Source organism: Cavia porcellus, unplaced genomic scaffold (genome assembly GCF_034190915.1).
Source record: "Cavia porcellus strain 051 isolate PalLab524CR breed Dunkin Hartley unplaced genomic scaffold, mCavPor4.1 scaffold_6, whole genome shotgun sequence".
Taxonomy (NCBI): Eukaryota; Metazoa; Chordata; class Mammalia; order Rodentia; family Caviidae; genus Cavia; species Cavia porcellus.
Genome location: NW_026947489.1, coordinates 41731527 through 41803615, shown reverse-complemented (window position 1 = coordinate 41803615; position 72089 = coordinate 41731527). Strand labels below are relative to the sequence as shown.

The 72089-nt window shown below is 36.8% G+C and overlaps 1 protein-coding gene across 5 annotated transcripts; it reads left to right on the top strand.

Moving 5' to 3' along the window:
- The first annotated feature begins 28459 nt into the window (after nt 1-28459).
- LOC100726582 (zinc finger protein 709-like) lies at nt 28460-66552 on the top strand. 5 transcript variants are annotated; one of them, XM_013158766.3, is made up of 5 exons: nt 28460-28592; nt 35972-36023; nt 57845-57971; nt 58163-58223; nt 59833-66552. In XM_013158766.3, the coding sequence occupies exons 1-5, from the start codon at nt 28573-28575 to the stop codon at nt 61478-61480; spliced, it is 1908 nt and encodes a 635-aa protein (XP_013014220.1). In that variant the 5' UTR covers nt 28460-28572; the 3' UTR covers nt 61481-66552. The 5 variants fall into 5 exon arrangements, with proteins under 5 accessions (XP_013014220.1, XP_063106589.1, XP_003475408.1 ...); XM_063250519.1 differs by having other exon boundaries at nt 28494-28644; XM_063250518.1 differs by lacking the exons at nt 28460-28592; nt 35972-36023 and adding exons at nt 38883-39039; nt 48950-49021.
- The last annotated feature ends 5537 nt before the right edge of the window (nt 66553-72089 follow it).

The following is a 72089-nucleotide window of genomic DNA, read 5'->3' as shown; positions in this document are numbered from 1 at the left end:
TCTGATCTCTATAATTTCCACCCTTCTTTTGGCTTTGAGCTTGACTTTCTCCTCTTTTTCTAGATGTTTAAGGTGTAGCATCAGGTTGTTTATTTGTGTTCATTCTGTTCTCCTGATGTGGGAACTCAGTGCAATAAATTTTCCTCTGAGGACTGCTTTCATTGTGTCCCACAGATTCCGGTAAGATGTATTTGTATTTTTGTTTGCCTGTAGATATTGTTTAATTTCTTCCTTAATTTTTTCTGTGACACACTGATTGCTCAGCATTGTATTATTCCATTTCCATGTGCTTATGAGGTTTTTGCAGTTTCTTTTATCATTAATTTCTAGTTTCATGGTGCTATGATCTGATAACAAGCATGGAATAATTTCAATTCTTTTGCACTTACTTAAGCATTTTATGTGGGCCAGTATATGATCTATTTTAGAGAACGTTCCATGTGCTGCTCAGAAGAATGTATATGCTGATATTGTTGGGTAGAACACTCTATACGCATCCACTGAGTCCATCTGTTCACAGGTGTGATTCAGTTCTGCTACGTCTTTGCTGATTTTCTGTCTGGTTGATCTGTCCCTTTCTGTCAATGGTGTGTTAAGGTCTCCTGTTATAATTGTGTTATTGCATGTTTGATTTTTCATTTCTATTAATATTTGTTTTGTATAGCTAGGTGCTCCCAAATTTGGTGCATAGATATTTAAGGTTATTATCTCTTCCTCTTGAAGTTTTCCCCTAAGTAGTATGTAGTGGCCTTCTTTATCTTTCTGGATCATTCCTACCTAGTTTGAAATCACATTGTCTGCAAACAGAATAACTATCCCTTCTTTTTTGTGGGATCCTGTTACATGGAGCATTATTTTCCATTCTTTGACTTTCAGTCTATGAGTTTCCTTTTGGGTTAGTTGGGTTTCCCCTATACAGCCTATGGCTCAATGTTGTTTCTTGATCCATTCTGCAAGCCTGTTTCTTTTAATTGGTGAATTGAAGCCATTTAAATTAATGGTTAAAACTGATATATGTTGATTTATTTTTGACATGTTATCTATCTGCTGTTGATTCTTTACCTTTACCCTCTGTTTAATTGTTTGCCTTGCTTAGTGGTTTTTTCCTATTTCTGTCTAGAATGTCTTTCAATATTCTTTGTAGGGTTGGTTTGGTGGCCATGAAGTTCTTCAGGTGTTCCTTGTCATGGAAGTATCTTATTTCTCCATCCATTTTGAAGGACAGTTTTGCAGGGTACATCAGTCTGGGTTGGAAGTCATTTTCCTTTAGGATCTGAAATACTTCACTCCATGCTGTTCTTGACTTCACTGTATAGGTTGAGAAGTCTGTTGTGATTCTGATAGGCTTTCCTTTATAGGTGAACTGTCTCTTTTTCTTTGCAGCTTTTAATATTCTGTTATAATAATCAACATCCCAGAAATCCACATAAAGACAGAATATTAAAAGCTGTTAGAGAGAAGGGAGAGATCACCTATAAAGAAAAGACCATCTGAATCACAGCAGACGTCTCAACACAAATAGTGAGGTCAAGAGGAGCATGGAGTGAAGTATTTCAGATTCAAAAGGAAAACTTTAAACCAAGAATGATCAAAAGAGATAAAGGAGGTCACTACACACTGGTTAGGTGAAAACTTCAAGAGAAAGAGATAACAATCCTAAATATATATGCATCAAATACGGGAGCACTCGGTTATGTAAAACATTAAAAGTCAAATTAAGAAATTAAAAGTCGAATAAGCAGTAACACAATTATAACAGGAAACCTTAACACTCCATTGACACAAAGATACAGCTAAATGAGCAAAAAACTAAAAGAACTTAAACAAACTTGAGAACAAATGGACATAAAAGATGTGTACAGAGTGTTCTAAACAACAACATCAGAATATACATTCTTCTCAGCTTTACATGGAACATTTTCTAAAATAGGCCATATACTAGACCACGGAACTTGCTTAAAGTAAATGCAAAAGAATTGAAATTATTCCATGCATATTATCTGATCATAGCGCTATAAAACTGGAAGTTAATGACAAAAAATGCAAAAACACCATAAAACCATGGAAATTAAATAATACACTCCTGACCAATCAATCAGTCACACAGGAAATTTAAAAATAAATTAAAATATCTACAAAGAAACAAAAATACAAATACAACTTTCTGGAACCTGTGGGATGCAGATCTCAGAGGAAAATTTATTGAGGTGAATTCCTACATCAGGAAAACAAAACAAACATAAATAAACAACTGAGGCTACACCTCAAACATCTAGAAAAAGAAAAGCAAGTCAAGCCCAAAGCAAAAATAAAGGCGGGAAATTATAAAGATCAAACAGAAATTAATGTAATAGAGACTAAGACAACACCACAAAGAAGTAATAAATCAAAGAGTTGCTGCTTTGAAAGAATAAATAAAATTGACAAACCCCAAGCCAATCTTATTTTAAAAAGAAAAGAAAAACTCAAATTCATGCAATAAGGGATGAAAAGGGAAAAATCACTACAGACCCTGTGACAATACAGAAATTACCAATACTTATTTCAAAAGCCTTTACTCTCATAAGTTTGATAACACAGAGGAAATGGACAGATATTTAGAAACACATGAATTACAAAATCTGGATCAAGAAGATGTAAAACTGCTGAATAAAATAACTTCAACTAATGAAACTGAAAATGTAATTAAAACCTTACCAACAAAGGTCCTGGTGGATTCACAGCTGAATTCTAAAGAAATTCAAGGAAGACTTAATGCCAACACCCCTAAAATTCTTCAATAAAGTTGAAAGGGAAACAAGTCTCCCTAACTCATTCCTGGAAGCAAGTAGTACTCTAATACCAAAACCAGAGAAAGACCCAACCAAAAAAGATAACTACAGACCAATCTCCCTAATGAACATAGATGCAACAATTCTCAATAAAATACTGGCAAACAGAATGCAGCAAATCATCAAGAAGATTATACACCACAACCAGTGGGAATCATTCCAGGAATGCAGGGATGATTCAACATATGCAAACCAATAAAAGTAATCCACCATATTAATAGAACCAAAGCTAAGTCACATGATCATTTTAATAGATGCAGAAAAAGCTTTTGATAAAGTCCATGCTTGTTCATGATAAGAACCCTATGGAAAATTGGAATAAATACCCTCTACCTCAATCTAATATAAGCTATCTACAACAAATCAACAGCCAGCATCATATTAAATGGTCAAAAACTGAAACCTTTGACTCTAAAATCAGGAACAAAACAAAGATGTTCATTATCACCACTCCTATTCAATATAGTGCTAGAAACATTAGCCAGAGCAATTAGATGAGAGAGAAATAAAAAGAATAAGAATAGGAAAGGAAGATGTTAAACTATCATTATTTGCAGATGACATGATATTCTACATAAGAGACCCCTAAAACCCAGTTGAAAGATTTCCAGATGCCATAACTGAAACCAGTAATGTAGATGGATACAAAGTCACTGCTCAAAAATCAATACCATCCCTGTACACAAACAAGAAACTCACTGAGAGAGAAACAAGAGAAACCATACTCTTCACTATAGCATCCAAAAAATGAAATACTTAGGAATCAATCTAACAAAGGAAGTAAAAGATCTATTCATTGAAAATTATAATAATCTCAAAAAGGAAATTGAAAAGGATCTCAGAAAATGGAAAGACATTCCTTGTTCATGGAGAGGAAGAACTGTGAAAATGGCCATTCTCCCAAAGTTGTTTTACAGAGTTAATGAAATTTCAATCAATATACCATTAGCATATCTCACAGAGCTAGAGCAATCATTCCTAAAATTCATCTGGAACCAGATGAGACCTAGAATAGCAAAGGCAAAAGTCTCATCTGGTTCCAGATGAATTGTAGCAACAAAGGCAAGGCAGGAGGCATCACAATCTCTGACTTGAAGTTATACCAAAAAGCTACTGTGATAAAATCAATATGGTACTGGAAAAAAAAACAGACCTAAAGATCAATGGAATAGGTTAGAAGGTACAAGTACAACTACAAACACATGTAGCCACCTTATCTTTGACAAAGGGACCAAACTCATTCACTGGAAGAAAGCCTCTTTAATAAGTGATGCTGGAAACACTGGCTTCCCACATGCCAAAAACTAAAACTAGACCCATGCCTATCACAATGCACTAAAGTCAAAATCGATCAAAGATCTAAATAGTGAAACAGAAAAACTAACTCTGCTGGATGACAAAGTAGCTACAAATCTTGAAGACACAGGGGTAGGCAGAAAATTCATGAGCAAAAATCAAACTGCATGGGAAATATTTCCCAGAATCAACAACTGGAATCTCCTCTTACTAAAACATTTTTGCATGTCAAAAAAATCTCCAACAGAGTGAAAAGAAAACCCATGAATTGGGAAAAAAAATCTTAGACAACTATCTATCTATAACATATAAAGAATTTTTTAAAATCAGACCCCTAAAATTCAAAGACCCAATTCAAAAATAGGCATCTAAGATGAATACTCATTTCTCAGCCAAAGAAATACAAATGGCAAATAAATACATGAGAAAATGATCATCATCATTGGTCAGTAGAGAAATGCAAATTAAAACCACACTGAGACTCCATTTGACTCTAGAAAGAATGGCCAGGATCAAGAAAACCACCAATAAAGAGGCTGGAGAGGCTGTGGGGGGAAAAGAACTCTTCTGCACTCTTAGTGGGAATGTAGACTGGTGCAACTACTGTGGAAATCGTCTAGAAGTTTCTCCAAAAGCTGAATAAAAGTCTCATTTGACACAGATATTCCACTTCTGAGCATATTCCCATAAGCGTTGAAAATATACCACGGTGATATATGTGTACCCATGTTTATAGCAGGACAATTTGTAATATCCAAATATTGAAAACAACCTAAATACCCATCAACTGAGGAATGGATAAAAAAGATGTAGTATTTTCATACGATGGAGTACTGCTCAGCTATAAAGAAGGATCACATTGAGGCTTTTATAGTTAAATGGATGCAAATTGAGACCATACTCATACGTGAAACAAATAAAACTCACATGTGTATATACCCAGGTTGTCTCCCTAGTGTAAGAAACTGAAAGAGTAAATAAGATACAAAATCTTCAGTAAGTATTGTGAAAGGGTAAGAAATTGCTCAAAGGAGAAAAAATAACTCAGGGAAAAGGAGAAAAGAAAATAGATATAAATTAGTCGATATACATTTAAGATAGCTAAGATGATTTTACTAATTCTTTTAGTTTGTGGAACAAAACAGCTAGTCTTCATAGGATTAGACCAATTTTGCGTGTTTATATCTGGTAATATGAGTAACTCTTTTAAAGATAACTATGCAAAACAACAATCTTTGTTATGTTCCTACCATCTTATTTTGAAAGCCTATATTACTATTGTTCAGCTTTTCATTATCACTGTTTATTTGTCTCTTTTGTTTTTTGTTTTTCTTGCACTTTTTTGTTTTTTCCCCATCCCAGAAAAGATAAATATTCATGTACAGGCTTATATATGCCTATATCTTCTCCTAAATAGTTTAGAAGAATTTATTTTATTATATGTGATGGTATCAACAGCTATTTAGCAGAAAAAGAGACATTATGGTAGCCATTCTTGATTTCCTATCATCCTGTTTTAAAGTCCCATGTTGATTTTATTCTTTGTTATGATTGGTTTTAGTCTGTTTTTTATTATTTGATTTCAATATTGTGATGGTATAGACAGCTATTTTGAAGAAACTAAGATACATTAGTATGATAGCCATTGTTGATTTTCCTATTGGCTGGCTTTGAAGACCTGTAATGCTTTCATTCTTTTGTTTTGATTGGTTTTATACTATTTTGTTTTGTTTGAATTCTTTATATGTGAAGATATGGGCAACTAACACAAAGAAAACAAGACATATTATGGTGGCCATTGTTGATTTCCTGTTGTCTTGTTTTGCAATTCTATGTAGCTTGCATTGTTTTGTTCTGATCTGTTTTGTTCTGTTTTGTTTTGTTTTTTCCTCTTTAAAATAAACAAGTCAAAGATATTAGGAAAGACACAGAAAAAAGAATAGAAGAGCTTAGAAAAATGATGGAAACAAAAAAAAAATGCCCAATATAGGAAAGAAATGGAATCCATGAAACAGATCTAAACAGAAATCCAAGAGACTAAAGCTTCCAAAGTATATGCAACACAATGAACAAAGAAAAGAGAGAAAATAAGATCTCGAAGACAGAATTAGAACTAGTGGTTTTGAAAAGAGAGATTTTTTTTAAAGCAAAAGATCATGAAAAATCAATCCAACAGCTACAAGATGAGGCAAAGATGAATAACATAAGATTGATTGGGATCAATGAGAAATCTGGAGATACCACAAATTCCATAAAAAATTCTTTGCAGAAATAATGGCAGAACACTTCCAAGGCATGAATAAAGGATTTGACCAAAAAAAAGGACTTGACATACAAATAAATGAAGACAATAGAACTTTAAACAGCCATGACCAAAATAAAACGTCACCAAGACATACAATAATCAGGATTCCAGAAATTCATCACATGAACAGAATACTAAAAGATGTTAGAGAAATGAAACAGATATGCAGCAAATACAGGAACACCAACTATATAAGACAATTATTAATGGACATAAAAAATCAAATAAACAATAGCACTATGGTAACAGGGTCCTTAATACCCCATTGTTACAAAGAGATAGATCAACTAGACAAAAAGTCAGCAAAGAAACATCAGAACTGAACCAAATCTGTGACCAAATGGACTTAGTAGATGTTTTCAGTTTTTTTGTCTGACATCATTAGAACACACATTCTTAGTTGCACATTGGACATTCTCTAAAATGTGCCATGTATTAGCCCATAGAACATACTTAAGCAAACTCAAAGGAATTGAAATTATGCATATTTTCTGGCCATAATGCAATGAAATTGGAAATTAATGCCAAAGAAACACAATTGTTTGATAATTTTAAGCCTTTATCTTGTAATCTGAATAGCTACTTTGAAGATAACAATATGCAATATGTTAAGCTATTGTTAGTCTCCTATCATTTTGTTTTGAAATTCTGTATCATTATTTTTGTTTTTTCATTTTAAAATAAAAAAGGGAAAAATTCCATAAATATATGAAAATTAACACCCTCCTAAACAACCAGTAGGTCAGAGAAGAAATAAAGTAAGAAGTTACTTTCAATGCAATCCTAAAAGGAAAATTTATAATGGTGAATTCTCACATCAGAAAAACAAAATAGAACAAACAAGCAAACTAAATATTACACTTCAAGCTTCTAGAAAAAAAAGAGCAAAAGCAGAGCCCATACAAGGGAGGAAACTATAAATATCAGAATAGAAATTAATACAATGGAGACCAAGAAAACAAGACAAAGAATGAGAGTTGCTTCTTTGTAAGAATAAATAAAATTGATAAAGTCTTAGCCAATCTTATCAAAAAAAGAAAGAAAAGACTCAATTCCATGCCTTGAGGAATGAAAAGAATGAAACCACTAGATCCTGTGGAAATTCAGAAGATCATCAATATCTACTTCAAAAATCTTTACTTTCATAGAATGGCAAATGTTGAAGAAATAGACAAAATCTTAGATATGTGTGAATTAGCAAAAGTAGATGAAAAGATACAAATTCTGAACAACTTAATATTAGTCAATAAAATTGAAAATGGGGGTTCTGGAAAAAATGGTGGACAGGTAAGAGGAGATTTCAGAGGCTCCCTGAGATAGTCAACTTATATGCCAAAATAACAAAGTATGAGGAATGCCGTACAGAGGGAAATGGATCCTTTCAACCCAGGAAGAAACTAAGGTGATAAGAACCAATCAAACATGCAGTCCTGGTGCTACTATTGGAACAGCTAAAAGTTCAGTGTTCCCACTACAGTGCCTGAACTCGCACAGGCACCACTTATCAAGCTGCCTGAATTTCCACCAGTTCAATTCACTGGGACCACAGTCACACCAAGGTTGGGGTTGGTGGGCCCAACAGAGAGCTGAGTTGGTGGGGGGACATGCGTCAACCTTTGGTGAGTGCCAGAAATAAAACCCTTCCATGGAAAAAGGTGTCATTCCAATGGGACGACATCTTGGAACCAGGCAGTACTGGCAAGAACAAGGAACAGCAGTGGCTTCAGTCTGTTGTTCTGTTTCCAGACGGGATTGGTAGGGTGTGCTTGGCCTGGGTCACGCCCCTGGCTGAGACCCAATAAGTTGTCCTGAACCAATTCCCTATGCGCAGTGCACACTAACACAGTGAAGGCCTCAGCAGTTTGAATGACCTGGAGGGGAGGGGCCAGTATATGCCACCTCTGTTTGCACCACAATAGCACACTGGAGGGCACAGGATCACCTAGCCAGTGCACTTCAGAAGAACTATAACCAACAAAGAAAGAGACTGGGGTCTCCTCTATATGCCTAAATAGAAGAAACAAAAAATATGACAAGAGGAAGCAACAAGAAAAAGTCCCTAGTCCCCAGTCCTGAGAACACTGATCCAGGAAAGATAAATACAAAGGAGATTGAGGATAGCAAACATGCTATATCAGACACGGCACCAGTGGACATAAAGAGATATCTTCAGGACCTCATAGACAAGTTCAAAAGTGAAATATTTAACCAAGTAAAGCAAGATATAAATAGATTAATAAAAGAAATGCTATGCACCTCTCAAGAAGACACAGATGGAAAAATAGAGGAACACAAAAAAAGGAGAGAATCGTTTGATGAAGAATATAAAGAAAATATAGAATATATAAAGCGGTTCAAAGAGATTACCACCAAATTTAAAACTCCACTGAAAGCTGGCAAAACTACTTGAAAGAAACTAAGGATAGATTATCCAAACTGGAGGACAGGTTTACAATGTGGGATCATGAAAGGAAAATTTCTTAAAAATAACAAGGATACAAGCAGTAACAATACAAAGGCTAGAAGATGACAAGAGGACCTATAACTTAAGAATAAAGAATGTAAATGAAGAAGCAGGGGTACAAACAAAGGAACTACAAAGGCTATTCACCAAAATAATTAAGGAAAACTTCCCAAACATAGGGAAAGGAAATGATATTCAGATGTATGAGGCATACAGAACTCCAGCCACCTACAACCAAAACAGAGCTACACCCAGGCATACAATAATCAAGATCCCAGAAAGTCAATGTAAGAACAGAATATTAAAAGCTGTCAGAGACAAGAAACAGATTACTTATAAAGGAAAAGCCATCAAAACCATGGCAGATCATCAAATCAAGAAGAGCTTGGAGCGAAGTATTCCAAGCCCTGAAAGAAAATAACCTCCAGCCCAGGTTGATGTACCCTGAAAAACTGTCTCTAGAAATTAATGGAGAAACAAGATGCTTCCAAGACAAAGAAAAATTGGGGAATTTGCAACCACCAATCCAACTCTACAGACAATACTGAAGGACATTCTAGAGAAAGAGAAAAGTACCAGGATTCCAGAAACAGTGGCAGAGGGCCCAATGAATGGAGCAGAAAATGAAATGAAGAAGACAAATGGATAACTAATGGCAGAAACAGAGCACAACAGAAATGAGGCAGAGAAGGTTGGCTATAATCTCTAATATATATAGCCTTGATACACTAAATTAAAAAAAGAGAATCACAGGCAAAGTAGATCAGGAGGTAGGGTTCACTGAGATGATCTCTATAGGAAATATAATTAACCTGAAAAAGGGTATATGGACTGAAAATCAAATATGAGAAAACAAAGCTCTATGTGACAAGGAGCAAAAGAGGCAACTAGACCAGTATTTGTGGATAGTTTGGAAAGACAGGTTTAAGAGGTAAAGGAATACAACTAAAGGTCAAGTCCAGGAGGGAGAAGGTTCGGAACCACTTAGGTAAATAGCAGGTTGCCCCCCTCCCCCATTTAAAACCGAGGGTGTTGGTGAGACCCAAAAATGCACAGTGCACCTTGGGGGAGTAAAAGGGGAAGAGTAGTCTTTAAAAAAGATGGCAGAACATATTGTTAATAGTGTATCAGGAATTAAATCCCATATTACTCGCACCACTCATTGCTATTCAGAATAGAATTTATTCTGTCCCAGTTTGTCTACATGCGCTAGATCTAAGGGCACAGACATCTATCCCCAAAATATCAGGATATAACACAGTAACCATCTTTAATTTCCTATTAGCTTAATCTGGACAATGTATACTGTTTTATCATGACTGATCTTAGTTAAATCTGGTTTGTTTGATTGCTGTTTGGTATTGACAGATTTTATTCAAAACTATTATGATCAATAGTATCAAGTCTGAGAGTACAGGCAACTACACTGAAGATGACAAGATTCATTATGATATCCATCTTGGTTTGATTACTGTTTTTGTAGTTTTACACTATCTACAAAGTTGTGTTTTTATTAGTACTGTTATGTACTGATATATTCAGTCATATGATGTCTAATGATATAGTCAAGTCTATTGAAGATAATGAGAAACACAGTAACCATGGTAGAACTCCTTGTACAGTGGTTTCATATGTCTTTTTCATTTTATGTGTTTATAGTAATATGTCTTGTTTTGTGTTGCTTTTTTTGTTTCTCCTTCTAATATAGAAAGGATAGAAATACATGTTAAGACTCATCCATTCGTAGAACCTATAAACAGTTTAAAAGAACTGATCTTATAAAACCTGATTAAATGAACAAATACTTTGAAGAACAAAAGACAGTACAATACCCAGTGCTGATCCCTGAGTGTCATGATGTGAAATGCAGTAATACTATTATTCTTTGTTCAGAGGGATTTTAGCCTGCTTTGGTTTGTTTCATCTCAACATAAATGAAGATATGGATAATTGCATGTATGTTTAAATGCATAGGATTGATAACCATATTTCTAAGTTTTTGTTGGATAGTTGAACAGAACTGTTTGCAGTCTCGCTGTTTGAATTCCCACTCTATATGTTCCACTTTTGTATCTTGAACAACTATTTATAAGAGGACAATATATAAACATCAACTAGTGATTTCTTAGTTTTTTATTTGAAGTATGTATTATTTCTACCCCTTTTCTGTTTTGTTTAGTCTTTCTTTAAATAAAATTTTTTAAAAAGAAAGAATAAAATTGAAAATAGAATTTAAAATATACCAATAAGAAAAAAATACATACCAATAAGGAAAAGCCCAAGTCCTGATGAATTCACAGCTAAATTCTACAAGAAACTTAGAGAAATTTTAATGCCAGTTCTTCAAACTCTTTAATGAATTTGAAAGGAAAGCAATACTCCCTAGCTCATTCCTGGAGGCAAGTATTACCCTGCCACCAAAACCAGTGAAAGACCCAACCATAAAAGAGAACTACAGGTCAATCTCCTTAATTAACACAGATTCAAAAATCCTCTCTAAGTTACTAGCAAACATGAGAGAGCAAATCATCAAGAAAATTGTACACCATGACCAAAAGGGATTCATCCAAGGATGCAGAGATGGTCCCTTATACGCAAACCAATAAATGTAATATACCACATCAATAGAACTGAACACAAACATCACATAATCATCTCAATAGATGCAGAAAATCTTTTGATAAAGTCCAACACTCATTCATTATAAAAACCCTACAGAAATTCAGAATATATGGTCTTTATCTCAATCTGACAAAAGCCATCTATGACAAAGTTTGTCAGCATCATACTAAATGAACAAAAACTGAAAGTTTTTCACTCTAAAATCAGGAATAAGACAAGAATGTCCACTATCACCACTTCTATTCTATATAATCCTGGAACGTTAACCAGAGAAATTAGACAAGAGAAAGAGATAAAAGGAATAAGGATAGGAAAGGTAGATGTTAAACTATCCTGATTCCCAAATGACATGATACTCTAATTAGAAGATGCCAAAAACTGCAACAAAAGACTTCTAGAATGAATAACCCAATAGAGTACTGTGCTTCCTTCTTTGAACATGAGTGTTAATGCAAAGGGATATATTGATTATGATGCTATTTCACAACTAGAATTGTACTTAGCAAAGAAGAAAAATTGTCCAAATTATCCTATGTTTAGACTTTCTTTGCACTAAAGAAATAATCCTTAATTGTGGTCAAATGTAAATGTGAGCCATAGGAAAATCGAACATCTCTGGCCCTTAATGAATCCACTATTACTGAATCCAAGGCTTCCCTCACTTAGCCTTTGGATCTTGAGGGTGGAGCTTCTAGGCTAGCCATAATTAAAAACTCCACAAGGCTGTATCCATCCTTAGTTGATTTTGTTCAAGCTCCTTAGCAACAATATGTCTTATAGGAAGTAAGTGAAAAATTATAATTGCCTGCATTTATGTGTCTTTTTCTCTGTGACCTAAAACAAATCAGGTAAGACCTAGAAAAGTTTTCAGATGTTTCTAGTAAGTACATTAAAGTCTTTATAGAAAACCTACTCAGACCTACAACCTAGGTTAGAGAGATATTGTGTTATAATACATATTTTCAGAGCAGGTTTAAATAGACCCTAGCTAGTACTGCTGTAGAGGTGACTGGATAGAGAAACTAATGTTTTAAGGATCTCTTTGCCCTAGGACTGAGGTTTCTTCTGAACTATTATCTGCCAGTGTCCCCAGATGCAATAGCTCTCCCTGCAGCCTTTGATTCAGTCATTTATTAGAAAATAATCTATAAACAATATAATTAAAACACTTTCAATTTTCTCTCATAAGGTTAAAAAGCAGAATTTAGGTCTTTTGATAATTGGTTTCATTTTCTGTTTGGCAACATAGCTGAGGTCAACTTTTGTCTCTGCGGGTATGTTTTGCTAAGGATTATAGATGCACCCTGGGAAAGCTCCTGATCTTAATTATCCTTCTGCATCTGAAATGGTTAGAATTTAGTTCTTATGCCATAGGTAGAGTCACTCTTTTGTCCCTTCCCTCTCCCAAGAACAATACTGACTGGTTTTTATAACATAGGACAGACTGACTGATGTTTTTTATCAGTACTGGGGATCGAACTCACGACCGCCTGCTTGCAAGTCAGATGCTTATGCGGCTGAGCTAAATCCCCAGCCCCAGACTGACTGATTTTTATAATACAGGTATGTTCAACTGATACCACAAAACATTCCTAGGAAATCTTATGAGTTGAATAATAATTTTAAATGATAACAAATATTTTTTAAAAATAGGGACAGCCTCAGTCCTCAGAAGACTTCCTGTCATCATTTCTCACCACAACATCACACATACATATATATGCATATCATATATATATGATATATGGCCACTATATATATAAAATAGCTAGGATAATTGCACTATTAGTTCAGGGAATGAAACTGTGATTGCTTATATTGTTTGGTCTGTTTTGCATGCCCATATCTTACCATCTGAGCAAAAGAGAAGGGCAGATATCTGAACCTAAAAAAGGCTTATTACTATAAACAATCCCAGTTTTACATTTTAGAAGACCTGTACATCTGGAAGGAATGTACACATTTAATAGCCATAAGATTACAATAATTAATTGTTATAACTAAATGAAGAGTCTATTTCTTTTTTTCTGTTGCACTAATTTCCAGATTTTTTTTATTTTAAAATAAAAAACAAAAATGATACAGAATTTCAAAACAATATAATAGAATGTTAACAATGGTTAATATATTGCATATGACTAATTGCTCAGTTTGGAAAATATAGGCATGAACAAATAAACAGTGAAAGCACAAATCATTCCTTTTGATGAGATTAGGAGTGTAATTCTCTCTCTCTCTCTCTCTCTCTCTCTCTCACACACACACAGAGAGAGAGAGAGAGAGAGAGAGACACTTTCCCTTCTTTATTTTCTTTCCCCTCCATCCCAGTTGTTCTTTCCTTTTGAGAAATTTCTTCCTCTTTGACTTTCATATCTATTGTACATTTTGGATATTAAGTGTCTGTTCTTTAAACTTAGTTTTGCACCAAGCATTTTTTTATTTATTTAAAGAGAAAGAAACAAAAAAATGGAGGAAAAAAGGGTAGAAATAATACAGAATTACAGAAAAATAAACAGTAAGAAACCACCAGTTGATAAGTTACATATTGTCATCTTAGAAATAGTTGTTCAGGTTACAAAATTAAAGTATGTAAAGTGACATTCTAATAGTGACACTGCCAACCATTCTGCTCAACGATCCAACAAAAACTTAGTAATATGGTTATCAGTCCTACACACTTGTTTTTTATCTTAAAGAGGGTAAGATTAAACATATCAAAACAGAACAAAATAGTTCAAAAAGAAACAATTTAAAGAAATACAGATTTCAAAGCAAGTCCACTGGAGATCTTCATGGTTTATCTTATTGTCTCTAGTTTTCTTCCAAATAGTTGTCCCCATCTTCACACACATTGAATATATACTGTATATTTATAGAACTAATCAAATCATTACAGGATGATGAAGGCTTTTTAGGTCTTCAAGATCTGACATTGGGGAAGATAATAATGACTACCATAATGTCTCTCATTCTCTTCGTAGTAGCTGTCTTATCTTTACATATGCTGAAATTGAACTTAAGAGACTAGACTCATATCACTTTGAACAGTGAATAATAGTATTGTAGATTTTATATCATAATGCTACAGAATTAGCATTGGGTTTCTTAGTGTCTCTTCTTCTTCAGAATATCTGTTCATTACACTGTGCATTATATAATCTGTTCCCATAAATAGTTCAAAAATTCTTCCCATGTGTGAATTTCTACATGTATATCTATCTCTCTGTATTACAGGGAAAAACAAATCATAACAAGACAGCAGAACAAATTCCTAGAAAAACATGCAATGAAAAAGACACAGAAGACCACAATATTAGGTGATCTACTGTAGTTACTATGCTTTCTCTTGTTATTTTCAATAGACTTGTCCACATCATCAGGCTTAATATAGTTAAGCATAGTATTACATAGCTATTTTAATAAAAACACAACTTTGAAAACATTGTAGGACTTGAGAGCTGTTAATAATCAAACCAGTATGGATATCTTTTACATCTTGTCATCTTCAGAGTAGTTGCCTCTATTTTAGAGTTGATACTATCAAGCATACCAAATTCAGATAAAATCAGCCAAGGCAAAACCACGGTCTAATGAATCAGATTCAAATAAGGTCAGTCATAGTAAGACAATGTAAGTAATACAGGGTTTCAGTTTAAGTTAATAGGAAATTAAGGATAGTTACCATGGTATAACCTGCATTTTTGGGTCATATGTCTGTGCCCTCAAATCTGATATGAGTGGACAGACTGGAGCAAAATAAATTTAAACTAAACAGAGCAATAAGACTACTGTGACTTTTAAATCCTGATACACTATTAACAATGATCTCTGCCTTTTTTATAGTGTATCAAAGCTATCTATACTAAAGATTTTAGCTTACTGTCTCTACCTCATGTCTGCTAATCCAATTTACCGCTATAATTTGCCCACTTTACTCCTTCATTCCAGTGTCTGCCCTGTTCATTGAGGCCTCTTTGCCACTGTTGCTGGAATCCTGGTATCCCTTCCTCTCTCTTTCTGGAATGTCCTTCAGCACTCTCTGTAGGGTTGGGTTGGTGGCCATGACCTCCCACAGTTCCTCCTTGTCTTGGAAACATCTTATTTCTCCATTAATTTTGAGAGAGAGTTTTTCTGGGTGCATCAATCTTGGTTGCAGATTATTTTCTTTCAGGGCTTGGATTATTTCTCCCCAGGCCCTTCTCAATTTGAGAGTTTGTGTTGATAAGTCTGTGGTTATTTTGATAATTTTCTCATTGTAGGTTATCTGCTTCTTTTCCCTGGCTGCTTTTAGTATTCTGTTCTTTTGGTGGATTTCTGGAATCTTGATTATTATATGTCTGGGTGTAGATCTGTTTTGCTTATAGGTGGTTAGAGTTCTGTATGCCTCTTTTATCTGGATATCATTTCTTTTTCCTGTGGTTGGGAAGTTTTCCTTTAACATATCTGTGAATATTCTTTGAACTTCATTTTTGGTTACTCCTGCTTCCTCGCTCATGTGCTTCATTCTTAAGTTATGTATCCTTTTGTCATCTTCTAGCCTTTGAATTGTTTCTTTCTAGTTCCTCATTATTTTTAAGAGGTCTTTTCTTTCATGATCATCTATAATAAATCTCTCTTCAAGTTTTTAAAGGCTAACTTTAGTTTCTGTCAAGGCATTTTGCCAGTTTTCAATGGAGTTTTTAGTTTCCTGGTAATCTCTTTGGATCTGTTTCATGTATTCTAGGTTATGTTTAAATTCTTCATCAGAGGTTTCTCTTTCTTTTCTGATTTCCTCCATTCTTTCATCTGTGTTCTCTTGGGTGGGGCTTATCATTTCTTTGATTAATCTCTTTATATCTTGGCTCACTTGGATCAGAAGTACAGTTTTAAATTTGTCTATGAGGTCATGAAGGTATTTTTTTTATTTCAGCTGATGCTGTGTCTAGTATTGGATGGTTACTGTGCTGGTTCTCTTCTGTGTTTACTCTTCCTGGGCTTATTCTTCCAGGTTTGGCAGCTGGAGTTTTTTCTATTTCTATCTCTTATCATGTTTCTGATTTCTTTCAGACTGGTGTGTCCTGGGGGGTCTCTGGCCGTCTCCGTATTGCTTAGAATCTTTACAAAGCATGCTGACTGGAGTTTTTGCTACCTTCCCCAATTTGCTGTTATCTGAGGTAGGCCGTATCAAATATATAGGGTATTGGGGAGGAGGGATTTGGGTTCTGAGACATCAGCAAGTAACTTAGCAACAGTGGCAAGACTGAGGGCCATAGGTTAATTTAAATTTCCCACATGCAGGCTCCTAAAGCGGGCTGATTAACATAATCCCTGAATAGGCCAGACCAAACAAGTTAGGTAGGCAAGATGCTGCTTAAGTACCGAATTTATCTCCTAGAGGGAGTTAAGGTGGTGCAGCCTGCAGATACAGTGTGGCAGCCAATTACAGGGCTTCCCACATCTTTATTATATATCTTTTATAGATTATTATCACCTGTTTATATTCTTACATGCTAGCCTCATTAGTGCATGCATAGTTGTCCACTGGTGAGTCGTGGTTATATAATTGTGTTCCTACATGCACCTGCACAGACAATGGGGTCATGTACTCAGGACTACCTGGAAGCATCCTTATATGTCCCAAGATCTTACTCAATGGAGCAGTTTCTCACACCAAGTCATTCAGAAATCATAATCAAAGACCCCATTGATGTGCAGAAACTGAATAATGAACACAATCAGCATTCAGATCAATATATCCACCATACCAGCTCTAGAAGTCCCTTGTCACCTGTCTCAGACCTCACATCTCAGTGGTAGTCACCAGCATTAGCACTTCATGGCTTTTAAATTTCAAGGGAGGATGTACTTTGAAATTTTTCAAACAGGGACAGCTTCAGATGTTCAGCTTCTTCTAAATTGTTTCCTGGACTAAATGGTGAGTGGGGAACATGGAAAGAGATTAATTTTAAAATATAGATGAAGTAGCAGCACTCTCCTGTGTGCCAGAAGCAGCCAAGTAGGCCAGGAGAGAACCAGCAAACAGCACACTCCCATGTTCCAGCAGTGGTTGAGCCAGCCAGGAGAAAACCAGGAAACAGTGCCCTCCCTGTGAGTTAGCCAGCGCGATCAGAGGGAGATCTGCCCACCCCACTCAAGCAACTGACTGATTCAGAGGAATATAGATTGAGACGATAGCAACTGAAGTAATGAAAGAACTTAATGCTTATATTTTTTGACTTTGCAGACCTAAAGCCAGTAGTCTGAGCATCTATTTAGAGGATAACAATATGCAATATAGTGACTATTGTCAATTTCCTACTGTCTTGTTTTTGAAGTCCAATATATTTTCTCATCACTTTGTTTTGTCTTGTTTTGTTTCATTCCCTTTAAAATAAAAACATAAAAATACACAATTACCTGCCTTTCAATTACCTGCATCTAATTATATTGCCTCCTACTCATTACTGAAATTGGCCTCAGGGAGTTTCTGAGCTCAGTGCATTATGGAACATCAGGGAGAGCAGCACGGTGGTTCCTCAGAGATAGAGATGGAATATAAGAAGCCCTTTTTCCCCTGGTGAAATCAAGACTCATGACACTGACATATTGACACAGTGAGAGTTGGTTGTGAGCTTTATGACCCAGAGAAAAATAAACAGGGCCTGACTGACGCTGTTGTATCAGAACTCACATCCTGTGCCAGGCTACACAGACTGTACAACTGAGTGCACTTGACTCTAGATTGGGGCTGCCTTGGGGCTGTGGAAGGGTAGATGCCAGAACTGGTCTTGTCAGGTATGGGACAGAAGGGTCTGAGCACCTATTACTTATGGAAAAAGCAGGTGTCAGGACGTAGGAAAAAGACAGCTGTCATTTCCCAAGTGTCATCTGGAAACCTCTGCCTCACTTCGCAATGAGGGAGCCCAGTTCAGCAGCATGTAACATACTGTCCCTGAAGCTGCTCCTTTTATACAGGACAAGAAGGCATAGAAGAGAGGAGACTGGGATCATCTATGGCATTTCACTGGCTGTGTGGGAGCACTGCGTCTCTCTAGTCTCCCTTTTACCATTGTGTATTCCCCCTCACAATAAAGGAATTTTAATTTTTACTTAGGCTATATGTCTTCTCTCTGGTGTGCTTCTGCCTTTTCAGTGTATCATACTCCTTCCTCTTTATGAATATTTCTAATAATTTTTAATTTACTCTGCATTGTCCTTTTAAACTAACATCCCGTTTGAAGCTTAATGTGATACACTTTTACAGAAAATTGCTGATTGTAAAAGGATGTATAGATGGAGCACAAATCAGAGCAGTAATACAGCTGTTTTAAACAATTGGTCCTTAGTCACTACCAGACACAGACATAAGCACTTCCTACAGCCTCACCTGCTGCTCCTCACCATACACCAAGGGAGTACATGGCATCATCCTGAATTTACAGATGAGGATATTTGGTCTTAGAGAGGTCAGATAGTATGCATTTAGAAATTGGGAAGACAGGTTAGGAACTTCAGAGTATCTGATTATAAAAATCTATTCAATTTCATTCTATTCAGTGAAAGAGATAATCAAGTTGGTAATTCACACATCACTGAACAGGAGTGGAAGTAAGTTCTCATAGTGGCTGGCATTTAGAGTGACAATCAGGTTGTTCAAATGGCACCTCCCATAACTTTCCCCTAACTTCTCTTAAAGCATTGCAATTCATAACTACACCCCTAACTCTAAGCTTCCTATGATTGTTTGATACACTGTTTTCTGCAGGGACAGAGCCAGATCACTGAGACACTAGATGGAAAGTGGCGTTCCACAGTGAAGTGCTGACAGACAAGGGAGAAACAACAGGTGGCAGAAGAGTGCAAGGTGACAGCAAACTCATGAAAAATGAGTCCTGTTGGTTTGTGAGGCTGCATGGGAGTGAGCTGTGAAAAGGGGTGTGGCAGCAAGCAGAGATTCCTAGAGGGACTTCATGAACATTCCTATGGCTAAAGTAAGTGTCAGGTTTCTTTTTTTTTTTTTTGCAAGAGTATAATGTGTCTTAGAAATTCAGTCCAAACTTTATAGGAAAGAAATAAGGCCCAAAAAGTAAACGTTGTACAGATCAACCTACAAATATACTTGGACCAAACTTAAATCAATTAAACTATAAGAAGACTTGGATTTGAATAAATAGATTTCTGTTTCTCATTATATTGCCATCATTATACAAACTCCTAGGCTCAACTGATCCGCATGCCTCAGCCTACTGAGTAGCTGAGAATACAGGTGTGGACCAGGTATGGTCAGTAAAGTACCAGGTTGTGTACTCAAGCCTGGTGCAGGGTTAAATATTTGACCTTCTCCAGAATCCTTTCTTACATCTTGCTTTTCATTTAAAAAAAGTCTAATGGCCCAGCCAAACTGTGAGCTCTTTGAGGGAAAGCCTTGGCATTTTCTTTGCAATTGTTTCTAGCCCCCACCTTACCACATGACCACAGTCAGGTCCCCCTAAAAAATCAAGAGAGCTGTGAATACAGATCGGTGGTATAGCCCTTGTCCAGCAAGTGGGTTTCATCCTTAGCACCCCAAAAAGAGAGTGAATAAGAAGTAACATGGCAAAAGCCAGCCCAGACTTACCACAAATAAATTAAGGGGTAAACATAATCTAAATCTAACAAGTACTTTCTATTATGGTGATAACAAAATAAAAATTCCAAATACAAGACTAGATGACACTGATAATAAAAGTTTATTTTTCTCACTAGACTACAAGAGGGAGGAAACATATCTTGCCAAGAATAGTAAGCTATTATTTGTCTGCTAGAATTAATTTTCTTTTCTGACATCTTAGGCTATTAAATCACTGGCTATTTTTAGTTAATATAATTGTAATTTTCAAACCCAACATAACCATGTAATCAAGAATTTATTAGTGCTTAAACTACTCTTGATAAATTATTTCAAAAAACATAAATACTATTTTTCCATGTTAAAAGAGAAGTTAATGCTGGCTTGAGAGATCTGAGCCCTCTCTTTGTTTAGCTTTTTCCTAATTAATTTGCTTTTATATTTTTTAACAGACAAAATTTGTGGTGTCATGATGGTAGGAACTAAGCACATACTATGAAAAGGCTAAATTGATCTAATTAACAAATGCATTACTTCACAAACCCATAGCCCTGCTTTCTTAATCACTGACCAGAAAGATCAGTGACCAAAAAACAACACGGAATCCAAGCCCACAATCCTTAGAAAGTACCTTTTCACAGAATATACAAATATTGAGAAATAACTTTATGTGTTCTCTCTTCCAGAGCCTGCAGTCAGAGAAAATATAGGAGAGATGGGGTACAAATTCCCAGACAAAAAATAGAACAGCAAAACCCTCTAGCCACACCTAGTGTAACCACTCACAAACCAGTAGCCCTGGCCACCATGGATTGGTGAGACCTAGCAGAGGAACTATCAATCACTGCCCTTTATCTGCACAGCCATCTTCAGTCCTTGAACAAAGGGACATGATCACAGGTCGGTCACATGCCCTGACCAAAGGGATGTATTCACATGTGAGTTTGCATGACTGATCCTGCTTTGGGGAACGTACTAAGATGTATTTTGGTTTACTTTATGAGATTTAACCAGTCCTTAAATACTGAGCTAATAGTGTCAATAGAGTTCCAACTCTTGCAGTGGGAAGATGCTGAAACCAAAGAGGGAATGAATGACCAGCAGGTTGAGTGACAGAAAGTGCAGAGTTGAACCCAAGCAGCTGAGAGAGGGTTAGCAAGTTACTGACAGAAGATGATGCTTGCACTACTTTGGATATGTTTTGTTCTCCCAAAGATTCATGTGCTGGAAGCTTAGTCTTTGACATGGCCATGTGGAAAGTGAAGGAAACTTCAATAGGCGGAGCTTAATGCCAGCTTGTTAGGACACTGAGGGTGATGTTACTGGAAAGAATTAGTGCAGTGCTCACAGTTGCCCAGTTAGAGTGCACTGCTATGCAACAGCAGATGTAACTCCTGAATCTCTCTCTGGCCCCATCTCATCATATCTCCCTCTTGTTCATGGTCCCACCATGAACCACGAGGCCCTCACCAGATACCAGATGGAAACAACTGATCTTGGACTTTCAACCTCTAAAACTGAGTCAAACCCTTTTTTTTCATTTATGCAGAACAACGCAGAGGCTTCACATTGTGCTATGTTTCCAGCCCTTTTTTATTTTTTATTATAAGACGGGGTCTAAGTTGCTAATTTTCCCAGGATGATTGAAATATGCAGTGCTCCTACCTCAGTCTTCCAGAGTGCTTGGATGATAGGCATTAACCTTCATGCAGAGGTTAGCTCTGCATGAAGCTCTGCATGAAGGTAGAGGTAGCTACCTCTTTTCTTTATAAAATATTCAGCCATGGGTATTTTGAAAAATCATATGTTAAGTGAAAGAAGACACATACCAAAAGCTGCATACAGATAGTCCTCATTTAACAACCTGCCTACTTGGACTTACTGCTGAGCTGTGCTATTTGAATTTACAACTCACAATCAGACTTATGACACAGAAAAGTAACAGCAGTGTGACCTTATACTGGCTTCTTTTCCAGTACAGTAGTGTAGTTTTATATTCCATTATATATTACAGTAATGTATGTAAGAATTATGCAAATGAAAGCAAAGTCATCCAGTTGGAGTTACCTTTGACCATTTGTTTGTTTTGAATATGGTAGCACACATAGTATATATAATTCCTCATTTAGCAAACAATTCATTTAAGGACCTAGTCATAGAAATGAAATTCCACCATTAAAGAAGGAGTGACTGTGTTATATAATTCCATTTATACAAAACATCCAGATAGGCAAATCTAGATATAAAAAGCAGAAAATGCTTGTCAGGGAGTGGAGGAAGGACAAACAATGGAGACAAGCTAATGAAGACAAGGTTTCTTTTGGAGGTGATTTACTTTCTGAAATTAGATAATAAGAGTAATAGCTGCACAACTTTGTAAATATATTAAAAGCTACCCTGAATGTTATACTTCAAAAGCATGAATTTTATGGTATGTGAATTATACATCAATTTTTTAAGAAAGAGAAACTTTTCTAAGAGTATGAGAGAGCAAAACAAAGAAGAAAGGCAGAGAGAGAGAGAGAAAAAAAAGAAAGAGAGAGAAAGAAAGAAAAAAGAAAGAAAGATAGAGGAGAACAAGAAGTTGAAGACAGAAAAGAAGCTAAAGGAACCTGAGAAGGCTTCCAGAGTGAGACACATCCCTAATAACATGAGTCATGAGATCTATGACCTGCCTGGTACTCACCTGCACCCTGTGGCCTGGAGAATCCCTCATTCTTCTTTCCTTGACTCTGCACTTGGCCACAACCATGCGACTAGATGGGGTTTACAAGGAGCAGTCCCTGTTCTTACATGGAGCAAGAACACAGGCTGAAGGCCACAGGGCTTGTAAAGGGGAACAAATCCACCCAGACCCAGTTTCAACATGGGCTTCAGACAGTGAAGCTGAGCAAGTGGGTAGAAAGGAGAGCATATGTCACTATTAATGAAGTGGGTTTTTTGGTCACAAGAACCCTACTAGGGTTGAAATATAGTTTGAACTAGTGTGCCTCAAAGTTGGGGGCTGAAAATTTGGTCTTCAATGCAGCAGTGCTGGGAGGCAATGGAACCTTTAAGAGATGGGGCCCAGTAGAAAGTGGTTAGCTCACTATGGCACAGGACAGTCCTTGGAGGGAATTAATGTGGCTCTCACAAGGTTACTATTGATTCCCACAAAAGTAGGTCGCTATATAAACAGCAGACCTAGGCTTCACCTGGTTTCTGTTCTCACTATGTGATCTTATCTGCATGCATCTCACCATGGAGATGCTACCCACCATGCGGCCCTTACTAGGAGCCCAACAGATTGGGCTGCTTACTCTCCAAACTAAGAATTAAATATACCTCAGGTATTTTGTTACAGTAGCAAAAAAAGAGAAACACTACTGACAAAAATCAAAAACGCTTACATCTCTGCCAAAAAGAGTGAAGCGCTCCACCCCTTGAGGTCCAGGGCCAAGCTGAGTGAGACCCACATAGGTTCTCACTGCAAGAAGAATGAAATCAGTGCAGCAGATGGAGCTGTATAACACTGTGGAAGCCAAAGGATGTAGCTAAAACTTCCCCTGTCTTGTCTACAAGTGTGCACCATGGAACTGCAGTGCTAACCTTACCCATCCAGGCCAAGTCTAGTACTTGTCCAGGATCACAGATATGCAACCTCCATGCATCCTCCAGCAACACTCACTCCTGAGAAAGCTCCATGACCACATCCTCCAAGGTAAGAGTCCTGAAACAGTATCACATATTCTGGTCCAACAAAGACTACCCCATACTCTGAGGAACAACTGGTTATCACTGGGGATGTGAGATCCTGTACAAAGACATGCAGACAAGGTGTGCACTACATCAGAGGACAAGTAGACCCAGGCTACCACCTGTTTTTTTAAAAAAGAAAAACCTTATTTCTGAGCTGGACGCAGTAGCATGCCTTTAACCCCAGCTACTCAGGTAACAGAGGCAACAGGATCACAAGTTCAAGATCAAGCTGGGTTACTTAGCAGGACTGTGTCTCAAAATAAAAATAAAAAGGGTTAAAGAGGTAGCTTAATAATATAATCCTTGACTCAAGGCCCCAAGTCCAACCCCTACTATAAAAAATTTAAAATATTTTTAGCACCCAGCCACATCCATTTGTTAACATATTGCCTATGGCTATTTCTGTACTACAATAGCAGAAATAAGTAGACACAACAGTGATTATATGGCCATCAAGATGGACATGTTTACTTTCTTTTCACATTTGCACAAAACCTAAAGTATAATTTCTGGCTCCAATATTGTTACTCCATTGATCAGTGATGGCAGAGCCTGTCTTTTGCAATTTAGGGTGATTTTTCTAAATTCCTTATTTATAGCACCACAAGTCTGAGCTTGCTCTAGTCCCTAGGGTCCTTCCTAAGACATATTTACAACTACTCCGAAATCTTCAGAGGACACATTCTAAGACCCCAAGTGGATAGCTGACAACACAGACAGCACTAAGTCTCACTCTCTAGACATCTCTAGACATCTCCTTGTACTATACTAAATCTTCTTCCCATTAATCATGAGTAACTGAAACTTTGCCAACAAAAACCAGATACCATGGGTCCATTTTAAGACTTTAATAATCTTGTATTAAGCTCTAATTATCTTAAGGCTCTAATAATCTTGTATTAAATAAAGGACTCCCAAGCCAGGCATAGTGGCACATCCCAGTACTTGTGTGGCTGAGACAAGACAATTACAAGTTTGAGGCCAGCCTGGGATACACACATGGTTTAAGACCAGACTGAACTACTAAGTTAGACCTTGTCTCAAGAAACAAATAAATAAAGAACTCCCACTGCATCTGAGAAACATTATAGCCTTTAAATTTCCATATACCCCAGAACTGTGCTTTTCATTACAGCTCTCTATGATGATAATGTTCTGCCCATGCTTTCCTAAAAGGGAACCACAGCTTGTGTGGCTGCTGAGACTGAGAAGTGTGGCTAAGGTGACTAATAAACTGCCTTTAATTTTATTGACTCTTGATTAATTTAAACTTATACAACCACAGATACTTTCAGTAGGACTTGTAAGTTATGGCAGAGATGGCCCTGAAAAGCCCTGCTGTGCAGGCACAATCTTGAGGTCTACCTTTGGACACTCCTCTCACAGAAGCTCCCTCTAGTAGTCATACACAAATAGATGTCTCCCTCTCCCCTTTTTCCCTTGATTGGGTCAATGACAGGAAGGAAATAGAACCCAGAGTACATAGTTATGTGCGCCCAACACAAGCAGCCAGCTCTTCCCGGTCTCCTCATCACGACATGGGTAGCAGGGTTCAAGGTCTCAATAGATGATCTTCCCACAATAAAAGAGATTAGGGTAAAATAAAGGGTGAGGGTGGAAATAGCACCAGGCCAAGTTATCCCTTGTGTTGTGTATTGTATGTGGTCACATATAAGCTAGTAACCTTTACACAAAATTTATTTCAGTAAGGAACATAGTAGGCCCTAAATATCTTTCACACAACAGCCCATGGTGATTTCTATTGGCTCTTCCACCTTTTAAAAAGGTCCCTTTTCCTCTTGTACTCCTATCTCCTATTTTTCCTCCACTGCCCTTTCAAAAGTTGTGATTTATCTTAATTTTTTAGGTGACTTTATCTTGCTTTCTTCAGCTACAATATAAACTGGTAAGTATAGACCTGTGCTCACTTTTTTCAAAACTTCATATCCAGCCACCATCACAGTGCCTAATGAATACCAACTACTTTTACATTCTGCATTGACAAATTTTTTCTGCAAACTGTTGTACTCTAGAAAAAAGAGCTTCGTTATATTTGTATTATACCAAAATACTTATAACGTGGCCTTACTGTATATGTGTTTTCTTTCCCCCTCTGGGTGACCTAATTGATATGTTAATCAATGCTTTCCTCTGTAAAGAATTGTACAATCTTACCTAATTGATACGTTAACCTTGTTGCCCTCTACAAATAACAGATGTGGTGCTAAAATAAGCTAACAGGGGTTGTTAATTACTGCTAGACTGCTCTGTCTAAGGAAAACAAAGGTGTTCCTCATTAACAGTTTTCCCATCCCACGCCCACGACCCCTTACTTTATAAATTGTGATATGTACTTAAAGGTGGCAAGTATAGAGGAGCAGGACACACAGCTTTTGCAATCTCCAGCTGCACTGTGTCGCTGGGCCCAGGGTAAAATAAATCAGCGCTGCTTTTTAAAATGTTTTTGCCTCATTTTTTGAACTCGAACTTGGGGATTCGTTTGTGGATTACAAGACAAATAACCAATAAATAAATGTCTTATCAAGTATGGGCTATCTGATCTCTGTTACCTCTACTTAACTATAAGGTAGCAGTACAGAAACGGCCATAAACACGTAAACAAATGGGCTCCAGTAAGACTTCATTTGTATAAGCCAATATTGGGCCAAATTTGGCTCCCAGTCTCATATGTTACATAAAATGCATCAGTCAAATTCTCTCACTTTAGTCTCCATTTGAAATATTCTGTATCTCATATTTTCTATATTCATTTCCCATATCTCAAATATTCCATATCTCTTATTTACATATTTTCTGATTTCACATCTACCATCAAGAAGGTCCTGAATTTATTCAATCTCCTATATGGGCTCTGCATTGTCCATCCTAAATTCTGTGTTCAATCCACAAGCAGCGTTTTGTTTAAATTGCAGACGTAATCCTGTCACTCCCATCCTTAAAACCCAGTGCCTTACAATAGAGTGCAAAGTTAACCATGACTTTCAGGGTCCTGCCCTCCTATCCAATCCAGCTAATCCACTCCCTTCTTTCTTTTATATAATTCTGTTTCCCCTGTCTTTTCTCAGCTACTGGAACAGACCTCATGCTTTGTATTGCATGAGGATTGTGCATGTGAAATGTTCCCTCAAGTCTCCTCCAAACTCCTTGGTTAGCTACATACAACTCATCCTGTAAATTCAAACACTTGACTCTTTTCAGATATTTTCCTTGTCATACTCCTCAGCTATCCTGCTAAATAGTCTAATATCACTCTTATCACTATTAACTTGAAACCCTTCTTCCTAGCTAATAAAACCTTCACAGGAACAAACACTCTAGGTATTTTAGCTACAATCTCCTTAAGGGCCCAGTTCATTGAAGGCACACTAATGAAAATGTGTCCCAAAATCGACAGTCCTCAAGAATAATTCAATAGAGCAAATCTAAGAAGACATATGACCACACACGGGAGGGAGGAGGGAGGGAAAGAAAGAGAGAGAGAGAGAGAGCATTGTAGTTCTCAAGTGAAGCCAACTTGAAAAGAACTAAGTAGCCTTTATTTTTCCCTGATAATATTTGTGGGCTGAGAAACAATGTTTTGTAAGAAAACTTCACATTATAATGAAAAAAAGTAACTAATGCAAAAACTGATGCCCATAGTCTAAGAAAACTTACAAATAAATGTTCCCTTAAATGTAAAGAAGGAAAAGCAAAAAGAAACAAAAGCAAAGCTAAGCTAAAAGACTGCAGGGCCAGGGATTTACCTTGGCGGAGTAAACATTTGCCTTATCAGTACGAGGTGATGAGTTTGATCCCCGGTTAAAAAAAAAATTAAGAAAAGAAAAAGATTACAAGCTTAGGGACCACAAATTGTTGGTCAACAAAATAAAAATAAAATTACTTAAATGAATAAGGATATCAATACAGCTATATCAGATTACTTCACTTAACCTTTCAATTTTACAACCAATATGACAAGTTACTCGAATCAATCTGCATATATGTAGCCTTTTCCTAACTTTGAACCTGCAAACCTACGTAATATTAAATATCATATTGAATAAAATGGTAATTACTAATACACAGTCATCTTTTGTGAGAAGCAAGGCAGGGACTCTTGATGCACTTTTCCTACATATTAAGGAGTAGAGGTGAGAACTGAGGCTCAGTGTAAACACATTTCTGTGCAGGAGGCCCTGAACTGGACTTCTGAGCTTCCTTTCCAACAGGATGGCAGTGCTCTCTGCCTGACGGGGACACTGGAGAGCAAGCCACTTGGCAAGGGGCGCCCGGCAGCAAAGGTTGCGAAACTGCTAGGGCTACACACTGGGCTGGGGAAACCTTGGGGAAGCAGCACCTCAGCCTAGGTCTGGGCTGTCCTCTCCCAGCACCTCACCGCGTCCTTCCTTTCCCTCCCTTCTTTCAAGCGCCTTCCTTTTCCTCCCTTTTTCTCCCCTCCCTTCTCTCTCCTCCCGCCTAAAGGCCAGAGCGCAACTACAGAACTACAAGCAACTGCACAGCAGCGAGACAGCCCCATCGCCACGCGAAGAGCAGCGGTGCTCAGCTTTTCGGAAGCCTACAACCCCAGCACACTTCCGCTTCCGGTCTTGAGGTCGCCGGGAGCGGAAGTGCCTAGCCTGGGGCTCGCTGGACCAGAGGTGTCTGTAGGCGGGCGTAGAAGAGTTTGTCCTTTCCTTGTCCGTCTTAAAAGAGAAATTCTGGTTTCCCTATGGAGGGACTGACGAAGCAGTACGTTCTAAAATGACCTGGAAGGTGGAGCTACGGGCGGGGCCTATAGCTGGTGGGTGGGCCTTAAATCTAGTGGGCGAGGTTAGGTTTGGTTTTGTGCAGGGGGTGGTGGCTAGGCTGGGTTGGTAAGCTGTATGCCTTGGGAGTGTGGCTGGCGTGGCTTACTGGCAAATAGGGAGAAGCTGGTCATTTAACCCTGCTCCTTATGTCTTGTTCCATTGGCTTAATCTAAGGCCCTATAAAACATTCCTATACCTAAGCTGGTTTTTTATTCCGTTTTTCTTATCTATACAGTATTAAAAATAAGAGTATTTTTTCTACAGCTTTTCTCACTAAAAATATTATACAAATCTATCCAAAATAATATGTAAGACTCTCTTTAAAATGTGTTTTTATGTAAATGTGTACAAAACAGAAATACGTGTTTTTATGTAAATATACAGGAAAAGTTCACAAGGAAGGGTCTTACTCCATCCCGGTTTACCTCCCTAGAAAATCGTCACCAAGTCCATGATACTCATTATTTATCACGCACATGCATATATTTATTTTAATAAATATCTGGAGAGTGTCAGTTGACCGCTTCATGCTAGGTGCTAAGGTTAGGAAAGTGAGGCATGTCGCCATGCGAGAATGGGGCAGATTGGAGTGCAGGGGACCTGCAGAGAGGTATGTTTGCTCCATTCTCATAAAAGTAACACAATGTAGTACGTAATTCATTACCATATTTATTTCTTGAAAAATTGATTGTGAAGGAGAAATCAAGAAATTTGACTTTAAAAAGTTGAATATCATGACACAAGAAATTGTTAATGGGATGATGAGAAAAGTTTTAACTGAGAGTGTAGGATAAGCAAAGCCAGACATGGGACAAATAAATGTTCCAAGAACATTGAGTAATATGCTATGGCTGTAGGTTAAGGATGTTTTGTGTTAATGTTACAGGAATAGATAAAGAAGCAGCAAAGCTTAAAAGCAGACTCAGGCATATGTGGACATCCAGCATATGTTAGAGCATTTCAAATCAGCAGTTCAAGAAAGCTGTTGAGATAATTGCTGGATTGTTAGATCCACATTTCATATCATTTATAAAAGTAATTCCTGATAGATGGTAAAGCCAAACGTTAAAAAAGGACTTCAGAATATAAGAAGAAAATATAAAAATATTCCTAACAGGTTTTGCTTTATATATTTCAAAGATAGAATATGAACTGTGTACTAGTGTGAGTCCTAGCTCTCAACCTAGCTTCTTTAAGTGATGAATGAAAGCAGTAGTAATAGAATGGAGGCAGTAATGGGCTTTTACTAAAGACTAAGTAAGATATAGACCCTGAGAGGAATGCACTTGTGTATAAAAGATAGTAAATACTCAGTAAATGTTGCATTTTGTCATTTTTGGAGGAAGCAAACTTATATCCATATTTTTTTAAATCCTCTCTTACCTGACTAAGACTGGCTTTAAATTTGGAGGTATTGTTTATTGTCACTCTATTAGTTTGGTTTAGTTTCGGGTTGTTTTATTGTTTGTTTGCTTGTTTTTGCAGTGTTAGAAATGAAACCTAGGGCCTTGTACATGCTAGGCAAGTGCTTTACAACTGAGCTACATCCTCAGCTCAGCCTTGTATTTAATCAGTCTCTTAAATATTGCCTTAAAAGCTTCATGTTCTTAATGTTTGTCTGAAATAGCTCTTATTTTTAATCTTGTCATTTTGTTTTAAATTATATGTTATAAATAGTGCATAACTGGATTTTGGTTATTGGCAAAGTCTGAAAATAACTTTTTCCTCAGGGGGAAATTTAATTGACATTTTTAATGACATAATATGTTTAATATAATTTTGCACTTTATTATACATTGTGTATTTCCTATTTGTCATTTTTTCTTGCATATTAATTGAAGCAGGTCTCTTTACTCTTGTTGTCAATTTGATCCCCTTTTATCTAGAGTGCTCACTTGAAAAAGTAGAAAATCTGCAAAATGTATAATAGATACTTATAACATATGATGCAGGGGAGAGACAGCAGAGACCATCAGGCTTGTGCAAAGGCAACATGACCTGGAATTTATTGTACTTGGGTGCAGGCAGAGAGTGCAATAAGACCCTCTGCAGCAAACAAAAAAGGAGTGTGTCCCTTATTACAGGAATGAAGAGAAGGCAGGGAACATTAGGCAGGAATATCCCAATAAACATCTGTGGTTAAAGTTGTCTGACAATCTTTCATCTCTATAGGCAGAGTCCTTGAAGTGTCCAGTGTAAATTCTCAGGTGTCTACAGATGTCTCAGAACCTGCAAAATTCTTTGTCCTATCTTATCTCCTTCCCTATTCTTGTCAATGTCAATGTCAATGTCAGTGTACTGAATTGAGATCCCTGCAGAGAGTAGTGCTTCTGCTGAGGGCTGAGACAATCAGGTCCAGCTGAAGCCTTACAGTATTGTGAAGTAGGACGAAAATGTTCAAATGGGAAGGCAAACTAAGGAAAAGCGGGGTGGGGAGGAATGAAAAAAAATGGAAACAAAACTTTTGTAAATGAGAATAAGAGGGGTTAAAGGGAGGACAGGGAAATGGGAAAAAAAGAATCAAGTTATATCATGTGCAGGTACAAATCCCCTATGATGAATGTGACATTGTGTATACCTAAAATGAGCCAATAGACTTAATTAGTTAAAAAAAGTAGAAGGTCTGGTCAAAATTAACCTAAGACTTATTTAGCATAGTGTCCTTATCAGTTAGAGCTTTTATGAGCTGCAGTCAAAATATTCAGTGAATGTTTAAATTTTAAAACAGTTGTTTTAAAGTTGCAGGAAAAGACATATTGCTGTTAATTCCCTTCAAAATATTACCTCTTGGGGCTGGGGGTTTAGCTCAGCAGCATAAGCACCTGCCTTGTAAGCAGGCGGTCGTGAGTTCGATCCCTGGTACCGATAAAAATGAAAAAGACAAAAAAAAATATTACCTCTCACTTCAAATACACTTAAGTCATCATTCTTGACACCATTTGAAGTCATTCTGGAAGTCCTCTCTCATGTCTTTAGATGTGCTCAAGTTCGGTGTGTTGTGGCTGCCTCAGTGTCGTGAATCAGTTGAAAAGGTTTATTTTGCATGGTCATTTCAACTTTGGGGGAAAGCTGTAAGATGAACGGTAGTAAAATAGGTGGATAAGGACACACCGAAATGCTTTTATTTGAAAAAAATTGATGTAAATATTTTGAATTGATTCAGGACTATACAGCATACACAAAGTTACAGTCAAGAACAACTTCCAGAACAGTTTCAGAAAGTGACAAGTAAGGTGGCAGACGTATGTTCAAAGTGAAAGGGTGTGGGGGTTTGAAAAGTCTCTTACTGTAATATTTTTAATTTAATCATTTCCCATATTTTCACATGTCATACTTTGTCTTTATATTTTTTAAAATCTTCTATATTACTTATACAATATTGTGAAGTATAGGAAAATAATGTCTTCTGATATACATGTTCCAAAATTTCACTATAGTCTGTTCAATGCATATATTTGATCTAGTAACTCATATTGTTCAGCTTGAGGAAATTATGATATTATCTTAGTTAATTACCCCCTCTTTGTTTCTGATATTTCTTTCTGAAATTCCTCAAGCTCTGTCTTTTGATATGCTTTTTTGGAGATTGTCACCACTTTATTGATCCGGCCTGCAGATCAATCCGTGGGATGTACCTGGAGGAGGAAAGGGGATTAAATAAAGACATAGGGGAGACAAAGAGACAGAAGCAAGTCAAGAGAGAATCCGATCAAGCCCCGTTTTATTCCGGAAGTGATTACATCTTTTATAGGGAAAGGGCGGGCTGGTGGGACAGGAAGAGGCTATGGGGATGAATACAACAGGGTCATCGTCACATCCGGATATGTGACATAAGCAGGAGAGGATTATGGTTAATGTAGGCAGACACAGTGCCCATAGGGGAGAGAGAGAGGCAGGGAGGCAGCAATGGGGCTGTCGCTCGGCTCCCTATTTTGACTGACACAATTTCAATTTTTTAAATCTCTTTTTAAGTTTTTTATTAGTATACATTTGTGTTACAGTCACTATGGGGAACTGGTGCATATACATATAGAGCCTTGAACCTTTTTGCTTCCAGTCCCTTCCCTTTCCCATCCCCTCTCATCCTTAGATCCCCTTACCATCTACACAAAGTCAACCTCCCTGCTTCCTATTATCTTTATTTTGTTCTGTGAATTAGTCACACTTTGAACTCATGCACTCAAAGTGAGGCTTTTCAGAAGTGGCTGGACGTAAGGCAGTGCTGTTGAACCTATGGCATATGTGCCACAGCCTGCTGTTATCACTGAAAACTCTAAAAAGTTCACCATCACTGACCCAGGCAGTGTTAATATGTATTATAGGAGTGTATTAACTGGTTCAGTCCAGTAATAGGATTAGCATAGTTCTCAGTGTAGCTGAATGGATTTACAGAACACCAATGATTGATATGAGCCAGCAACCAATGGGCTTGTTGCCTAAATGGCATAAAAAGGGAAAATGAAGCTTGCTTGTTAGGGTTTCTGTCTGCTGAGCTGTGGACTGTTTCTGCTCCACCATGCCTGTCTGCCATGCTTTCGTGCATTGGAGCCAACCACCTATGGACTGAATCCTCCACAAACTGAATTATAATAAGCCTTTCCTCCTTTCAGTTGTCTTGTCCCAGCAACAAGATAACCTAGGACATCCATTATGTATATTTACCATATATTCTGTATCTATTCATGTGTCGATGGACATATAAGACACTTCCAGGATTTAGTTGTTATGTGTTGTGCTGCTATAAACACGAAGATGTAGATATCACTCTAATACGATGTCATCAACTCTTTTGGGGAAATACTCAGTGGTATTAGCTGGTTGAATGGAAGTACTATTTACTATATTGATGGGTCTCTATACTGATTTTATAGTCCTTGTATTAGTTTACATTCTCACATTACAATAGAAAATGGTTCTTTTCTCCCCACAGCCTCACTAGTTTTTGAAGGTTTTTGAGTCCTTAAAGATAGCCCTTCTTTGTGGGGTATAATGGAATCTCAAAATTATTTTGATTTACATCTCTAATAGCCAAAGATGCAGAAAATTTTGCATTTTGGCCATTTGTACTCATTCATCTGAGAAGTGTTTATTCATTTCAGTTGTCCATTTTGGCTCTTTTATTTGTGTGGTATAATTTTTTGGGTTCTTTATATAGTGTTAGATTGATCCTCTGTCTGACAAATAGCTGTCAAAAGTTTTTACATTCTGTAGATTGTCTCTTCACTTCTTTGGTTTCCTTTGCTGTGCAAAAGGTTTTTAATTTGATATTGTAACTTTTTAAATTATTTATGAAACGTTATACAAGTTTTTAACGTACTCATGTCTTAAAGTGATTTATCTGTTTTATATTTAAATAGACTCAGTGTTGTTGTTTTTACATCTAGATTTTTGACCCATTTTGATTTGATCTGGGTCCAGGGTAAGAAATATGGGTCTAGATTCATTATTTTGCATGTAGATAATTGGTTTTCCCAACACCAGTTGTTACAGGGTTATCTTTCTTCCACTATATGTTTTGGACCCTTTGTCAAAAGTCAGATGGTTGAAAGTGCCTGGATTGTTTCTGTATCCTGGATTATGTCCAACTGATCCTCATGTCTGTTTTTGTTCCAGTACCATGCTGTTTTTATCACTGTTACCTTGTAATATAACTTGAAATTCAGGATTAAATTTCTTCCTGCTTTATCCTTGTTGCCTGGAAGTATCTTTGCTATTTTGAGTCTCTTTTGGTTCCATATAAATTTTGCAGTTGTTTTTTCTAGTTCTCTGAAGAATACTGTTGGTCTTTTCATAGTGTTGTAGTTTATATCTAGATGTCCCTGCACAAACTCATTCATTCACTCATAGGTAAGGCATTGGGGAATTGATTGGGACATGAGTACATCATATTCATTAGCAAATTAGTCCACAGCTGAATTTATAGCTAAAGGTAATGTCGGGTGAAGAATAGTTGGAAGAAGTAGGTCACTGAGGACGTGGTCTGGAAAAGTATGTCTCCCTGCCCCCTCACTAATCTTTATGTTTTCTTCTATTTGCTATGCCATGAGCATTTTTCTGCTGTGCCCCTTGGCCATAATGCCCTGCCTTGGTGCTAGCAAACTATGAAACGAAACCTCTTTCCTCATGCAGTTGAGGGTGTTGGGTATTGTGTCTCTGCAATGAGAAAGTAACTAAGAGGGGTCCCGCTGGCCTTTTCACACTAACTACATTACACCATGTAGACTATATGTAATGGAGTCAAAGAGCAGTGATGCAATGGCAGAACTCAAATAAATTGGGAAGAATTATCCTGGTTTGGGGTGTAGAGGTGGAAAAACTGAAAAATCCTTGAGATTTGCAATGGAGCCTCCAGCCTGAAATGTAGGTCCATTATGTGTTGTTATTCATTCTTCTAATTCAGGTGGCCAGTGTAGATGACAGGCAATGGCTTTCCAACAGTATCAATTTGGGTTTCAGGGCACAGGTGGATGTATCTGGAATTTTCTTATGACATAAAGGAGTGTGGAATTTACTGGCATTTTGCGACATCAATCCCAGGAAATGCTAAATATCTTTTTTAAATTTTATTTTAAAGAGAAAAAACAGAAAAATCAAGAAGCAAACAGACCTAAAAAATAACAGAGAACAGCAATAGCTATATAGGTTTTTGAAACAAGATAATAGGAATTTTAACAATGGTTATTATACTACATATTGTTATCTTCAAAATAGTTGCTCAGGTTACCAGATACAGGAATAAAACAACATTGGATTTCAAAAATAAGACAGAGGGGCTGGGGATTTAGCTCAGCGGCATAAGTGCCTGCCGTGCAAGCAGGCGGTCGCAAGTTCGATCCCTGGTACCGATAAAAAGGAAAAAAAAAAAAAAAGACAGAAGGAAATCCCCCACAGTTGCCACGATATACACTGCTATCCTCCAAATAGATGCCCAGACCACCAGCCCCAGGCCTGTAAAGTCAGTCAGACAAAACAAGCAGCAAGACATTCCTTTCCCCTCAGTTGCTATCATCTCACCAAGTCCTCTGAATCAGCCAGATGCTTGGGGTAGGGAGATTCTCTTCTGGTTTCCCTGCCTGCACACTGGCTGGCTCACAGATGGGAAGGTGTGGTTTGTCTTCTTGCTGAGTCTGCTCCCTGTCCTCTAGCAGAACCTGGCTCGTGGGAAGGCTCATGATTTGTCTTCTTCAAAGCTAAATATCATACAATGAACAAAGTAGTATCCTTTAAAAGTAAATAGTTTTCTGATATATTCACAAAATTGATGAGTTTTTCTGGTTTAGATTATCATATGAATCTCAAAGTTTTATCCCCTTTTCACAGGTCCAGTGGCTGGGGTATAATATTTCATCCCACTGATCAGTTACAAAAAAAGGTAATTCTTTTTTTTTTGTGTGTGTGTGTGTGTGTGTGGTATTGGGGATTGAACTCACAACTGCGTGCTTGCAAGGTAGGTGCCTATGCCACTGAGCTAAAAAGAAAGATAATTCTTACAAATCTTGTCTTTTGGGCCAGGGCTTTAGCTTAGCAGCATAAGCGCCTGCCTCACAAGCGTGAGGTCATGAGTTCGGTCCCTGGTACCAAAGTCTTTCTGGTACCAAAGTCTTTTTAACATTCCTTGGTCCTCCTGTATTTCATAAAATTCCATGTCAATAAACTATGAGGGGTTCCCCAGCCACAAAAATCTCAGCATGATACAAAGCACAGAATTTTCACTTAAGAAATTTCAAGATTCTTTGAAAATCTTATATCAAAATTTATAAACTATGAACAAGTAATGATTATGTTACATTCTATGTGTGTTCACATAGTTCCTCTGGTACAACAGGCTGTGGAGAATACCCACAATAAATTTATCCCTAAATTCATAAAAAAGTCACGTATTACTGTGACAAAATTTCAAATAAACAGTTAAATAGAGGAATGATATTGAGTCTCCAGAAGATTAAAATCTAGGGCAGTTACACTTCTTGAAAGGGAGAAAAATTTATATGATGCTTAGGAGTTGATAAAAGATAAAAATTATTGCATCTATAGTTTAGTGAGAGGGTCAAGAGATTGTTCTAAAAGGTAAATAGAGTATGTAAAATCTAATCACAGAACATCTTGTGACAATACTCATCTGAAACAGTGAAAAAATTCACACTTGATTACATTTTGTCATACAGAAATAAATTTTGTGGCATCTTTGTTTTTCAATAAGTAATAGTTCTTACATGTTTTAAATCCTATAAAGAACCTTAGAATTACCTTTTTCTTCATTGATAAGCACATAAGGAAAGCAAAGACTTTCTTGGTTTATGCTGAAAGACTTGAGTTGGGTATACTGATGTCACATAACTCATCAGTGTTGGTAAAGCAGATAAATAAACTGTAGTAGGGAGTATCTTAAGTCTGGTGCCTAGAAGCTGAAATATATCTTGAACCTGACGAGTGAGGACCATGATCATCCCCTTGAACCCTCCCGGGCTGCAAACCTCTTGGTTGCCTCTAGTACTCAAAACAGCTCCAGTTGGAGTGTTGAGAGCCACAGAGCAAAGAAAAGTAGGTGACAAATGTGCACATTGTATTGGAGTTTTGTCTTTCCTGAGGTTTTTACTGTTTACCATGAACTTTTCCATGGAAAGTGGTTTTGATATGCAAAGAATTGCTGGAGTCAAACTGAAATACATTTATATGAAGAAAACCTATGAAGAGCAGTCACAGTGAAAATACATTTATATACTCTTCTAAAGAAAAGGTTAATGCATTTGGCATTTTTTTCAGACACTCACTATTTATTAGGTTCTTAATACAGGTACAAAATCCGAGACATACACAATTCAAGATTAAAAGTTTTTATTTTAGCTCATGGTTCCAGAGATTTAAATTGGTTGCTATTGGACTCCAAAGGAGGAATATCATGGTGGAACAAAGTGAAGAAACAGCAAGTACAGAGCGTAACTGGCACCAGGGAAGGGGGAGGGAGAAGATATGGTCCACAATGTCACACTACACGACTCAACCCAACATATCAGAAGTGAGCTTTACTGATATCCTACTCACCGTTCATGCCAAGCTATATATTAATCAAGAGTATCGGCTGGGTGTGGTGGTACACTCCTGTAATCCCAGCACTCGTGAGGTTTAGGCAGGAGGATCATTGTGAGTTTGAGACCAGGCTGGCTTACAAAGTGAGCTCAAGGCCAGCCTGAATTGCATAGTGAGACCTTGTCTCAAAAAAAAAGTATCACATGACTCAATATTTCCCTTCTAAGAATACTAATGTGTTGAAAAATAATTTCACCTTGTGAAGCAAGAACTACAGAACACAAGCGGCTTACAGTCTGAAATCCTCAGGTTTCCTTTCCTCAACACCAGGAAATGAATTTAGAAATTATAATCTTTTTCTGTTTGTTTTTGGTACAGGGAATTGAACTCAGGACCTTGTGTTTGTAAGGCAGGCACTGTGCCACTGAGCAATATCTCCAACCTTCTTATTTTAAAATGAGTAAATCAGGCCTGGCGCATGTGGTGGCAGTAATACCAGCACTCGGGAGGCTGAGGCAGGAGGACTGCTGCAAGTTCAAAGCCAGCCTGAGTTACAAAGTGAGTTCGAAGCTAACCTCAACTGCGTAGTAAAACCCTATCTGAAAAAGACAAATAAATAAAATGAGTAAAGTGGGAGATACAATGTGAGAAAGTTTGTCTATGAAGTCAACTACCTTATTGTATATTTTTAAACTTTCACATCAGTCCTTCCTTCCATTTCATTACGTTCTGGCCTTCCTGAATTCATGGCATTCTCTTACCGTGATTTCTCCGTTGTGTATTAACTCTGGGAACTGTCTTAGCATATGTGTGATCCCACTTTAAGGGGCGACACAGGAAGAAATCGCTAAGCCCAGTATGAAGGCAAGTGTAGCTGGGAGTGGTGGTGCATGCTTGTAAACTCAGCACTAAGTAGGCTTAATGCAGGAAAATAGTAGTGGGGTCAAGGCCACATGAGACCCACTCAAACAAACAAAAATGACAATGGCAAGCTGTGTAATGCCAGGAGTAAACTCTGCTTAAATGCAGCTACGAAAGGCTACATTCTGGAAGCCTCTCGTTTACAATCTACCATTTCAGCTCCACTCACACTTTGGAATTTGTTTCTGTTTTCACTGTTCAGTTGTCACAGATCGGAAGGCAGGTAATGGAGTGGCAGCAAATCCGCGTTTAAAACGCAGGCTGTGTGAACTGTCCAATCAGGTGGGCCAAGGGAGGCGGGCTCTGTTTCCAGGCACCAAAGCTCAGATCCTGCGCATTGCTGGGAGCCACCTCACCTAGATAGAGCGGCTTGCTTTAGGATTCCTACTGGCTGCAGTCTGCACTGGAACTATCCTTGAAGACCCTCGAGCCACGCAATGGTGATAGTGTGGGACGGCTGCCCTGCGATGGGATGGAATGGGAGGCGATGTGGGTGAGACCAACCCGGAAGTGGTAGGACCGGCAATGGCGGACGGAGCCTCCCTGCATGCTCCAGATTCTGAGTTCTTCCTGGTCTCTAGTCGTGTGTGCCCTCTGTTCCTCCTGCCTTGGTTAAGGCCTACCCATTTTGGGTATAGAGCACCACATCTCTCCAGGCCACCCCGCCAGTCTAGAGTGCAGTCTCAGGCAGCCGCAGCGCACAGCCAGACACCTCTACCGGAGTGCGGAGAGGGGGAATTGGGGGAGGGGGGAAGAACCAAAGTCGAGTGAGAGCAGGAGCTAGAGGAGCTGTGGTGTGCTGCTTTCCTGATTTGATCTTTCCTACCAGCAGACGTAATGAGTCTCAGTTTTATAAATGTCTGTGGTACGGGGTCATGAGGAGGGTAAATTCTTACATTTCCAGTATGTCTCCACGTTGCCACACTCATGATGGGTGATGGTAAATAACATGAGAATCCAGAGACAGGATTAACATTGTATAACTCGGTGATAAAACGCTTACCATTCATGGAATAAACTCCTGTGTTGCATACGCAGAAGTGCAGATCATCTAAATGTGATTGGGAAGGGATTTCTCCAGGTTATAAAAGATTGCCAGATGTTTTTGATGTTTTTGTTGCACAGAGGGTTAAACTCAGGGCTTTTGCTCTGAATTACATTCCTCATGCGTTTTAATATTTTGTTTTTAAATGTGAGTCGTCGTGTCACAGAGTTGTCCAGGTTGCAGTGAACTGCTGATCTGCAGCTCTTATAGTTCTAAGATGACAGATGTATGCCACCATGACTAGCTAAGATGGGGGTTCTTTAATTACCACTATTAAGTAGGATTACAGTGCTTGATTAAATGAAACCGGTTAGGTTTAAGGTTGTGCCCAACTTTCATCCTAGCAACTTGGCACACTCAGGCAGGAGGATTCAGCTCTGAAGCCATCCAGCATAATGAAGCAAAACCCAAATCAAAATGAAGTAGAAGTACTGGGGTTGCCTCCAATCTAAAATAACTTGTATACCAGGCACAAGGCCCTGAATTTTAATCTTCAGCACTGAAGAGTAAAAAGTAGTGATTAGTATTCAGTGGAACATTTGCTTTGATTTTTGAAATTTATTCTGTTATACACTTTTATTCTGTAATGCAGTTTATTCTGTTTGCAATATATGGTGCAACACTTGTTCAAGATCCTGGGCATCAGCTGTGAGTCACTGCCCTGTCAGTGACAGAACTTCCGGTGAAAACAATCAAAGTGCTCCACCAGACAATATGAAATTTATCAGGTAGTTTCCTGCATTGAGCACTGTATTAATTCGGTTCTTCTGAGGAACTGAACTGGGACACATATGAGCAGTGAATGGGATAAAGGAGCACTTCTCTGAATTTTGTTTTCCATTTTTGGTTTGATTTGGTTTGTTTTCATTTGGTTATTTATTTATTTATTTATTTTGTTTTATAAAGTGGTGCACCTGCCCAGCTTGCATTACCTGGACGAGGAAATAGGATGGAAATTGTCAATAAGCAGACACAGGACTGAGCAGTATAACCACAAGACACCAAGCATGTTCAATGCTGAAGAGAAAACACTTCCCTTATTACTAATTTATGCTGATTCTGGGAACATGTTTCCAACTGCCTTAATCTTGGAGAAAATAGTTACCTTATATTCTGCCCTTTCTTGTTTTCCCACTGCCTCTGGCATTCCCTTAATGGGCCGAAGTCATGTCTGTCTAGCACCTGTCACATCCAAATCTTGGGACTGTTTTTTCTTTGTAATGACTTAAAATCTCTGGGGAAAGAAGTTACCATGAGCCTTTGCTGTGTGCTTTGTATGTGGCTGGAGCTGCAATCTCTGAATTCCCTTGAGTTCTCATCAACTGCCCACACTTTATGGACAACTACCTCACGTTGGTGTTTTTGAGAAAACGGTGGGAACGGCCAGTGGAGAAGGGCCCAGCTGAGATAAAGCACAGAGCTTCTGGTCAAGCCACCCCTTAATCTGGCTTTACATTCACAGTGTGTCGTAAGCACACCAAGAAGTGGATCCTTTTCTGATTTGCACTTTAGTGGCATCAAAAAGGCAGCCTAAATAGGAGGGCCAAAAGAAAGAGTGTTCAAGTATAGCCCAGGAGTAATTTAGAAAGATAAAAACAGTAACGAGATTTCTCTTCAGCAAAGAATATTCCTGATGAAATTAACCTGCAGATGAAAAACTGCAGAAGATACTTTCATTCATCTTGGATTTGGGGTACAAAGGTAGATGGTAGTTCTCAGGGTCTTTTTTGGCCTCAGGATGGCACATCATTCAGGAGCTTTTGGGCTCATTGACCCTGCTAAATCAGAGAATTTCAATCACTGGTGATGTCGTTCTTCAGAAAACATGTGGATGTAACATAACATCTTATTTGCCTTTTCCACAGTTGTGAGAAAGCAGCTTTTCAAGTAAACATTCTTTCTTCCCTAGAAATAGGTTTGAGAATATACCAGTTGAGGAGAATGTTTGCTAGCATACAGTGTATATCCATTTAAAATCTAATGCACACTGTCCATACAACCACCACCAACAGGCAACGATTTCTAATTCTTTTTACCAGTACCAGAGTATTCTTACCTTGGTGAATTTTATGGATATGAATTGAGATTCATTTCTATTTTTTGGCCTTTTTTTTTTTTTTTTTTTTTTTTTTTTTTGGAGTTTTTCCTTTTTATCAGTACTGGGGATCAAACTCACGACTGCCTGCTTGCAAGGCAAGTGCTTATGCCGCTGAGCTAAACCCCTAGCCCCTTTTTGTCTTTTTTGTATATCCTTGCTCTTATATCATTTTTCTCTTTCTCTTTCCTTTAAAGCCCATCTGTAAATTGTGTGCTGATATGTTTATCTATGTAGTGAGGATACTTTTTAATTAAATCTGCATATATTTGTTACTTGTGGAGAATGAAAGTATCTTCTGCAGTTTTTCATCTGCAGGTTAATTTCATCAGGAATATTCTTTGCTGAATAGAAGTCTATTACTCTTTTTATCTATTCAAAGTCACCTTAACATTGTGGTTTTACAAATTTATATCTGAAGTTTTCCCCACTCCTAGATCAGAAATTACTTTCTTATATTTATCTGCCTGAAGTGCATCTTTGAATGTTTGTAATGCAAAAATCAGATTTACTTGGCCCATAAAATATACAGTTTACAACCGCAAATAGATGATTTTTTAAAAATGAATGATTAATTACTTCTTCCTCTTGATTTTTACTGTCAGTCTTAGTAAATCTTCATTTAGAAGAAAGGAAAAGTATTTTTTGATCTTTCTTACAAATTCAACATGTCTGCATGTTGCCCGACGTTCAGATTTTAATGACTGTGTAACCCTATAATCCCCTTCTCATCTTTATTTTTATGTGAGATTTGAAAATAATCTCCTGCCCTCTTTTTCAGAAGGGATTATAGGGATTACATTTATGTTGATTCACTAGTATTATAAATATAGTAGTATTAAGAATACTCTGTGCTCTGAAGTATTTATAGCATATCACATCATCAAGTCTGCATCTATAAATTACTCTCTACCTACGTAGAACATCTCCAATTGTTTCTTTTGGTTTTTGGAAACAAGGTCTTGCTCTGTAATTTAGGTGGACCCTGAACTCAGGCTGACCTTGATTTTGCGGTAATCTCCCTGCCTTAGTCTTCCATGTGCCAACATGTGTAGCTACCAAATTTTAATTATGTGTAGTTTTTTAATGTGTTGCTGAGTTTTAAAGATTTTATTAGTAATATTTTCTAGAGATGGGTATATAAATGTTTGTGAGGTATGCATATTTAAAAAATAAAGGAATAGAATATTTGCAATATGTGACAAGGATTTTCTTCCATAATACAAAATAGGGGCATAAATTGAGAGAAAAATCAGAGTAAAACATTCATTATCAACTTTCACAGCTGACATTAAAAGACTTTGCAAAAATTGATACTTCAGATTTCTAATTAAATGTAATTTTAAAATGAAGTGGTTGCTTCCCCAAAATGTTCATCATATTCACATTATAGGTATATTCTTGAACTTTTGATTCTTGAACTTTGATTCTATGAATAGCAAAACATTTTTTTTGTCTTTTAATTTCTAGTAAATTAAAAAGTGTTTCACAAACAAATCTAAACAAAGACCTTTTGGTTTCTCTATAGTTACTGAGTGTATACTGACCTTGAGAAAATGATTTGAGAGCTGGACAGTATGTGTTCTGATCAGGAATCACTTATCTTTATTGTATTGGTATAATTTTATGTTTTTAGTATGCAGTAAAACTATGATAAACATTATAATTTTTCCAGGAGATCTTCTCTGACAAGATAGGTATTCTTGTTCTATAATATTACATCTTGCTAATTTTGTCATTTATGGATAATGATTTTGGCTCCTCCATTTCAATCGTTATATCACTTATTTGTCTTTCTTGCCTTATAGTAGCAAACATGAATTTTGTTTTCATGTGACGGAACAGTGCAGAAAGTGAAATTCCTTGATTGATTTCTTGTCCTAAGATAATTCATGTAAAATATCTCCATTCAGTGTCCCACATGTTAGTTTTATGGTATACATGTTTTATCTAGTTGTTGATCTCTTTTGATTTTTATAGAATTAGAAATTTTTAAGAAATAATTAATAGAAGTTAAAATTTTTAACATATATTTATGCCAAGATTCAGATAGTTATATTAGGTTATTCTTTTGTTATCTGGGTTGCTGATGATGAAACATCCTTACCTTTGACAAATAAAGACAATTTTTACTTTTACTTATCCTAAAGTGTGTGTATGCACACACATGCATTTATTACATCAGATTGAATCTAGGGCTTCACACAGCATAGAAATCCGTACTACATTTAGCTGTGTGCCAAGATAAAAAACTATTTTCTGATAAATCCTTACATTTAACTAGATAATAGATTTGAAAACCTAGAAGCATAGGTATAATGATTCTATAATTATCTTTTCTGGTAAATGTGTTGCTTGGATTTAGAGGAAGATTACATTAACTTAACAAAATTACCTACAGATATTTCCTAACTTTTTTTTTTTTAATTACAGACATGTAAGACCATGCCCAACTAAACATATCATTTTTTAGGATAATGGTTGCATTACCATATGTTTTGTATGCATAACAAGTATATTCATCATGGGAAATTCATCATATTACACCTTGATCAGTATCTTAAAGTTTCATTGAAACCTTTGTAATTCCACTGAGGTGAATTTACAAAGGGAAGTTTTTGATGATCATTTCAGTTTCTTGCCATCTTGTTGATTCTCCAGCATTCTTCTTCGTATACCATGTCTGAAATTGTTATTTCTAAGAATTTCTGTATCTACTATCTAAAGTTCATTAAATGACAATTTAATATACTTTTTATTTTTCTTATAATATCCTTGATTAGCTAGGTGCAGGGGTATGCATATGTCATTCCAGCTGCTGATATATAACAGGATAAAAATTTGATGGCCAGTGTGAGTCACTTAGTGACCCTGTTTTAGAAATTAAAATATGCATAGTCTTTGTAAATATTTCTCATTTTCCATTGTGCTTTTGCTTTTAGCCTTTTCTAGTATGATTGCAGTTTTATTAGTGGTTGTAGTGTACTCTTGAAGTGTTTTGCTAAATATATTTCTCAAAACTCACATATTTAACTTGAAAGATTATTTTAAACTTTGAGCATATACTTAAATTATCACCTAATTCTAAATATTTCTAAGCCTATTTCATGACTTATTTTGAAAACAAAAGATTTTTAAAGAAGGAATTTTGCACCAAAATTACGTGGGTAGACTGGGAATATAAGTTATAAATTGTAGAGCACCTACCTAAGGTAACTGTGTTTCTTGATTTCCTTCCCCCACCTTACACTGACAAAAGAAAGCATGTGGAATTGGTAAAGCTAGTCATTCTTCACCATTTCTGTTTTTTCTTTATTATGATCAAGATGATATTTATACTTTGTAATTTGGAGAAATTTTTGTGTATTCTGATAGAATTTTTGTAAAATGTGTCTTTTGTTTGGAAACACTTATTCTCTGTTTTAACAGTTTACATGTATATAATATCTAGTGGATGAATAGTATTAAGTGAATTAGAATGAATTAAAATTCCTTTGCTTACTACTAACCAAATCAAAGGAGGGTAAAAGGCAAAAGGATATATTCAAATCCCAAAAGAGATGGAGGAGCCTATTTGCCTCAAATCACCATCTCTCCATTTACAGGTAAGCAAGGGTCTTTTATAGTAATAAACAGAGAGGCGGATGAGCACAGAGAAATAATAAAACCTTCATACTTGCTTTGTTATTTTTAGCTATTTTTAGCCTGTTGTCCCCTTTCCTGTGAAAAGGAAATGGCTCAACACTTCGTAGTGTCAGCATCTGTGTATTTTGCTGTTTATCTGAAGAGAGAGCTGTTATGCCTTTGGCCTCGGGAAACCGCTTATCACTAAAGAAAAAAATCATAACTTGTAAGATGTATTTGGCAATGCTGGTTACCATTTCATCGGTGCTACAGCCTCAGTTTTCGTCTTTATGTCTTCATTTTGTTTTGGATCTGAGCAGGTACAACCAAGATGCTTGTTCAGAAAGGAATAATCATCTTTTTCTCAGTTTATCCTCTCTGATTTCTTGATTTTTGTGTGGCAACTCCAGCCAATTCCCTTTTACTGTACTTGATGAAACACCATACACTGCAGGGGACTATTCCCATCATAGATAGTACTGTCTGTAGTGAGTAAAGATCACACATACCCTGAACTTCTTAGCTGCTTTCTCCATCCATAAAATTGTGGTCAGTGTGATTATCAATGTTTGACCACCTGAGGTGCCTCCAGTTTGTATCACCTGATGCCCTGGAGGAATATATTTTTCTTCATTGTTTGTGACACTCTTGTTGATGGTTATGGATTAAGTATACTGTGACCCTTATTTCTATGCCTTTGTGTTAAAATATGCTAATTAGCCCTTGTGATTGTGTCTGTAGACTTTTGAAAAGTCTGACATACAAGATCAACAGTCCTTTCATATTCTTCCTCAGGAACAAGAATCAGAAAAACAAAAGAAAGAAAAACCTTCCCCATAACACACTCACTCAGAAGTTTTCTGGTTAAGGATATCCCCACTCTCTCACGCAATCGTTCTGTTTGCTTGCTTGCTTGCTTGCTTGCCAGCTTGCTTTCATTCTTTCTTTCTTTCAACACGGTTTCACTGTGTAGTTCAGGCTCGCTTTAAACCATGAACTCACTGTAACCCAGGCTGGCCTTAAACTTGTAGCTATCCTCCTGCCTCGACTTCCCAAGTGCTGGGATTACTAGTGTGCACCACCAGGCGCGGCTGTGTTCGTTTTCCTTCCCTGATTCCTTTTCTCATTCCTTCTCTCCTTCCCTTCTTTCTTCTTTTTCATTCTCTTTTTCTTTCAACCTTTGTTTCTCTTTGCTTTCATTTCTTGCTCACATACACCTGCTGTCCTTCTTTTTTTTCTTTTACTTTCCTGCCCTGTTCATTATTACTTGCATTGTGACCAGCTCTCCAAACTCTTTGAACATTTATAATCACCTAAATATTTTATTTTCTGCAGATTTTACTAAGATGCAATTTACTTAGCATTTGACTCATTCATTTCAAAATACTGTTAATTTAGAATATATTTGGAATCAATAGTCAATTTAGAATATTTTGTTAGGCTTCTAAAAAAATTATGCTGCCTCTTTTACTGATTTCTTTACTTTTCCCAGGCTCTGTGAATTACAAATTTACTGTCCACTTGGTAGAATTTTATATTCTGCCCATTTTATATAAGTGAATTCATATTTTCTGAGTTTTTTGTCATGACATTTGAAAGTTATTCTACATTGCAGCATTTATTACAAGCTCATTTTTCTTTATGGATGAATGACATTTTTCATGAATACATTGGAATTATTCATTAGTTGATGGACACTGGAAGCATTCATACCTTTTAGATTTAATCGATACTAAGCTTTAAACATTCAGGTATGAACTTTTGTGAACATGTGTTTTCATATCTTTTGTTCATATGCCTAGAAGAAAATATGTGGAAGCTATGAAAACTGTTATAATTGTATACTGATTTTTTCCATTCAAAATTCAGTAAGATATACTAAATCTAATTCCCAGTAAGATATACTAAACTATATCTGAGAAAATATGCACAGCAGGGGCACTTAAAATGCAAACAGAAATAGATGAGTTTTCTTTTTGGTATCCCCTGGTTGGATAATGGAATTAGAAGACAGACAAGAGCACATACATGCATACTTCGTCTCTTTCCCTGTGATGACCTGGGTGAAACCAAGACTATTAACATAGACACCAATATCAGTTGTAAATTTTCCACCTTGGCCCAAAACTGTGACCTCCTTTCTTTATTTTTTTACTGTGAAGTATTTTGCTGAAAAACAGAAATCTACTGAGAAAACAGCTGTATAGTACATTATTACAGAAACTGAAAGGGTATGTTCAACATGACTGCCTGGTCATCTTTTCGGTCTTTTTATTAGTACATGTTCGCAATACATAATAATTGCGTATATTGTGGGCAGTCGGTACATGTGCTTTATTCATTTTTTAATCACTGCACTTCCCCTCCCTCTCCCCTCACTCCATTCCTGGTTCCCTTTCTTTTTGCAAAACATTAATCTTCCTGTGAGGTTTTTCCAAAGCCTCAGAACAGTTTTTTGTTTTTTTTTTTTTTGTTTTGTTTTGTTTTGTTTTTGTTTTGTTTTTTTTACCATTTATTTTTCATTGTAACAAAAAGAGAAACCACAGTGTAATGAAAGTAATCAGGGAACTGGACCCAGGCCGAGGCCAGAGAAAGCTGGATTTGAAAATGTACACAGGGATTAACCAGCAGGGGTAGAAATGGGGTGCACAGCTCACGGGCAGGACTGCTGCAAAGCAAACGCCAAAGGCAGGAAGGAGTGTAAATGGTATTTTTGAGAAAGGAAGAGAAGGTATGTGAATGGGAGGCAGAGAAGGAGGCAAAGGGCTGGGTGTGAGCAGAAATCCAATACTCCACCTTAGGCTACAGAGCCTCCATTGAAAGCAGCCCCAGGAGGCTCAGAGTGACCCTGCGCACACTGCCCTGCCTGAGAGCTTCAGCGAGTAGCAGAGGAAGAAGCTGCCCACTGGGCTTCCAGAACCAAAGAAGCCTGGAACACAGCAATCAGGCCTGGATTTCTACATGAAATCTCTGGATTTTTTTTTTTTAATTTTATTTAAGGAGAAAAAGAAAAAAAAAAAAGCAGAGAAAGGGTACAAGTTATACAGATTTACAGAAAAAAAATAAACAGTAGGAAATCACTAGTTAATGGATTACATTTTGTCATCTCAGAAACAATTGTTCAAGTTACAAAATTAAAGCTTATAAAGTGGACATTCCAACAGTGAGACTACAAACAGTTCTGTTCAATGATCCAACAAAACTCAGTAATATCATTATCTTATACACTTAAATATACATGCAGTTATATCGTTTAGAGCACTTTCTTTTCCTCTCTTTTGGACAATGACAATTACACATTTTGGGTTTTGTTGCTCCCACAGTTCTTATTACTTTTTTGAAAGAGAGTAGAACCAAATGTGATATAACAGAACAGTCAGTCAAATCAAAAGGGTGGACGTAATAGATAATGTAAAAGCATAATACTAGGTGATCAACAATGGTTACCATAATGCCTCCCGCTATCTCTAATAGAATTGCCTATATCATTAGTTATAATTGAACAAAACAGTAAAGAACAAAACCAAAACATTGGAGACATTATAGGCGAGAATGGGTGTCATAATGAATCCTACTATCTTCACAGCTGTTGCCTAAACTTTCGAACCTGGTACTATCGAGCAAAACAGAATAGAGGAACATCAGTCAAAACAAGATGGTGAGAGCAATACAGGGCTTTAAATCAAGATAATGGAAAGTCAAAGTGGGTTACTATAATATATCCTGCTATTTTTAATTTATTTTTCCCTTAATTAAAAGGATAAAAAAAGTAAATAATAAAATGGAGATTGAGATAAAAGAGGGCATAACAGCAAAACAGCGCAGATCAAAACATAACCATTTAAGCAAAATAGTGTTTCACACAAGATTATCCCGCCATAAAAGTAGTTACCATATTGTCTCTTTCCTTGAAATCTTTGAGCATAACTTCGTATACTGTAGCATCAAATATATCAAAACAATGTAAAACCATTCAAGAGAATGACAGTATTACAGGGTATTTAGAATCAACTAACAGAAAATAAACAATGGTTTCTGTATAATCTCCTTGTCTATAAAAGGTTTTGCTTATAGTATCATATATAATAAAATCCAATAAGATACCACCTGTTTAGACCAATGGAGACAGAAGAACAAAAGCTTGATGAGACTTCAAAACAAGATGATACTAAATCAGTATTACCTCTTAAGACATCATTTTCTCCAAAATAGCTGTTCCTATCATCCAATTTTCTCTGCCTCATTTCTGTTGAGCTCTTTTTCTGTCATTAGTTGTGAGTTTGTCTTCTTCATTTTGTTTTCTGCTCCATTAATTGTGACCTCTCTGCCGCTACTTCTGGATTCTTTGTATTTTTCTTTTTTAGAATATCTTGCAGTATTCTCTGTAGAGTTGAATTGGTGGTTGCGTATTCCCCTAGTTCCTCTTTATCCTGGAAGCTCCTTGTTTTTCCATCCATTTCCAGGGATAGTTGTGCAGGATATATCAATCTTGGCTGGAGATCATTATCTTTCAAAGCTTGAATTATTTCCCCCCACGCTCTTCGTGATTTGGTTTGTGCAGAGAAGTCTGCTGTAATTCTGATGGGTGTTCCCTTGTAAGTGATCTGTTTCTTGTCTCTGACGGCTGTTAGTATTCTGTTCTTGTATTGGATTTCTGGAATTTTAATTATTATATGCCTGGGTGTTGCTCTGTTTGGGTTGTAGGTGGCTGGGGTCCTGTATGCTTCATACAATTGAGTATCTTTATCTTTTGCTAAATTAGGAAAATTCTCCTGGATCATTTCTGTGAGTAGCTTTTGTAGTTCATTTGTTTGTGTCCCTACTTCTTCTTTTATGTTCTTAATTCTTAAGTTATAGACCCTCTTATCATCTTCTGGTCTTTGTATTATTGCTGTTTGTTTCTTTGTTATTTTTAAGAAGTTTTTCATTTCATGCTCCCATATTACACATCTACCCTCTAGTTCAGATAATCTGTCCTTAGTTTCTTTCAAGCTGTTATGCCAGTTTTCAATAGACTTTTTAGTCTCCTGGTATTCTCTTTGAACCTGCTTCACATATTCTATGCTTTCTCTATTTTCTCCATTAAACAATTCTCCCCTCTTTTTCTGTTCTTCCATTCCACCATCTGTTTTTTCTTGGGCGGTGCTTAGCATTTCTCTAACTATTCTGCTTATGTCTAGCTTCAGGTCATTAATAACTTCATTCCTGAACTTGTCTATGAGGCTCTCGAGATAGCACTTTATGTCTATTGGTGCTGTGTCTGCTGTTGCCTCTTTCTCAGGATTAGGGGCCGAGGACCCTTTCTTGTTGCTGCCTCTTCCCATATTCTTTGTTCCTTATATATGCAAGCATATATAGAAGGCCCAACTTCCTTCCCTGTCAGCCACAGTCTGATTGAATTGTGCCGGCTAGGTGTTCCCGCCCACCGCAGCGCACCAGGGAGTTACAGACCATACAGCCTATGCAGGGCCCACCCCTCCAGGTCACCTTCAGGAGCTGGGCCCTGAGCTGTGCTAGCCTATTGGGTCTCAGCCAGAAGTGTCACGTGGGCTAGGCACTGCTCACCAATCCCGCTTGAGAGGCGGATTGGTGACTGAAGTCACTGCAGTGCCCTGTTCCCGCAAGTCTGCCCGGTCCCAGAATGTCCTCTGTTGGAGTCTCCCAGACCATGGGGAAGAGACCCAGTTTTGCCTCACTCACCGGAGGTGGATGCACGGCTCCCTGCCCGTCCTGCTTTCAACTCCATTCACCGATTCCCATTCTCAGAGCTTCCGTGCGTCTCTCTCCCTGCCGAGCCGATGCAGATGCAGCCGCCGCTGCCGCGCAGCAGGAAACCCAAATCGCAGCTTCCAATGGCGCGGGCTCCAGCTTCCATGCTCAGGCTTTATCTGTTCCTGGTATAGCACCAGGATTGCATTCCCAGTTGGTTTCTCTCAGCCCAGTTCGTTCTTGGATCACCGGGGCATATCTCCTCTTGCTTATGATTCCTTACTCAGCACCATTCCTGAATTCTAAGCTGGGTGTTTCAGAGAGCTTCCGTAGCTGCTGCTATCTGTCTGCCATGTTCTCCCGGAAGTCCCTCAGAACAGTTTTTATTGGGTGCCTTTCTGGTTATTGTCTTGTTAATGGCATTTTACTGTGATATCACAAAGGTTTGCCTGATAACTAGTGACAAATATAGTTTTAGGAGCTTAAAATAAGTGTCTTTATCCTTTAAAAAAATGCATTTTTTAGTTACATTTTGAAAATGAAGAAACATACAAGGTGTGATGTTGGTTCACTAACTTCATTTTTAATTAGTAAGAAGGAAAATGTGCAAAATAAACTTAAAAATTTTGAAATGAGTGAGGATTAAAAGCAAAGATTTCTGCAAGTGACTGAAGAAGCTAGTGTATTTCAGGTAGTGGAAAGACATGGGTGGAAACAGTCAAATTTGGGTCCACATCAGTACAGTGACACAGCAGGGCAATTACTGTGTCCTTAAGGTATGATGAGGAAATACCAGTGTGAGACAGTGAGCAGAATCCTGGTGAGTTTGTTCTAACTGGCTGTCATCATACTGTGAGCTGAAGTAAACCCAATGTCTGTAATTTACTGAGTGTGAACAACTGTGTTTAGAAAAACAAACATGGGAAGAGTATTCAGGATCGAACATAGAACATTGACTCTGACCTACAGTCAGTCCTTTTTTATTTTTATTATTATTTGTTTTAATTCTGACACTGGATGTCACTATCATAGAGGTTACAAGATGACTCTGAATGTCTTGCCTCTGCCTCCCAGAGTGCTATGGTTACAGATGTGGATCATCAAACCCAGCTTTTGTAGGAGTTTTCTAATCACTTCTGTTTAAGATCAGATGCTTTGTTCCACTAAGCATCATCAATTGTTGTCATTTCCAAAAGTTGCTATTTTTGTCCCTCAAAATGTGTGAAGGATAGTTTGGAATACATCCCTGGATTCTTCCTGCTTTAGATATGTATCTGTAAATTTGAGATTAGTTCTGTCTGTAAGATAATTTTTTTTAAATATGGACCTTTCCCCATTTTCTAGAACAGAGACTCTAAAACTCATATTATCCTGAAGAGTACAAATGTCTGTGTCTTTTTATCATAACTTTGGGGTAATGTCTTTATTTTAGTTACTGGAGTGGCTCAATATACCATGCCTAATTACTTTAGGATGGTGATTCATGAGGAAACACATCTCTTGCTTTGGACTAGAATCTGCACTTGAAGCATTGCAGTAAAACTGGGTAGTGAATTTCTCAGAATTGTGGTAAAGCTGAGTGATGTGAGTTTTAAATTTTGTGCCCATTATTTACTGATAGACCACTGCATGGTGGTCAGACAACAACACATATTTGGATTCAGAAAAGAAAGTCAACTTTCACATGACTGTAAGTGTTGGTCTCTGTTCAAAATTCAGCCTGTGAACCGAGAAAATTTTGCCTGGGAAGATGGCTGTGTAGGGCATGGAGAGGTCATGGTTTTAAATCTTCTGGCTTCTCAGGCTTCCCTTAATAACCACTTGGGAGTGAGCCTTCTGCCTCCCCTCCCCGGACCTCATGGGTACAAAGAAAGTCATATGTAAGTTCAGGAAAGTTCTGATCTTCTGACTATGGGTTCGCTTGTGATGGTGAAGCAGGCTTCTTCCCTGACTTGCTTTCCTTTTGCTTCTTTTGCAGCAAGATATTTGTATAAAATGGAAGTTACTTCAAGGATGTTGTATAAATGGAAGTTACCTCCCATAATGTAATACAAGACTATGATTTTCTTGGGAGCTGAACAGAGAGAATTACTACATCTAAAGAATCAAAGAATAATTTAGAAGTAAATTATGTCTTATACTGTTTTGATTGGCTTTATTCTGTTTTATTTTGATTGGTTTTATTCTCTTTAAAAAAGAAAATTTAAAAAAAATTTCAAAAATTATGTTTTATATTTAACTTAATAGAGTATTTAAAAATCCATAAAATAGAGGTGTAGATTAATAAATCAACTCTTAATAATTCCAGTCTATTTCTCTGAATTCATCTCTAAGATTGGACACGGGAAGCTTTCTTGCACCCTCTTGAAAGCTTTACCATTACTTGGTTTAAACTCCTGGCAGTGTTGAATGAGCAAATGATTGAGGTTTGGATGTGTTGCAGTCATATTCTCTGAACATGATCTGTGTTGGTAACTATTACTGGTAATTTGGAGAAGACGGTGTACTCTGTAGTTATTAGATGAAGTATCATGCAATATCCAGTGAGCCCACTTGACTGACGGGTTCATTTTAACTATACAATTATAGATTTCTTGACCTGTCAGGTTCTCATGAAGATGTTTTGAAATCTTCAGAAACAGCTTTGGATCTGTGATTTTCCTTCAGTTTTATATTTTGGCCCCATGTCATTTGAAGCACTGTTCAGTGGAATAAACATAAACAACTGTTAATTTTTGTTGGAAAACAATCTTCTGTAGCATTATATGATACTTGTAATCCTTATTTTCTTTGAGGCACAACTCAAATAGTGTAACATAAATAGAACTTCATCAGGTTTTGTTGAATCAGTGCAATGTATCTCCTTGTATAATTTTTTAGCCTATGTTTTAAGATTATCTTTCATTTTTTTAAATATTTGGATACATTTTAGCAGACAAATGGAAATTCATTTATAATTTAATCCTTCATATTTTGCAGCATTTGCACATCGTCAGATGTTGAAATGAATCTGACAGATTACCTCATATAAACTTTTTTGTATTAAAAACACTTCCAACTGAATGCTGTATTAACATATCAGAGTAAATTGCAATGTTCCTAACTACATTCACAGTATATTAAATGTACTGACCTTGTTTTCTATGCTCAAATAAAGTTCTAAATTTTTAAAGCACATCCATCACTTCCATATAAAATGTATCTTTTCACAGAGAATTAAAGGTAGATCTTGTTTTCTTATCTATACTCACATTCTCTTTTACTTGCTTCTGCAAATAACTAGTAAGTTAAGAACATATGATAATAGCTTATAAATTTTATTTGGTTTAGTTCTGGTTATAATATTGTAGTTTCTTCTCCCTGTTTAATTGGGAATTTTACATAATTCCATTTTCTGTTGTTGATTATGATATCTGGTAGGCTTGTATACCAATTTTTTTCCTGATTTTTCAGTGTTACAAATATCTACTCACAAATTATCTACCTCACATTGAAATAACACTGTGGTTTCAGAGACATTCATGCTCCATAGCATATCGCAAGTGCTTCCCATGCCATGAACAATGTGTGCGCCTCATTCTACATGTCAGCATGTCTAACAACAAGGTGACTGTTGGTGTTATCCATTTAAACATAGTTTCTTAGTAAATACACAGAGAATCTCTGTCAGTAGACACAGTTTAAGAATTTTCTGCACTTCCATAACTTCTGTATGATGTCCTCAATATTGTCTAAATCTTTGCTGATGTTAACTTTATATATTACAGCCTTTCTCACAGTCCTTTGTATTTTGGTTGCCTCTGACTGTTTTTCCACACTTTAGATAGATGCCTGACAGTCATCTTATGAAAATTTACTGACCTTTTTCACATACTTTCCTTTTTTTTGTTTGTTTGTTTCAGTTTTGACCCGTACTTTTTCCTTTCTCTGTATTTCTTAAGGGTGTTTTTTTGTTTCCTCACAAGTCCAAAGAGGTAAATGTCAAAATCACATCCTCCTTTTTCAGTGTTGAGGGAGATACAGTCCTGGTTGAAACTGGGTACTTCATATGCTGCCAAGAATGTGGGTATACAATACTACAGTGGTGTAGACTTTGGATAAATTCTGTTTTCTCCCACTTAGAACTTACTTAAAAACCAGAATTTTAAAATTGGTTTTGTTCTCCCCACCCTCCTCTGCAGTTTTTCTCTGATTATTACTTTAAGAACCAGCCAGGGCTGGTGGAAGTAAACTAGCAAAGTTGTTTGATGTCTAAGATCTGCTGCAGGAGTTTCGCACTCCCAAAGTTCTCTTATCCTTGTAAGGATAAAACATATTTCTATCCTTGTTCTGTTCCTGAATTTCTTCAAGGTAATTTTAATTCTGGCAGTCCATCTTCTGATTCTCCCATTTGGTCTTCAAGGGTTGCTGATTTTAACTTAGGTTGCCTTTTTGTTACTGAGAAAAAATATTTCTTCCATTTTCCAAGTGAACTGTCAAGTGAAAATTTGTGTTCATCATTTGACTTTTATTGATAATATTTAACCCTCAACATAGATTCTCCTTGTGACTCAGTTTAAGATAATGTGATCCGAAGTCTTGGCATTTACAACTTTGTTCTGACAGTTTGTCAACCCAAACTTCTGCCTGGAGAAGTGTGTTCTCATCATGTGTTCTCTGTTAACCTCAATAACCTCTCCGCCCAGGCTCCTTTCTTCACGCTGTGAAGAAATTTGGTATATGGTTGAGAAGCCTTCTGTAATCTGCCTGAGACCTCTGAGACCTCCATTATAGGAATAATATTCTTTTGCACGTCCTCTTGGTTTTCTATGTCGTGTCTTCACAAATGTAAACATAAAAGATACTTCTGTCAGAGATACATAGGATTTTCCATGATAGGTAGGATGTATATTCAATAGTTTACATGGCTGTCTTTCATTTCTCTTGCTTTCATATGCTTCTAATGGGAACCACTGCTTCTTGGATGTCTGGAATCTATTTCCAACTGTGCTGTTTTGTTTACTGTGCCCAGTCTATAAATTACTTCTTTCTTTTTTTTCTGAGTTAGAATGTGGGCAACCTTGTAAAAATTAATTTTCTTTCTCCACAGTAATTTCTTGTTTAAATATTTTTCAACATATTTTAGTCTCAAAAATGCTTTTAGTGAGTTTTAACAGTAACAACAATGTAAATATCCTGGAAACACTCAGAAAGTTTTGTAGCTGGCATATAGAAAAACATAATAGGTGGTTTCTTTGTGTTTCACATGCATTCATGTCTGAGTGGCACACTGTTATATTGTCAGTAATAGTGGTCATATGGTTGAAGCTTTTCAGGTTTACTTTTTATACATGTGAAAAGAATCACATTTGTTTCCAGAAACAATAGCACAGTATATTTTCTGGGCTTTGGATTAAAACCACTTGTCTGTAGATTTTGGTGTACTGTAAAGTAGAGGATATGGTTGTGGATTTGGTTGTGGACTGTATCATTTAATCCTTCCTTTCTTTGTAAATCCATATGCTACTTACGTCTTTCCACAGTTACATTTCCTTTGCCTATGTCCCCAACCAATTTCATGGATCTTGTTTATATTCAGTGTTTTCTCTTGAATTATGTATGTCTTATTTATTTTTCTTATGTAGTCATTAATTTTTTTTACCCAGTATGTAACTTCTTTTTATCGTATATTGTGCAGATTTTTGTTTTACTTCTTGTCTGTATCACTTTTTATAAACAGTTAAGTATCACTTTCTCCCTCTAATTCTGATGGCTTCATGATTTTCTTCTGGGCAAACAATAGTTTTTATACCCCAAAGATATTTGACTATGAATTCTCAAAGTACTCAAGTTTAACTTTCCCATTTCAAGGTGTAACTTAATTATTGCACATAGACTGAAGAAAATGTATGTTTCAATGTATGTTTCTGTTCACTCCTGCCTCCTGTCTTAAACAGATGGTGGTTTCTGCCATTTTGTACAAAAAGGGCTTAAACATGAATCAGTATCTCCTCTTTGCATGTGAGCCCATTGAAGACTTAACTTATTTTTCTGTGATCTAGTTGGTATTCTCACTAATAGAACAATGCCTTAGGTAGCAGATTTTGAATCTTTTTCCCGTATTGTCACTTTATTGTTTAGTAGTATTGAACATTGTTAAACATTTGTCACTGAATAATTAAAACTTTCTTTGACAGACCAAAATGTGATTTGGAAGTACCAAAATTTTTTCTTCCATTTTTCCTTTTATCATTACTGCAAGTTTAATTTGCAAAACAGTAGTGTTCACTATAAATTTATATTTTGATCATATCCATCCCCCTATTTCTCTCCCATATGTAAGTTTCAAAATGCTATCTAAATATAATCAAAGAAGAAAAGTATCAATTCAATAAATGTATAACCTGAGAAAAAGATATATTCTAGAGAAAAGATATATTCTATGAGAGCAGTTTATCAGATATTCTTCTACCTTAGCTTTTTTTGAAACATAGATACTGACCTTATAAGCTCCCTGTATAAATTATGCTTTACAGGCAGTTTTCAAATAAAGCTGATGTTAACTGGCAGAAGACCCCGTGTTCCCATTCTGCTGTTGCTTTAGTAATGAACTCTAATCTAGCATCCAATATTCCTATATGAGGTATGCATATGAATAAAGAATAGCAGTTTGATGACCAAGACATGAAGTAAATGTTTGGAGAACTCGGCCTCATTCCAGTTTTTTATGAGTTGAAATATTTCATGTGTGAATCTCACTCTTCTTTCTGGATATGTATGTCTGATGGTCTAGGAGGCAGTGTCCTTTGAGGATGTAGCTGTGAATTTTACCACAGAGGAGTGGGCTTTGTTGGACCCATCCCAAAAGAAGCTCTACAGAGATGTGATGTGTGAAACCTTGAGGAATGTGGCTGCTCTAGGTAAGGAAATCATCTGTTTCTTATTTATGCAGAGAGCATTGGTTATTGCTTATCAGTGCAATTTACTTTATTGGAAAATGGAAACAATGGTTCTTTCTGGTAGGGTCACATTATACTATGAATGTAACTGGAATCTGAATTTTTATATAATGTACTAACTGATCATTAAATTTCTTTTTTCTACACTTTAGAAAGAACCTGGGATGATGAAGAAATTGAAGACGAGTACAAAAATTGGAGAAGAAATCTAAGGTAATTTGCACTCATAAGAAGGAATGTTCTTAAGAGTCCATGAAAACCAAGCAAATTATAAAATGAGGCAAAGTTGCAATTTCTTTAATCTCACAATAGTTCTCCAAAAATGCATACAGGTTGAGTACCTATAATTTGATAATCAAATATTTGAAATGTTATCCTAAATGCAGATAGTATTGACATTATGTCACAAGTGCCATTGTCTATGTAAAAGAATAAATTATTTCCCAGTCTCAAAATTATAAAACGTTTGTATGAAATTGCATTTACGAGTATATAAAACAAATTTTATGTTTAAATACACATGTATTTTCAAAAGACCACATTCAGGTGGGCATATTGGCACACACCTATAATCCCAGGAATCAGTAGTCTGAGGCAGTAGGATAATGTGAAGTTCAAGGGCATCCTGGGCTACATAGTGAGTTCAAGGACAGCCTGAACTACACAGTGATAACCTGTGTTAAAAAAACAAATCAAACAAACGACCAAATTCATCTCAAATGTTAATGTAAGGAATTCTGTATGTGTATACACATTTTGTATTTTCAAAATTGGTGTCCTTATGAACATATTGAAAATCCAGATGTATGCTACTTTTTCAATAATAATTGTTTTCAAGCAAGAATCCAAAGAATTCAGTCCATTCATGTTACAAAATATTAGAAGGTAACATTCCTTAATGTTGATTGGAATGTCATTGTAATGTAATATCTATGGAAATGTATGTAGAGATTCCTCAAAAAAATAAAAATAGGAATTCCATTTAATCCAGCTATAACCTGGGCATATTCCCCCCAGAATTAAAGTAAGCATACTAACTACATTTATGCATGCATATCTTTGTCTGTAGCAGCACAACTTACACACAAGCTAAGTTCAAGAAACTCCTAGATGCCCATTCACAGATGAGTTGGTTAAGGAAATTTGGGATAGCCTGAGAAAGATGGTACATGTGTGCAATCCTAGCCTTCTGCTAAGTTGAGGCAAGAATATCATACATAAATGCTCAGCTCGGGCAACTTAATGATTGATAAGACTATTTTAAAATACAAAATAAATAAGGCCAGGGATGCAGCTCAGTGCTAAAAGCCTGGGTTTAATCTGCAGCACTGAAAAATTTATATACATAGAGAATGAAATGATGTCAATTGCAAAAAAATGGATGAATCCCAAGTCAATAATATTATTATATAACTCAGACACAGAAATTTCATGTGTTATATTTCATGTGTTATATTTAGTATGAGAAACCCAAAATAAATGTGAATTAAGGAGTAAAGTAAAGCAAAGTGTTAGAAGAGACAGACATTTTGGAGTGGGTGAAGAGACTCAGTGGAAGGGGAAGAAGATACAGTCATGGAAGAAAGACTATACATCAAAATATTTATATATCAGTCCTTAGCAAAAAAATTTTATGTATTGCAAACATGTCAATTACAGACTGGCAACTGGTATTACTATTCTGGTAAAAGCTTTTTCAGAGTGTACCGAAAACTCAAGATCCAACATTCTTCGGGGGCATCAAGCCAGATCTCCCAATAGACCATTAATAAAAACATACTTTTAAATGTTATTAGTTTTTTCTTATTTTATTCCTTTACAGCAGTGAAGAAGTAGAAAATTGCTGTGAATATGAATTGTGGTATCAACATGGAGAAATGGTTTCCTGGACAACAGATACCAATATGAACCTGAGAACAGCTAGTATAACACCAGATGAAAGCCTTTGTTCTAGAGAGCCCTTGATTGCTGATTCATCACCAAATGTGCCCATCATAGCTTATACTGGATTCAACTCATATAAGTACCAGGAATTTGAAGAGAAGCTCTCTAACTCTAACAAACATGGGAGAACCTGCACTGACTTTCAGTCCTCTCAGAAACATGCAAATGCAAATCCTGAAGAGACATACCATGACTATATGCATTATGAAAATTTGTACTCTGATTGCACAGAAGAAACTAACACAGAAGAGAAGCCCTTTGAATATGAGCAAAATGTGAAAGCCCTCAGTACACCTACCTATGTTCCAATCTGGGAAAGCAATCACAGTGGAATGAACACCTATATATGCACAGAATGTGGAAAAGTTTTTACTTCTCACTATTTGATGCAGATACATGAAAGAGCTCACATGGGCAAAAACCTCTCTGTATGTAAACACTGTGGGAAGACCTTCACTAATAGCACTTCATTTAGTAATCATCAAAAAACTCACACTGGGGGAAAACCCTTTGTTTGTAAGCAATGTGGGAGACCTTTCAGGACACACAGCGATTGTCAAAGACATGAACGAACTCACACTGGGGTGAAACCCTATGAGTGTAAATATTGTGGAAGAGCTTTTGGTACGCGCAGTAATTGTCAAATACATGAAAGAATTCACACTGGGGAGAAACCCTATATATGTAAGCTATGTGGAAAAGCATTCAGCAGGCACAGTAATTGTCAAATACATGAAAGAACTCATATTGGGGAGAAACCCTATGTCTGTAATCAGTGCGGGAAAGCTTTCAGCACACACAGTGATTGTCAAAGACATGAAAGAGTTCACACTGAGGAGAAACCATATGTATGTAAGCAATGTGGGAAAGCTTTCAAGACACACAGTGATTGTCAAAGACATGAAACTACTCACACTGGGGAAAAACCCTATGTATGTAAGCAATGTGGGAAAGCATTCAGCAGGCAAGGTAATTGTCAAATACATGAACGAACTCACACTGGGGAGAAACCCTATGTATGTAAGCAATGTGGAAAAGCATTCAGCAGACACAGTGCTTGTCAAATACATGAAAGAACTCACACTGGGGAAAAACCCTATGTATGTAAGCAATGTGGGAAAAGTTTTAGCAGACAAAGTCATTGTCAAATACATGAAAGAACTCACCTTGGAGAAAAACCCTACGAATGTAGGCATTGTGGGAAAGCTTTTGGCACACACAGTCATTGTCGAATACATGAAAGAACTCACACTGGGGAGAAACCCTATGTATGTAATCAGTGTGGGAAAGCTTTTAGCACACATAGTAATCGTCAAGTTCATGAAAGAACTCACACTGGGGAGAAACCCTACTTATGTAACCTATGTGGAAAAGCTTTCAGCACACAGAGTAGTTGTCGAAAACATGAAAGGACGCACAGTAAGGTTAAACCCTATATATGTAAGCATTGTGGGAAAGGTTTCACAACAAAGAGATATTGCCGAATACATGAAAACTCACACAGGGTAGAAGTGATTTGTATGTAAGTAATATGAGAAAACACTCAGCAAACCCTGCAATTGTGAAAGCCATAGAGGAACACACTACAAAGAAACCAAATCTATGCAAACAATGTGGGATAGCTTTCAGCACACACAATGTCAAAGATACGAAAAGATTTCACTGGAGATTAAACCCTATGTATTGTAAGCAATAGGGAAACTTTCAATATATACTGATATTGTGAGACATGAATTATAAAGTATAGATGCTATGTATTTAAGCAATATGAGAAAGTATTGCTTAAATATTATACTGGTAATATCAAAGACTTTTAAAACGAAGCAGAAGTGAATTTTGAGTATGTGAAGTGATGTGCACTGACCTGAAAACAGAGGAGAGAAATCCTTTCGATGTAAGCAATATAAAAATTAACCCTAACCATAACTTCAATAACTTCTCAGGCCAGGCTTCTTTTTTCACTCTATCATGATTTCACTGGCTCTTGCTGAATGACTGAGAGTTCTGCTCCACTATACCTGAGCCTTCAGTTACGGGAATAGTATTCCTTACATGTCTTTGTTTTCTTTGCCATACCTTCTCAAGAATAGCATAGAGTTTTACATCATAAATAAGGGTATTTTATCACTTAGCAGTTTGCATGTCTGTGTTTTCTTTCTCTGAGTTTCTAGTCTGTACTCTTCCTGATGTCCAGCATGCAGTCAGACCACTGCTTTCTGGTCGTCTGGTTTCCTATTTGCAGCTCTTCTGCTTTGTTTACTATGCTGAACTGTAGAATGTGAGGAAGCATACCTGACTCTAGTGTCTTTCCACATAGTAATAATGTATTGTTTAAATTGTATTTCCAAAAGAGTTTTTGGTGAGACTTAACAATAATAACAATATAAATATCCTAGGAACACTCCAACTTTTTTTAACTTGGTCTTGGACAGTGATTGACAGTACCCAGTGAAATCCTATATGACTTATTCTTGTCTTCCCCTTGATTCCACTATCACTTCCTTTGCTCTTTTTCCTAACTGTACCATATGTCATTTTCTCTATTCAGTGTTCTTTCAGTTTTGAACACTTGAATGTTGGATTGGTGGCTACTGTAGAAATTGTTCAGAAGGGCATTGTCTGTGGTTTTTTGTATCACAATTGCCCATGTCTGAGTCAGGACAAAGATTTCCTCACCCATTTTAGTGATCACATGGTTGAAGTTTTTTTCAAGTTTATTTTTTATAGATGTAAAAATGATCACCTTAGGCTGGCGATTTAGCTCAGTGGCATAAGTGCCTGCCTTGCAAGCACATGGTCATGAGTTCAATCCCCGGTACTGATTAAAAAAAAAAAAAAATGATCACCTTTGTCTCTAGAAACAGCCACACAAAACCACATTTTCTGGACCTTGGATTAAAGCCACTGCTCTGTAGACTGGTTCTCCAGATGGCTTGAAGTGTGTTATTTCATCATTTATTCTGTCATAAGTCTATTTCGTCCTAGACTTTCCACCATTCTATTTTCTTTGGCTAGTTCCTCAACCAAGATTATAAACTTTGTTTATATTTGGTGTTTTTCCTTGAATTATGCATGTTTTATTCATTATTCTTATGTGTTCATTGATTTTTAACTCTATTGTATACTGTAGAGTAAAAAGTTTAAATTTTCTTCTCTTTTACCTCTTCTTTACATAGACTTAAATTTCTCCTAATTCTAATGACTTCAGGATTTTCTTTGGGGGAAACAGTTTTTTTCACATCCAAATGATATTTCACTGAGTTCTCCAAGTATTCAAGTTCATCTTTCCCATTTCGAGATGTAACTTTCTTACACATGGAATATGATAAGTGCATGTCTCAATGTATGTAATTGTTTGATCCTGCCTCCTGTATTAAACAGAAGGTGTTCTCTACCATTGTGTACAGTAATAACACAACATGAATTCATATTCTATTCATAGGTGAGCCCACAAAATCTCTCTACTTATAGATTGTGAATCTTTTTTCTATATATTAAGCAATGTGTTACCTTGTTTACTGGTTGTTGAACATTGTAAAACATCTGTTATATTGAACAGTTAGAATTTTTGCCTAATCAAAAATGAGATTTGGATGTGACAAAAGTATTTCTATATTTTTTCCTTTTGTTAATAGTTGTTAATGCAAACAGTATTGCTGTTCATTACATTTATATTTTGATCATATCCAGTGCCCTATTTCTTTCCCTATGCCATCTTAGAAAATTTTTCTCTGTGACAGGTGACCATTTTTTGTCCTTGAGCTGTAAGACAATAAATCTTTCTTGATCTAATTTAATTATTCTTAGGCATTCTCTAACACTTTTTATTGACAGTTTAAATTGTCATTCATTAATTTCCCCTACTGCTATTTAAGATTTTTCTATGAAACCAGGTTCAGATTTCAAAATACTGTTTAAATGCAGTTTGAGAAGGCAATAATCAATTCCCTAAATCATAAGTTGAGAAAAGACATTTTCTATGACCTGGCAGAGCAATTCGTTAGGTATATTTCTACTTGAGTTTTTTACTTGGATGCCGATCCTGTACTAGGATGCCCCTACCAACCATGATATATAGATAGTGTACATAGAAAAATGATGTTAACCAGTAGGAGATCCAGCAGGTTCCATTCTGCTGTTGCTTTATCAGTGAATTCTAAGCTAACATCAAATTCCTGTGAGAGATGTATGTTTGATAACCAAGACAAAAGTAACGATTGGAGAACTGAACCTTATTTCAGCTCATCCTGGCATATTTGAGATGTTTAATGTGAGTCTTAGTCTTCGCAGATATATATGCCTGCTGCTTTAGGAGGCAGTGACCTGGGGGGATGTGGCTGTGAACTTCACCATGGAGGAGTGGGCTTCATTTGATTCATCTCAAAATGAGTTCTAAAGAAATGTGATATGGGAAACCTTTAGGAATGTAATGTCTATAGGGAAGAAAGAGTCTTTTTTTTTTTTCCACTTATGTGATTGGGAACATTAGTTGTTGCTTATCAGTGCAGTTTCCTTAAGCGAAATATGCAAACATTTTAATGACTCTTCCATGCATGTTCACATTGTACCTTGAATCTAAGTGGAACCTCTTAATTTTTATGTAACATAGTAATTCATTATATTTCTGTTTCTATACCTAGAAAGAAACTAGGATGATGGCCAAATTTGAGTATAAAAACAATGCAGGAGATATCTAAGATAATGTGAAGTCACAAGAAAAAGAATGTTGAGTCAGTATGTGAACAGAAGCCTTAAAACCAAACAGGCTATCCAAACTAGGCCATATTCAGATTTCTTTGATCTTGCAAAATTGATCTGAAGATGCAACCATGTTGAGCCTGTACATCCTGAAATCTAATATTTGAAATATTTCAACATTTACAATTTAGGAAGTGCTAATATTTGGCACACGTGACATCTGATATATCAGAATAATATTTTCTAAATTCAAGTTGTAAAAATGTATGAAATTTTATTTAGACATTGAGTAAATGTGTATATAATAAAAAATACTTTATCTCAGGAGCTACATTAAGGGTTTGTAGTTGTATAAACATGTGAGTACTTTCTGGAGAATACTTTCATACCAAATAATTTATGTAAGGAGTGCTAGATATATTTAAATGTGATGCAGTTGTATGTCCTCAACTTACAGATGTGTTCCATTCCAGGAGAATGTTGGTAAATTGGAATCCTTTCAAAGTCCAACAAAATGAATCTTGCACATCATTGACATAAATATAAAATGTAAAGTATGAAAAAACCAAACATGAATGTACATTAAGTCCCTCATACTACTATACTATTGTACACTGTCATACTGCAGACTAAGCACAGAGCAGTACAACTGTAAAAACATCCTACAGGCATGTGAGCTACTTCTGTGGTTTGTTCACATCTCTGAATGTTCATAATGCAAGGTCCTTTTGTACCTCTGAAAACACACAGCTCAAATGTTCATAAATAGGGGGCTTAATACACACATTCAGTATTTGCAAAATTGCTAGCCTTGTGGAAGTATTCAAAATCCAAATGAATGTTACTGTTTTGGTAATAGCTGTATTCAAATAATCCACGAAAGCTTTCTATTCATTCATGATCCAAAATATTAGAATACATCTTTCTCTACTGTTGGTGTAAATATCATTTTGACATAGCATCTATGGATATGTGTATAGAATTTCCTCAAAAAATTCATCTTATCAGCTATACTTGTGGCTAAATATTCTGCAACTTTAAAGTAACTGTTTTATACATACTTGAATACCTATGTTTGTAGCAGCAAAACTTACAATAGCTAAGCTCTGGAAACAGGATAGATACCCATTCACTGATAAGCAGCTTAAAAAAATATGGGATATACTAGCCACGATGGTATGTGTTTGGAAACCCAGCACTCTGGGAAGCTGAGACAGGATATTGACACATTCATGTTCACTCTAGGCAACCTAATAATTGACTCAATTTCAAAGTAAAAAGTAAACAAGGCCGACACTGTAGTTGACTGCTGAATCTGTTCAGTCTCCAGCACTGAAAAACTGTTGAGTAAATATAATAGAATTAAGTGATGAAGAAATGACGTCATTTGCCAAAAAATGAATAGTGTGACTCCATGACATGAAAATTTTGTTAAACACAAAAATTTTAATAACATATCATATTATGTAAAAAACACCCAAAATATGAACAGAGAGGTAAAATAAAGGAGAGATGGTCAAGAAGAAAGAGACAGACATTATGCAGTGATTGAAGAGTTTCAGTCAAGGGACTGGGAGGTAGACTCATGAGCGAAGTGTATCAAAAATAAACATGTATTAACTCCTCAAAATACAAGTGCTATGTTTTGTAAACATCCATTATAAATACTCACATGAAAACTACTGCTTTGATAAATGGTGCTTCCAAACCATTTTCCAGTGAACAGTAAATTAATGATGTAATATTTTTAGGAAACATCAAACCAGATCTCCTCCTGGTAAATCAGCGCTGCAAAGACACTGTTAACTGTGATTTGTTTTGTTTTGTTTTGTTTTTATAGAAGTGAAAGGTAGAGAAATGCTGTTGATAATAAAATATGATATTGACATGGGAAAAACAATTTTGGACTCCAGATACTATTGTATTGTGCACATGAAAGTCACTGTTACGAGACTTGTCAAAAGCCCTTGATTGGTCTTCATCACCAAATGTGCCCATCACAGCTAATACTGTACTCAAATGAAATGAGTATCAGGAATTTCAGGGGAATTGATCTAATTCTAAACATGGGGAAACCTGCACTGACTTCAGAAGCATGCAAAGACAAATCTTGTGTAGAAACTATATGAATATAAATAATGTGGAAAACTGTACTCTGATTGTACTCAATAAGCTAACATTGAAGAGTCTCCCCTTGCATGTAAGCAAGATGTGAAAGCCTTCAATACACCCAACTGTGTTCCCAATTCCAAGAAAGACATCACAGTAGAGCAGATGCCTGCATGTGTATACAATGTGTGAACAGTCTTACTTCTTACAATTCTCTTCACTGTGGAGAAATACCAATGCATGTAGACACTTGAAAATCGCTAATAGCAATTAACTTGTAATGTGAAATAACTCACACTGCGGAGTAAGTGAAGTGGGAAAGCTTTCTGTAGACAGTATTTGTCAAATATCTGAAAGAATTTACTGGGGAGAAATGCTGTATTTTTAAGCAACATTTGGGATGCATTTGATGCACACTGGTGTTGCCAATTTCCAGAAAGAAATCACAATAAGGAGCAATCCTGTGTATGAAAGTGAAGTGGGAACAACTTCAACTATTACAGTAATCATCATAGACATTAAATAAAAGAGGAAATTAAATTAAAATACCTTCCACGAACATAAAAAGATTTAAAAAGCAGAGAAGGTTTTGCTATTAAAGCAATATAAAAAAACTTCCTGTACACACAGATGGCACTACTTGAAAGAATTTATAGTGAAGGTGATTTGATCATATGTGAGAAATATGGGAAATGCATTGTTTTTCTCAGTGCACTCCAGTACATGAAAGAACTCACAGTGCACAAAAGCTATATGTATGTAACCAACGTGAGAAACTGTTCAAGTCTTCCACTTACTGTTAAATATATTAAGGGACTCAACTGAAGAGAATCCTATATAGATAACATGAGAAGACATTGCAAGATTCCAGTAACCTCAGAAAATATGTGGAAATTAATGGTGAGAGTTAGTGCAAATCTTGAATGTGAGAAGTCTTCATTTCTACATTATCTTTTATACAAGCATGGCATTGCATATCAGAACAACCCAGCTCCTTGGATATTTTGTGAAAATACATCTATTGTCACTTTTGTTATCTGTATTACAGACAACATTGTGAGAAACTATTAGGGCTGTGCACAAGTCTTCAGTTATTCCATATGTAAGTGCATATTGGATCAAGTCCCTGTGAATGTAAAATTTTCAATTATAGCATATGATTTCAAAATCCTTTGCAAATTTCTCACATAGTAACAACCTACAAGCAATTCATTAAAATATGATGTCACCACCAAGAGGATATCCTCCCACCTGCACTGCCTTGGTGGGTGGGCAGGGTCCTTGGTGACCCTTTGCCCTACCTGGAGGACCTCAGCAGCTAGTGGGAGCTTTGGCAACCCCACCCCCATACTGCAGTAGCTCAGTGAACTGGAAAGAACATCAGCAAGCCATCTCCCCACCCACAGGACCCCATGGGCAGGCAGCAGTGTAGATTTTTCCCCCCTTAAAAAGAGGATCTCAGTGGTTCAGTAGGAGTCTCAGTGACCCCTCATCCCACCCAGAGGGCTTCAGTAACAAGGAAGGGCACAAGTGAGTTCACTCCCACCCACAGGATGTTGGTGGGCTAGTGAGAACCTGGGTGAGCCCCTCTTCCACACAGATGAAGTAGGGTGGGCTGATGAGGGCACTGCTGAGGCTGCCATCCTCCCGGAGGAGCACAGCTAAGCCTAGAAGAACCCCAGTTGCACAGCTAGGGCACCAAAAAATTAAACTAAATAATATCAAACAAATTAAAATAGAACAGAGTCCATCAAAGCAATGAACATGGTACATAACTTTAAAACAAGATATAAGGATATCAATAATGGCTACCATGATGCCTCTTGTTACCTTCAAAAGAATTGCCCACACCATCAGGCATAATAAAAAAAATACTACAGAATAAAACCAACGAAAACAAAATAATGGAAGCAATACAGGACTTCAAATCAAGATAATAGTAAAACCACACTGGGGACCATAATACATTTTGTTATCTTCAAAGTACTTGCCTATACCACCAGACATGATACTCCTAAGAGTAAGGTCTCAAGTTGCATCCATTTATATATAAATATGGCAATGTGGTCATTGTTAATACCTGAGTAGTACTCCATTGTATAAAAACACCACATCTTTTTTATCTATTCCTCAGTTCATGGGAATTTAGGTTGTTTCAAAGACCTGGCTATTACAAATTGTGCTGCTATAAGCATGGTTGCACATACATCACTGTGGTATGTTTTCAGTTCTTCTGGGAATATGCTCAGAAGTGGGATAGCTGGGTCAAATGGGACCTCCAATCCCAGCTTTTTGAGTAACCTCTGAACTGAGCCCCACAGTGGTTGCACCAACTTAAACTCCCACCAACAGTGCAGAAGAGTTCCTTTTTCCCTGCAGCCTCTCCAGCATTTTGGTTGGTAGTTTTCTTTATCTTGGTGATTCTGTCTGGAATCAGATGGAATCTCAGTGTGGTTTTAATTTACATTTCTCTAATGACCAATGAAGCTGAACATTTTTTCATGTATTTATTTGCCATTTGTATTTCTTCATCTGAGAAGTGTATATTCATCTCAGATGCCCATTTTTGATTGAGTCTTTCAATTTTGGAGACCTGACTTTTTTAAACTCTATATGTTCTAGACAGAAGTCCTTTGAGAACAGTTGACTAAGTTTTTTTTTCACTAGGCTGGAGATTTATTTTGACATGCAAAACTTTTTAATAAGATGTGACCCCAATTACTGATTCTAGGAAGTATTTACCGTGCAGTATTATTTTGTTCCTGAATACTCTACCTACCCCTCCATCTTCAAGATTTGTATGTACTTTATCTTCCATCAGATGTAGAATTCCTGTTTTGATATTTAGATCTTTGATCCATTTTGACTTTAGTACATGATGATAGGCATGAGTCTAGTAGTAGTTTTCAGCATATGGAGAGCCAATTTTTCCAGAACCATTTATTAAAGAGACTATCTTTCTTCCAGAGAATGTGTTTGGCCCTTTGTCAAAGATAAGGTAGTTGAGTGTGAAATGGTGTATTTTTGATTGAGCCAGAGCAGGTCCAGAAGGTCCAAGTAAGTTAAATGACGAAGTTGCCCAGATGCCCATGGCTCCTACTCTTGCTATACTGTCTTCTGTTTCCCAGCATGTATCTGTGGCTTTGTAGGGTATCACATATGCTCAGCTATCAGAAGAAAAGAAGCCTAAGCCCTGGTTTACGGATGGTTCCACACATTAAACAGGCACCACCTGCAAGTGGACAGCTTCTGCATTACTGTTCCTTTCTAAAACTTCCCTGAAGGACATTAGAGAAAGGAAATGTCCACAGTAGGTAGAACTTTGGGCAGTGTACTTGATAGTACATTTTGCCTGGAAGGAGAAATGGTCAGACAGGCAACTGTATACTGATATAAAAATATTTGTATCTTATGTAAACACCAGAAAGGGAATTCAGACACTATGGGACTGGCAACTGGCCCAGTTGGAGGAATTCAGGTGATTGGCTCTTCACCCTGCACACTGCACGACCTGGAAAATGGCCCAGGAAGATCCCAGGTGATGGATTGCCCCCTGCTGGATCAGTGCAATCAGGTGACTGGGGAAATGCCAGCCACACAGTGGGCCAGACTAGGGTGCACACATTAGACAGGCAGGACAAGCAGCATGGAAAAATCTCAAGCACCATTAACAATAGGAGCCAAGAGGTGGTAAAAATAGGTGAACCAGCATTGTTCTTGGAACAAAGACCCATGGAACAGAAGCAGGTGTGTGGGGCTGTCCCTTTTCTTTCTTTTTATTTCCTTTTTTTTTTTTTTTTTTTTAATCCTTCATGTTTTCCCTTTCCATTTTTTGGAGACAGGATCTCACTATGCAGGTCAGGCTGGCCTTGGGCTCACTTTGTAGCCTAGACTGGTCTCAAACTTGCAAACAACTCTCCTGTCTCAGCCGCCCTAGTTCTGGGGTTACAGGAGCGTAACACCATGCTGAGCTCCTTTTCTATCTGTCCTCATACCCCAAACCCAAAGACAAGTTCAGATAAATCCTTCCTCACACCTTCATTCTTTCTTTTTTGCCCTCTTCTCTAGGTTTCCAAAGCTTGTAAGATCATTTTGTGTTCTACAGCCTTGCTTCTAATTCCTTTTCAGTTAACTTTTCTTTTATCAACTATCTTTCTTAAATTTCCCCACCACAAGGTAAAAATCACACTACCAAGGGGAAACGCTTTGCATACAAGCTGATAATTTATGATTGGTTCCATTACATAACTATAGATTTTGCTCCTATGGCTTAAAGTACCAAAGTGATTGTTACCACAGTTTGTCAGTTTCTAAACTCTGCTTGATGCCATTGTTAGTGTTAATTATATTACTTGAGATAGGATAACACATCTATTGTAACCAGTTATTCTCCCTTCTGTAACAATATTGGAAAGTTCTGGGGTAATACTCTCATCACAGTGCAATATCAAAGGACTGGGGACCACACCAAACAGATAACAATATTCTACTCTTAAGTAATTAGAAAGGTAGGATCTCAGGACAGACACATTCCTGAAAAACAGGTTTCTGAGAGAGACCTAGTGATGTAGATAAGCTTACAAGGATCAACATAGAAAACAAAATAAAAAATATTTTGAAATAGAAGACACAGAAGCAAAATGTAATGTCAGAGGCTGGGGATTTAGCTCAGTGGCATAAGCTGCTGTCTGGCAAGCATAAGGTCTTGAGCAATCCCCAGTACCCAAAAAAAAAAAAAAAAAAAAAAAAAATGGCAATAGAAGTAAAGAAGCAAGTCCATGAGACAGTAGTAGAAATCAGATCAAAATAATGCTTCAGATAAAAATGAAATGATGACTATAATGAAGGAATTGTTCAGCAAATTTTAAGTACATATATTCAAAAAATGGAAAAGTATAGGACAATTATGCAATATTGAATAACTAGTACAGGAAAGAAATAGAATGCATGAAACAGATTCAAAGAGATATCCAGAAAGTTAAAAATTGCACTGGAGGGAGCTGGGAATTTAGCTCAGCGGCATAAGCGCCTGCCTGGCAAGCAGGCGGTCGTGAATTCGATCCCCGGTACCGATAAAAATGAAAAAGACAAAAAAAATTGCACTGGAAACTGGCAAAACTACTTGAGTGAAATTGAAGATAGACTTTCAAGGGGCTGGGAATTTAGCTTAGCGGCATAAGCGCCTGCCTTGCAAGCAGGCAGTCGTGAGTTCGATCCCTGGTACCGATAAAAAAAAAAAAAAAAAGACCAAAAAAAAAGTGAAGATAAACTTTCAGACCTTGAAACAGGATTGTGGCTAGCAATCATGAAAGGGCAAATCTCTTTAAA

Excerpts from the sequence above, each read along its gene's own strand:
- LOC100726582 (XM_013158766.3), top strand. The coding sequence starts at position 28,573 with ATGGAGGGACTGACGAAGCA. Across the intron at positions 36,024-57,844 it reads CTGATCAGTTACAAAAAAAG|GAGGCAGTGTCCTTTGAGGA; the intron begins GTAATTCTTTTT and ends CTGATGGTCTAG. Across the intron at positions 57,972-58,162 it reads GAGGAATGTGGCTGCTCTAG|AAAGAACCTGGGATGATGAA; the intron begins GTAAGGAAATCA and ends TCTACACTTTAG.